At 41.4% G+C, this 70,929-nt stretch overlaps 7 protein-coding genes across 9 annotated transcripts in view; 5 read left to right on the top strand and 2 right to left on the bottom strand.

Moving 5' to 3' along the window:
- The first annotated feature begins 10,297 nt into the window (after window positions 1–10,297).
- On the top strand, window positions 10,298–10,800 carry LOC101015677 (histone H2B type 1-B). Its single transcript, XM_003897159.5, has one exon. The coding sequence runs from the start codon at window positions 10,361–10,363 to the stop codon at window positions 10,739–10,741; it is 381 nt and encodes a 126-aa protein (XP_003897208.1). The 5' UTR covers window positions 10,298–10,360; the 3' UTR covers window positions 10,742–10,800.
- A 10,138-nt stretch (window positions 10,801–20,938) lies between these two features.
- LOC101015332 (histone H2A type 1-B/E) lies at window positions 20,939–22,059 on the top strand. Its single transcript, XM_003897158.5, has one exon. The coding sequence runs from the start codon at window positions 20,972–20,974 to the stop codon at window positions 21,521–21,523; it is 552 nt and encodes a 183-aa protein (XP_003897207.2). The 5' UTR covers window positions 20,939–20,971; the 3' UTR covers window positions 21,524–22,059.
- A 519-nt stretch (window positions 22,060–22,578) lies between these two features.
- LOC116275257 (histone H3.1) lies at window positions 22,579–24,248 on the top strand. The gene has a single exon (XM_031666987.1). It carries the CDS (start codon window positions 22,630–22,632, stop codon window positions 23,038–23,040), a length of 411 nt encoding a protein of 136 aa, XP_031522847.1. The 5' UTR covers window positions 22,579–22,629; the 3' UTR covers window positions 23,041–24,248.
- Window positions 24,249–28,050: 3,802 nt separating this feature from the next.
- LOC101014612 (histone H4) lies at window positions 28,051–28,608 on the top strand. The gene has a single exon (XM_031666991.1). It carries the CDS (start codon window positions 28,091–28,093, stop codon window positions 28,400–28,402), a length of 312 nt encoding a protein of 103 aa, XP_031522851.1. The 5' UTR covers window positions 28,051–28,090; the 3' UTR covers window positions 28,403–28,608.
- Window positions 28,609–34,030: 5,422 nt separating this feature from the next.
- Window positions 34,031–35,214, bottom strand: LOC101013677 (histone H3.1). Its single transcript, XM_003897153.4, has one exon. The coding sequence runs from the start codon at window positions 34,960–34,962 to the stop codon at window positions 34,552–34,554; it is 411 nt and encodes a 136-aa protein (XP_003897202.1). The 5' UTR covers window positions 34,963–35,214; the 3' UTR covers window positions 34,031–34,551.
- A 2,248-nt stretch (window positions 35,215–37,462) lies between these two features.
- Window positions 37,463–38,464, top strand: H1-1 (H1.1 linker histone, cluster member). The gene has a single exon (XM_031666986.1). The coding sequence runs from the start codon at window positions 37,696–37,698 to the stop codon at window positions 38,341–38,343; it is 648 nt and encodes a 215-aa protein (XP_031522846.1). The 5' UTR covers window positions 37,463–37,695; the 3' UTR covers window positions 38,344–38,464.
- A 30,134-nt stretch (window positions 38,465–68,598) lies between these two features.
- Window positions 68,599–70,929, bottom strand: part of TRIM38 (tripartite motif containing 38) — a 22,918-nt gene continuing 20,587 nt past the window's right edge. For all 3 annotated transcript variants that reach the window (XM_003897151.5, XM_021937054.2, XM_009204572.4), the window contains one exon: window positions 68,599–70,929. This exon is cut by the window's right edge and continues 30 nt beyond it. In XM_003897151.5, the coding sequence (XP_003897200.1) occupies window positions 70,436–70,929 (494 nt within the window). In that variant the 3' untranslated portion in view covers window positions 68,599–70,435.

The following is a 70,929-nucleotide window of genomic DNA, read 5'->3' as shown; positions in this document are numbered from 1 at the left end:
AAAGGGAGAAAGGGGAGGGAGGCAAGCAGAGAGACAGGGAGGCAGAGGCAGGGAAGAAGGAAAAAGCATTCTCCCATGGGTTAAGTAATTTTGTGTTGTTAATTTTACATTACAACACGGTTTACATGGTGAACTCTATTTTGGTGTAAGGTTTAATATATGGACATATTTTCTCCCAAGACCATTTATGAACTTTCATTTCTGCTTCCCCCTTCTTCCTCCCGTGTCACCCTCCACACTCCTATCAATTTTGGCTATTTTTGTCATAGGCTAATAGGCTAAAATTTCATGGACAGTTGGACTGTCTCAGGTTTCGGTTTTATTTCTTTAGTCATTCCCACAGTTCTTAAGGTAGAATTGTACTGTTTTAAATATTGTGCTATGTGCTACCCTTAATACTGAGATGATTATGTGACAAATGACAGGTGTTCAACTAGTACTTAAATCTGTAGTACCTTATCAAGCCTAATGCTACTTCACAATGCCTACTCCATTCACCTCACTTTATCTCATCACAGGCATTCTATCATCTCACATCATCACAAGTAAAACGGTAAGCTATTTTGAGAGAGATCACAGTCACATAATTTATATTTATATTTTTATTTATTTATTTATAAGACGGAGTTTCCCTCTGTCACCCAGGCTGGAGTGCTATGGCACGATCTTGGCTCGCTGCAACCTCGGCCTCCCGGGTTAAAGCGATTCTCCTGCTATGCCTCCCGAGTAGCTGAGATTACAGGGGCCTGTCACCATGCCCGGCTAATTTTTGTATTTTTAGTAGAGACGGTTTTCACCAAGTTGGCCAGAGTGGTCTCGAACTCCTGACCTCATGTTATCCGCCCACCTCGTCCTGCCAAAGTGCTGGGATTACAGGCGTGAGCTACCGTTCCCAGACTCAAATAATTTTTATTACAGTATGTGGTCATAATTGTTCTGTTTTATCAGTTATTGCTAATCTCTTACTGTGCCTGATTTATAAATTAAATTAATCATTGCTATGTATATATAGAAAAAAAACAGCGTATATAGGGTTCAGTAGTATCTGTGGTTTCAGGCATCCACTGGTTGTGCCGTTTATTAAACATGCATTTACATCAGTCCCCAAAGATAAGGGGAGACTGATGTAAATGCATGTTTAATAAACCGAGATGTTATAACTGGACTTTAATAGCTGAATAGCTGATACAGCTAATTTTCTCTCATTATTCTTCTTTTTCAGAATTGTCCTGGTTATTCCATGTTTTTATTTTTCCATATATATATAAAGATCCCTCCCACCTCCTCCTGTTTCTCCATCTCAACATCACACAATTAAAAAAAAAAAAAAAAAAAAAAAAGGCCGGACGCGGTGGCTCACGCCTGTAATCCCAGCACTTTGGTAGGCCGAGGCGGGTGGATCACAGGTCAGGAGTTCAAGACTAGCCTTACCAATATGGTGAACTCCTGTCTCTACTAAAAATACAAAAATTAGCCAGCCGTGGTGGTAGGCGCCTGTAATATCAGCTACTCGGGTAGCTGAGGCAGAGAATTGCTTGAACCTAGGAAGCGGAGGTTGCAGTGAGCCGAGATTGCGCCACTGCACTCCAGCCTGGGCGACACGGCGAGACTCCGTCATAAAAAAAAAGCCGGAAGCGGTTACTCACGCCTGTAATCCCAGCACTTTGGGAGGCTGAGTTGGGCAGATCACCTGAGGTTAGGAGTTCTCCATGAAAACACACAATAAGCTGGGCGTGGTGTCACACACCTGTAATCCTAGCTACTCGGGAGACAGAGACAGGAGAATCGCTTGAACCTGGGAGGCAGAGGTTGCAGTGAGCTGAGATGAGGCCACTGCACTCCGCCTGGGCGACAGAGCCAGAGTCTGTCTCAAAAAACTAAATAAATAAAAATAAAGTTATGGTACATTGATCTTCTGTGTTCCTTTCTCCCTTAGACACTTTCATGGCTACCCGTTTAGTTGATGTTCATATCATCTCTAAGAGTTAGTCAGGAGAGGAATCAACCCAAGCAAAAATAGAAGATTTTCTAATTTTCCTTCAATGCCCTTTGGGGTCTTAATCTATTTGAGTTATATACTTTCAATTAATCCCAACCTCGAATGTCTTCTGCAAACATGTTTCCACAGATGAAAGCCGTGAAATGAAACACATTCATTTAATTTATAGAGTTAAAAATTAGAAAAATTTTCAATTCTACCTGGCCTTTAGATTCAGTCTTCCATATGTTTTCTCAATTTTGTTCATGTCCTTTAGTTTTGTTTTATTCCATCACAATTGTTCACCTAGCTGACTAGCTTAGGTCTAATGAACCATTAATTTGGAAATTAAAATTGGCCATTTTAAGATGAAAAAGATTCTTGCCTCAGTTTTATTTAGGTTTTGAAACTGTCAATGAAGAAACATTTTTTTTCTGTACTGTTAGTTTCACTGAGTAGGGTCTTGCAACTTTAAGTGACAAAGGACAGATTAACATGCGAAAAAAAAAGCATACAATTTTATTAGTATATTACATGCACAGAGTTCACAAAGAAAAAAAATGAAACCTTAAAAAAGCAGTTAGACTCACAGACTTATACACCATTCCAACAAAGGAAAGGGAGTTTGCACTTCATGGGATAACAAATTTGGGAATGTGACTGGGAAATACATGGGCAATAAAAAACCATGGAAGATAAAATGAAAGATAGAAATAATTGTAGTAAGGTTTGTTTTTGCAGATTCATCTCAGTGCCAACCTTCCACATCTAATGATAAGAGTTGCTCTCTTTTCCTGGTGTAGCAATTGGGGACACTTTTACAGGGGAAATTTCTGTCACCTTCACAAAGGGAAATACCCTACATTATTTGGGTAAAGAGAAGACAGAGAACTCTTCCTACACCTGTTGATTTTCAATTGCCTTCAGTTGAAAATAATTCTTATGCCAAAGTAGAATAATTTGGGGGTGACATCCTGACATTCTTCAAAACATATATTTAATTTCACATTATTAATTATATCATTTTTGATTTTTAAATTAGTTTTATAAAATAATTTTGGAAAACAGTAATGATACTCAAATAATTCCAGAAACACTGCTGATTAGCCAAAAATGTCAATGAATATTGCATAAACAACTGATAATTCAACCATGAAAATTTATGACATTGTTCATGTGTGATAAAACTACGAGTAACATAAAAACTAGAGAGGCTACTTGTAATGCGTTATTCCGAACTTTCTTTTTTTTTTTGAGACATAGTCTCTCTCTGTCACCCAGGCTGGAGTGCAATGGTGCAATCTTGGCTCACTGCAGCCTCCACTTCCTGGGTTCAAGCGATTCTCCCTCCTCAGCCTCCCGAGTAACTGGGATTACAGGTGTCTGCCACCAAGCCCGGCTAATTTTTTTTGTATTTTTAGGAGAGACGGGGTTTTGCCATGTTGGCCAGGCTCGTCTCGAACTCCTGACCTCAGTGATCCACCTACCTCGGCCTCCCAAAGTGCTAGGATTACAGGCGTGAGCCACCGTGCCAGGCGCATTATTCCAAACTTTCATACACAGTGCTCTCATGGCTACAAAATGAAATATCTTATTATATACCCCAAGGCAAAGCTCTGGATATTTTGGCCATGTAAGCCTGAGGGAAATGTAGAAAAGGCATTGTGGTTGAAATTCATACTAGAGATGAACAGGCCCATTGCAAGACAGAATTACATCACTAAAGGATATCAGAAGACAATAGGGATTTAGGGTACAGTGGCAACAACAGTTTTGGGAACTAGCATTTCTTGAGCACTTATTTACAATATGCCAAGCACTGTTGCTGATTATATTTATTTTCAAACACATTCTTGTCACAGCACTTTGAGGTGCCATTGTCATTCACACTTCAGAGATGAAGATCTAAAGCTTGGTGTCATTGAGGATGTAGCTAGTTAGCTCTGTGTGTGTGTGTGTTTGTATGTGCAGTTTTTTTTTTCATTTAAAGTCAATAAATTTTTATTTGAAGAATTTCACATCAAGGTAACCTAGTTCCTCTAAAGAGCTGGAGTCAAACTGTATCTTCAAAAGATTCATCTTCAAGTTAGCCCTTCTTAATAGAACTGATGCTTAACCCACAGTTGTCAGCCCACAATTCTTTTATTTTGATTTTTTTTAAATTTTTTTTTGAGACGGAGTCTCGCACTGTTGCCTGGGCTGATGGGCAGTGGCGTGATCTCGATTCTCCTGCCTCAGCCTCCTTAGTAGCTGGGACCACAGGCGCATGCCACCATGCCCAGCTAATTTTTGTATTTTTATTAGAGACGGGGTTTCACTATGTTGGCCAGGCCGGTCTTGAACTCCTGACCTCGTGATCTGCCTGCCTTTTAGCCTCCCGCAGTGCTGAGATTACAGGTATGAACCACAGCGCCTGGCCTTATTTTCCTTTCTTTAATCTCCATTTGAATATGGATATACTGATGAAAACTTCAACATTCTTCACCAAGAATCTTTGGGATTTAATTTCTTCAACCACTTTACTTTGGGGTCATTTTCAGATTAGGTGTATCTGCTTGGTTCTCAGTTTGACACCGTTTGTCTCTAAACATGAATGAGTTCCAATCATATTTATTCCTAAGCTATCACACTCAAGTATACTACAGATCTGTGGAATATGCCAAAAGTTAAGGTAAAAAATTAAATTATTAGGTATTTCATACGTTTTGCTAGTTTTTGATCTGTGAGTGAATATAACTATCCTCTATATCCTGGCACTGTTCCTCAGAAACATAGGGGCCACATACGCAATTTTAAATTTTTTAGTAGCCACATTTTAAAAAGTTAAAAAAAAAAGTGAAATCTATTTTAATGATTTTAATCCAGTGTAATCAAAAATTGTTTCAACAAGGTATCTAATATTAAAACATTGAGTTTTTACTTTGTTATTTTACTAGGTCTTTGAAATCTGGTGTGTATTTTACACTTAAAGCACATCTCAGTTTGGAGTAGCCACATTTCAATGCTTAATAGTCACGTATGATTAGTGGCTACCATCTTGGACAGGACAGCTTTTATACTCTGGGAAGACACAAGCAAATACTTGCTCTGCATCAGAATCCAGATGTTTTTAAAAAAAAAAAAAACCAATTTTTCTGACCTGTTCCTGAAACCCTGGGAGTGTCTCTAATGCTTTATATTTTATTGGCTTGTCCTATTGTAACCAGCTAACGGGCTCTCCTTGTCTGCTGCCTAGGCAGAGCTGATTTATCAAGACAGGGGAATTGCAACAAGGAGCCAGCTGTACAGGAGACTAGAGTTTTATTATTGCTCAAATCAGTCTCCTTGAGAATTTGCGGAGCAAAGTTTTTAAGAATAATTTGATTGTAGGGGACCAGTGAGTCCGGAGTGCTGATTGGTTGGGTCAGAGATGAAATTATAGGAAGTCTAAGCTGTCCTCTTGTTGTAAATCAGTTTCTTGGGGTGGTGGGGTGGGGGTCACAAGACCAGATAATCCAGTTTATCTATCTGGGTGGTGCCAGCTGATCCATTGTGTTCAGGTTCTGCAAAATAGCTCAAGCATTGATCATCGGTTTTAAAATAGTGATTTTATCCCCAGGAGCAATTTGAGGAGGTTTAAAATCTTGTAGCTTCCAGCTACATGACTCCTAAACCATAATTTTAATCTTGTGGCTAATTTGTTAGTCCTGCAAAAGCAGTCTGGTCCCCAGGCAGGAAAGGGGTTTGTTTCTGAAAGGGCTGTTATTGTTTTTGTTTCAAAGCAGAACTATAAACTAAGTTCCTCCCAAAGTTAGTTAATCCCAAGCTCAGGAATGAAAAGGACAGCTTGGAGGTTAGAAGCAAGATGGAGTCGGTTAGGTCAGATCTCTTTCACTGTAATAATTTTCAGTTATGATTTTTGCAAAGGCGGTTTCACTGTCCACTTCACCTCACATCAGGCCTCTGACTAGAGGATTCCAACAATACTTAGGCCAGGCCACCACCATGTCTCCTCATCCACCCTGAGGCAGTACAATTTCTGAAACAAAGGAAACTATATATGATAATATGAAACTATATATGAGAAGGAAATTATATATTATAATCAATTTCAGGGTTATCTTATTGATTAGAAGATATTAAAGTGTGACACTGCCTGGCAATGATTATCTGCTAGTAGTAAGAATTTGGCCAATTTACTGAAATTCCTGAGGCTGAACCTCCACTTCTGTAAAATGGAGGCAGTGAGATAATTTGCATTACAATGCCGAAGTAAGAATTTTACACAATAATTCAGACCAACCACTTCATGTAGTACTTGATCCATGGAAAACTATCAATGACAGTTTATAGTTTATAGTATTAATGAATCCTTTATTTATTGTTATTTCCTTCTACACATTGTCCTCTCTAAAAGAAGGTAATATTCAATACAAATAAAGTTATAACAGCTTACAAAGTTGTCCCAGGGAATTCACTTAACCACTGAAATGTTCAAATTGCTTAAGGTTGACTTTATATTCTCCTGACTAAGCTTTCTCCTTCTGGTATTTCTTCTGAGAACAGCACCAGCATCCAAAGCATCATGCAAACAGTGGTCATCCCAGAACAGTAATTCTCAACTCATAGGGTGCTCCTGCAGAGATGTATTTGAATAGAGTGGTAGGATGCTAAAGAAGGCCACGTATAATTTGGCCAGTGATCTGAGGCAGATTTATCCTGAAGCTAATGAAACACAAGTGTAAGGGCCTGTACTTCCAAGGTGCTGAGAGGGGCCCTACAAATGTGTTAGTTTGTCTCTCTCTTTTTAAAATTTGCAGTATTAAGGTATTTTAATCACAGAAGGTTAAGACTGTTATTTCCACTCAATCTTCCTTTTTATTAAAATTCATCATTGTCTGATTATGTTGGAATCCTGATGAAAATATTTGGAATTTGAGTAAGAGAAAGTTTAGTTGAAGATGTATCTAGTATGGGGATAATAAGTTACGTGATTTGCATATGTGTTCATGTGTAGTTCATTTTTTGCCAGCCAATCTGATGTAAGAATGGCTCACTGGAATAACTCACCTAAATTCCTGGCAAGATACAGGTCTAGATAAAATGTTATGACATCTAAGTATTCAAAACACCTTCCCAGCACTGAGTGAGTGTCTAGGGGAGAGTAGAAATGTATAGAGCCAGAAGCTAGTCTGGAAAGAATTCTTACAAAGTTTACAACTTACATGTGAAAGGAACTTGACAGAGGATTTTCCAAATTTGAAAACAATCCTAAAAACTTACTTGACATTACCAACAATGTGTTTTGAAACTGAAACTCTTCTAAGTTATCAAGAAAACATATTATCAATAGCCACCCTGGAAGAAAGATTGGATTCTATTTCCATTACCTATAGACAATATTACAAAATAATTTCGATCTGAAGATGGAGAGTATTCAGTCAAAACTATACGAAAGTATACATCGTTGTGTCATATTCAGAAATTAATACAATTTGCTATTTTCTGAATTTTGTGATGGCTATTGTTTTGTCAGCTTTTATAAAATTGGAATTTGATTTTATTTTCCCATTATAAATATTTACAGTTTGCAGTACATTTGCATTTTTAATTTTACATTAAATATTTATTAAAAGAGGACATGGGTAAAAGAGCTTTGCAGTTGCTACCCTTCATTCTCAAATCTCCTGGATTTTAAGGATAACTGCATAATCTTTAGATGATCATACGCAAGTCATATGTATTTGTTGCATAAATTTAGTGGACTTCTGGCTGTGTGTACTGAGGCCAGTTTTTTCCACCTGAGCTCTGACTCCAGTTCCAATAGCCCAACACCAATACTGACTTTTGGGGTATTAATGTTTTTGTGAACTTTGGGTAACTATACGCACATTGTCCTTACGATAGCTTTAATAAAAATGCCATCAGACCTAAAATTGGCAGGTGGATTAAAAGAAGTTTCACCAGAAGCCTGTTTCGAAATGTTAAGTATACACATATACATGTTAAAAAGATAAGATCCCTAGGATTTTTTTAACAAGGGCAAAAAAGTCACTCAAGTGGCTTTCTCGCAGTAAAACCGCCCCAAAAGAAAAGGCCTGATGTACTCGTCTGCAGTTATTCAAAGCGTGTGTACTTATCTTTAAAATCCTTTAAATCTCCTGGGGACTACCGAATTGGTTACAACTGTTTTTAAGTGAAATTTTAAGTGGCTCTGAAAAGAGCCTTTTCAATTTAGGAAGCAATAAGCAGACTTATGCCCTTTCCCCACGGATGCGACGTGCCAGCTGTATGTCTTTGGGCATGATGGTGACGCGTTTGGCGTGAATAGCGCACAGATTAGTGTCTTCGAAGAGCCCCACCAGGTAGGCCTCGCAAGCTTCCTGCAGCGCCATCACCGCAGAGCTCTGGAAGCGCAGGTCGGTTTTGAAGTCCTGCGCGATTTCTCGCACCAGGCGCTGGAACGGCAGCTTCCGGATCAGCAGTTCGGTGGACTTCTGGTAGCGGCGAATTTCGCGCAAAGCCACGGTACCGGGCCGGTAGCGGTGAGGCTTCTTCACCCCACCTGTGGCCGGAGCGCTCTTACGCGCCGCTTTAGTAGCAAGCTGCTTACGCGGCGCTTTGCCGCCGGTGGACTTGCGAGCTGTTTGCTTTGTACGAGCCATCTGCAATGACCCCCACACACAAAAGCTTACTGAACTGAGAGCAAGCGGTCTTTAAATATAGTTAGAAACATTCTGATTGGTTCTGTAATATTTCAAAAGTCCCGCGCGATAAAACCATTGGCTGAAGAGTGACCAGACTGATTGGTTCATTACTAGGCAATCTTATTGGATGAATCGCCCCACCGCCCAGCATGTCCTTTTTGTTTGTTATCTGCAGGGATAAATTGTCTAAAATTCTAGTTCATCCAGTTCCAAAGAACAGGGTACATAACAAAGCATCTAAGGATTTTTTTAATGTAAATTCCGATTCAGTAACTTTGCGTGGGACTTGAAATTCTGCATTCCTGACAGTCTTGAAAGTTATCAATGCTGGTGAATACTCACTAAACCACCAGAAACGTTGACCGCCTCATGTCAGAAACTACTTACATTCAGAGAATGAGAATTCCATGCTATTTTGTTACTGGTCAACAGCCAGTTTCCTTATCCTTCGTTTTCTAAGTCCAAGTCACATTCCCACCCTGCCTGTTCTCAAACTGTCTTATTTTGGTTGGCTTTAGTTTCACTTTGTATACTCTAAAATGTAGTTTCTTAAGGAAGGTATTTCCTCGAAACTTAATTTTTAAACACCATTAGGCTAGGGGGGCCGTGGCTCACGCCTGTAATCCCAGCATTTTGGGAGGGCAAGATGGGAGGATCACTTGAGGCCAGGAGTTCAAGACAACCCTAGCTAAAATGGTGAAAACCCCGTCTCGAATAAAAATACAAAAATTGGCTAGGCGTGGTAGCAGACGCCTGTAATCCCAGGTACAAAGGAGGCTGAGGCATGAGAACCTGGTGAAGCCGCGGGGTGGAGGTTGCAGTGAGCCGATATCGCGCGGCAGCATTCCAGCCTGGGTGACAGAGCGAAACTCTGTCTCAAACCAATCCAAACCAAAACCAAAAGGTACCCGAAACGCAAGAAAGTTACCATCCTTTCTTGTGAAACAATAGACGGTTCTGAAAAATGCCATAGCAAGTTTAAGGTACGTTTCCTGGTTTGAGTGGACTTTACTTGCTTTTGGCCTTATCGTGGTTCTCGGTTATTTTTGCAACAGGACGGCCTGAATATTGGCCAGGACGCCTCCCTGAGTAATAGTGACTTTGCCCAGCAGCTTGTTGAGCTGCTCGTCGTTGCGGAAGGCCAGCTGCAGGTGGCGGGGGATGCTGTGGGTCTTGTCACGTATGGCGCTGAGTGTCAGCTCCAGGATATCGGCGGCCAAGTATTCCAAGTACAGCGGCGCGCCGGCTTCGACAGGCTCAGAATAATTGCCCTTTCGAAAAAGACGATGGACCCTGCGCTACTAGAAACTGCAAGTCTGGTACCGATGAACAACTTTGTGCTTTACTTCCGTTTTCCACGTCCAAACACAGCGACCTCTGAAAACTGTAAAAGACAAGCAAGACGGAATGGCGCCTGAAGAAATACTTTTATACAAACTGCAAGGCTGCAATAGAGAGTTATCCTATTGGTCAATTATGTTTCCTGCTTTATCCAATAGAAAAAGAGTCCATAAATTCCATATTTGCATAAACCCCACCCCTCAGTGAAACTGTATTTCTTTTATCCAATCAGAAGTGAGGAATCTTAAACCGTCATTTGAATCTCAGGACTATAAATACGTGGGCTCTGAACTGTTCTCTCTACTACTCTGGTGGAGAGTGTTAGTAGGTTTTTTGTTTTGTTTTAGGAATAGCGATGCCTGAACCCTCTAAGTCTGCTCCTGCCCCTAAAAAGGGCTCTAAGAAGGCCATCACTAAGGCGCAGAAGAAGGATGGTAAGAAGCGTAAGCGCAGCCGAAAGGAGAGCTATTCCATCTATGTGTACAAGGTTCTAAAGCAGGTCCACCCCGACACCGGCATCTCCTCCAAGGCCATGGGGATCATGAATTCCTTCGTCAATGACATCTTCGAGCGCATCGCGGGCGAAGCTTCTCGCCTGGCGCACTACAACAAGCGCTCGACCATCACCTCCAGGGAGATCCAGACGGCTGTGCGCCTGCTGCTGCCCGGGGAACTGGCTAAGCATGCTGTGTCCGAGGGCACCAAGGCTGTTACCAAGTACACTAGCTCCAAGTAAGTGCTTATGTAAGCACCTCCAAACCCAAAGGCTCTTTTCAGAGCCACCTACTTTGTCGCAAAGAGAGCTATAACCACAATTTCTTAAGGTGGTGCTGCCTCTGTTCTGCTTCAGTTCTAGAGGATCAACTAGAATGTTAGCGAAGGCAAGTTTTAGAGCCAAGGTTAACTTGGGGCAGCGCGCCGTGGCTGTCGCCTTTAATTCCAGCATTTTGGGAGGCCGAGGCGGGCGGATCACTTGACGTCAGGAGTTCGAGACTAGCCCGGCCAACATGGTCTCTATTAAAAATACAAACGTTAGGGGGGGTGATGGCGCTCTTTCTCATCTGCCTTTAGCAAACTTCTTTGTTTCCCCTGGGTAAGCCTTCGGGTACTAGTTGTAATTCATTTGATACAGTCACTACTCCCTCCCTGGTCTAGCACAGGAAACTTTCCTTTCTGGATAATGAAACAAGTAATGCAATTCAGGGTACAGTGTTTCTATGGGGGTCATTAGCCGTTAACCGCTTGAGATGAGGGGGAGGGGAGCAGAAAAGTCTAAGCGACAAAAGGGCGTGTAGGGATATTTGCTCCTGCAGTTTGCCTATGCTGTAAATTCTTACCTCCAGTAAGAAGGAAAGATTTCCTCCAGTATTGAGGAAACAGTAAGCGAAGTCTGATTTCCCGGGCACCTTTGTAGGGAATATTTCCCGTTTCACAAAATGAAATCGCAGTAGTTTTGCGTTATAATTGTTTATCAATGACAACAGCTATGTAGTTTACATATTTCATGCATCCCAGAAATCCAGATTCCCATTTCCTAGGCCACTTAACCTTCGGATTTCCAGCTCTGCGAGATACAAAAGGGTTTGAATTTTGTGCCTTTCCCCAACTGGCCCTACTGCAAAGATACTAGGAAGGCCCCACTTGGAGAGGGAAGCATTTTTCAAGAAATCCGGGACGCCAAAAACAATATAGCTAGAAAAAGGCAGGAAGGGCACTAGTTGAGGAGGACTTAATGGGCCAATTCTTGGTCTGGGGCTGGGGGAAGAAATGGAAGAAGAAAAGAACCTGTTGATTGCACACTAAGTAGGAGGGGATGGGGGAATCGGAGGGGAGTATTTTAAGTGAACTTACCGGCATTATATGTAGGTGACATTCAGCTGTGTCTTCGGATGAAGAAATAAAGTTTCTCAAACAGTTATTGTTTCTGTTTTGAGAAATGGTCTTGCTCTGTTGGCCAGGCGCCATCATAGCTCACTGCAGCCTCGACTTCTCCAGCTCAAGCTATCCTCTAACTTCAGCCCCTTGAGTAGCTGGGACTACAGAAATGCGCCACCACACCCAGTTAATTTTTTAATTTTTTGTGGAGGCAAAGGGTCTTACTATGTTGCCCAGGCTGGTCAAGTGAACTCCTGGGCTCAAGTGATCCTCCCGCCTTGGCCTCCCAAAGTGCTGAGATCATAGGAATGAGTCACCGTGCCCGGCCCAGATTTAATTTTTAAGAATCTTTTAAAAGAGGTTCTGGGCCGGGTGTGGTGCAGCTCACGCCTGTAATACCAGCACTTTGGGAGGCCAAGGTGGGAGGATCACTTGAGCCTAGGATCTCAAGACCAGTCTGGGCAACTTAGTGAGTCTGTCTCCACCAAAAATTTAAAAATTAACCAGGCCTGGTGGCACATTTCTGTAGTCCCAACTACTGGGGAGGTTGAAGTGGGAGGATCATTTGAGCCTGGAAGGTGGAGGTTGCAGTAAGCTGTGATGACACCACTGCACTCCAGCCTGGGTGAGGACAGACCCTGTCTCAAAAATAAAAAAATCTGGATGCCACACAAAATGTCAGTGAACAACTGTAAGTGAAGCACTTTCCATCCTAGTACTGTATATGCAAACTACCGTTGTGAAAGAGATGCTTGTGTTTAAAAAAATCTATGATTTTTTTTTAAATTATAAAACGACCACCTCCCCCAAAACATTACTAAGCAATTGAGGCTGCAGTTTAAGAAACTGATATTTAGGATCTTTCCCCGGAGAAGTGAGACCTGCTAATATAAGCATTTGCAAAATGAACTTTTGGGCCAGGTGCATCATGCCTGTAATCCCAGCACTTTGGGAGACTTAGTCAGGCAGACCACTTGAGCTCACAATTCGAGACCAGCCTGGGCAACATGGCGAAATCCAGTCTCTACAAAAAATTAGCTGGGCGTTGTGGCATATGCCTATAGTTCCAGTTACTAGGGCTGAGGTGGGAGGATTACTTGAGCCCGGGAGGTAGAGGTTGCAGCAAGCCAAGATCGCGCCGTGACAACCTGAGCGACAGAATGAGACACACACCACCCAAAAAAACAGCCTGACTCATTAAAAAAAAAAATTTAAAAATATTAAGTTTTGAAGTAGATATTATTTTGTCATATGTTCTTTCATAAATTTTTTGCCTGCCTGCTTTCTTCCTTTGTTACACAGAACTCCAACACTTATCCAAAGGTAGCTGTAGGGTCAGGGTTTCTGTATTATAGTCCCTTCTGTGGTGGCCAGAAATACGTTACAGGAAAGAGGTCCCCATCCAGACCCCAAGAGAGGGTTCTTGGATCCCGCGCAAGAAAGACTTCAGGGCGAGTCCGCAGTGCAAAGTAAATGCAAGTTTACTAAGAAAGTAAAGTGGTGAAAGGACAGCTACTCCATAGACAGAGCAGGACATTCCGGAAAGTAAGAGGAGGAAGGCATCCACCCTGTAGGTACAATGCTTGTATATATGGGGAGATGTGCTCTGCTACACGGGGTTGTGATAAAGGATTGATTTTCTTAGTTACTATATTTTGCAAGAATAGACATTATTATCTTTAAACAAAATTAGGAATGCCTTTGTTCTCCAGATATAGGGATATCTGGACACTCCCAGGTCTGTGTCTGTTTAGTAAACATTATTTATTTGTTCCCTTAACCATAAACATCTAGAAGCTAGGAATGATTGACTTTCTGGGAATGCAGCCCAGCAAGTCTCAGCCTCATTTTCCTAGCCCACACTCAAAATGGAGTCACTTTGGTTCAAATGACTCTGACACTTTTCTTCTCCTTTTTCCTTCCTTCTTTCCTTCCTTTTTTTTTAAAATAAGAAATCAAGAATGCTTGATGTTTTATCTAAAACAATACCCATAACTGACAAGCCAATACAAAAACCTAGGTCTTCTAACTCAAAACTAGGATGTTTTGCTGTCTCTGTTGATGGTCTGCTGATCGTTAATAGGTAATTAACAAACAAGCCTTCCTATGTCCCCTCAGTTTATTACCATTAGATCATATGCCTACTCTCAATCGTATTAATCCACAACTATGCATTTCACTAAACTTACCATAAAAATACACAGGTTTCCTGCTTCCATCGAGTTTTCATTTCTGAAGGGTCGCATGTAACATAAAAGTTATATTAAATACATTTGTATGCTTTTCTCTTGCTAATCTTTTTTTTTTTTTTTTTTTGAGACTGAGTCTTTCTCTGTCAACCAGGCTGGAGTGCAATGGTGAGATCTCAGCTCACCGCAACCTCCGCCTCCAGAGTTCAAGCAATTATCCTGCCTCAGCCTCCCCAGTAACTGGGGCTACAGGCATGCACCACCACCCCCGGCTAATTTTGTATTTTTATTAAAGACAAGGTTTCTCCATGTTGGTCAGACTGATCTCGAACTCCTGACCTCAGGTGATCTGCCCGCCTCGGCCTCCCAAAGTGCTGGGATTACAGGCATGAGCCACTGCGCCTGGCCACATTTCTAAGTTCTTTGCAAGTATAAATTCATTCAATCTTCACCAAAACTCAAGAAGTGTGAGTACTATTATTACCATTGTTTTACAGATTACGACAAGTAATGCAGCCACTTACTGAGTTCTATACACTTGGTAATTTTTTTGTTTTGTTGTTCTATCAATTATTGGGGGAGGGGTGTTGAAACCTCTACCTTTAAATCATGTATGTGTCTGTTTCTCCTTTTGGTTCTATCAGTTTTTGCTACACATATTTTGCAGTTCTGTTATTTGGTGCATATACATTTAGAATTGCTTGTTTTTCGTATTGGATTGATCCTGTTATCATTATGTAATATCCCTGTCTGTTCCTAGTAATTTTCTTTGCTCTGAAATATACTTATCTGATATATCATCCAAAAGACCACCAGGATGGCTAAATAGTAGAAAGAGAGATTTACTGGCAATACTAATTTGCAAGCCAGGAAAAGATGGTCCCAGAACCTGCCAAAATTACTCTGTCTTTGAGGAGAAGGAGCAGGTTGGTTATTTTTATGCCTCATGGGATATATATCACACAATAGAGTCATACATATTCAGCAGGTTTGGGGGGACAGCTATATATATTATGAGGGATGCCAAGTGCATTCACAATGGATAAACACATGTGTAACATACCTCCTATGTTCACTTTGAAGTGGAATTTTAGGTTAAAATGAGGTAGAATTTAGCTCTTTACATCAAAAGGTGAACTATAGGAACAAAGACAGTTTATGTGCTGCCTCCATAAGCTGGCTGAAAATGGCTTAAGGTCTACAGTTAGGTGTAAGACTAGAATGTGTGTCAAGCCGGTCCTCTGTCCAATCAGAGTTGTAGTGGCCTGGACTGTAAATCAGAGTTAGGAGGGCTTCTGATAGCTCCTATAGTTAAAGAATTTAGAAAGTGTGAGTTTTTTGTAATCTTTGGAATTTAGGAATTTGCCATACCAGCCAAGCTGTGAACGCTCAACCAGTAGGTAACTTTGTTTCCTTAATCTTAGAGTCTGTCTTAGTTGGTATAGGGGCATCTATTTCGGTCTTTCAGATCACAGATATTAATACAGATACTCTTGCAGTTTGGGGCTGATGTTTATATGGCTTATCTTTTTTGCAGTCTTTAATTTCAAACTGCATTATGTTTATATTTGAAGTGAGAGTCTTGCAGACAGTGTAGAGTTGGGGCATTCATTGTTATCCACTGGGCCAAACAGTTTGTTTGGGTTTTTTTTGAGACGGAATTTCACTCTTGTTGTCTAAGCTGGAGTGCAGTGGCACAGTCTCAGCTCACTGCAACCTCTGCCTCCTGAGTTCAAGGAATTTTCCTGCCTCAGCCTCCTGAGTAGCTGGGATTACAGCCGTGCGCCACCACGTCCGGCTAATTTTTGTACTTTTAGTAGAGACGGGGTTTCACTATGTTGGCCAGGCTTGTCTCAAACTCCTGACCTCGTGATTTGCCCACCTCGGCCTCCCAAAGTGCTAGGATTACAGGCGTGAGCCCCGGTGCCCAGCCAAACTGTTTTTTTACTGGTGTATTTACACCATACACATTTAATGCAATTATTGATATCTTAGGGCTTAAGTTCATGAAGGGTAGTGTGGGGGCCATAGTCTCTTGGTCCACTAAATGTTTGCCAGAAATCCCTGACAAGGCAGATTGATTAATAAGTAAAAAGGCATACCCAATTATTTAACGTGTCTACGTGCGAGCATTCAGAATTAATTACCTAACTTCCCAATGAGTTACAGACACTTATATACCATTTTTAGATCACAGAAAGAATTGGGGCTTAGATTCTGGTAAAACAGGTTATGGGAGGCAAAAGAGGTTTGGCTTGCAAAGGTGGCCTTGTTACGTAGGTAAAGCCTCCCTCAGAAAGAATAGATGGTAAATGTTTCTTTTACGATTTTTAAGTGTCAGACTCTCAATCTCTCCTGGATCTGGGGAAAGGTACAGAAAGGGGAGGAGGCATGGCTGCATTAATGGAGATTCTCTACAGACATAAAATTTTTCCCATTTAAAACAGTTTTGCACGCCCATTTCTGCCTGCTGGCCAATCAGCAGCCATTTCAAAATATGTCAAAGAAATATATTTTGTGGTAAAATATTTTCATTTCCTTTAGACTGGTGGCTTTATAAGAAAAGGAAGAGACACCTGAGGTGACACACATACTCTTGCTCTCTCAACATGTTATGATGCAGTAAGAAGGCCCCCACCAGATACTAATGCCATAATGCCATGCCCTTAGCGTCCCAGGTTCTAGAACAGTAGGAAATAAATTTCTTTTCTTTAGAAGTTAGCCAGTCTGTGGTATTCTGTTATAGTATTACAAAATGGACTAAGTAACTATATTATGATCATCTTAACGTGACTGATCACTCCTACATCATACACATATACAGGCCACATTTGGAACATTGCTAGAGGTTCCACTGTCCAATAGAACTGTACTACAAATTATATATGTATTTTTAAATTTTTGAATATCTTCAATAGTATATTTTTTAAATTTTATAGTCAAAATGTCATTATAACATGTTTTCAATATGCATACTTATTAGTGAGATGGGTTACATTCTTTCTTCATACTAAGTGATATGGTTTGGATATTTGTCCCTTCTAAATCTCATGTTGAAATGTAATCTGGTTCTTTAAAAGAGTGTGACACTTCCCCCATCTCTCTTGCTCAACTCTCACCATATGATATGCCTACTCCCTCTTCACCTTCCACCATGATTGGACGTTTCCTGAGGCCTTGCCAGTAGCAGATACCTGCACCACACCTCCTGCACAGCCTGCAGAATCATGAGCCAAAAAAAATTACTTTTCTTTATAAATTAGTCAGTCTCAGGGATTCCCTTACAGTAATGCAAGAATGAACTAACACACTAAGTCTATTTCATATTTATAGCATAGCTCAATCTGAAGTATCCTTTTTCAACTTCACAGTAGCTACTTGTAGCTAGTGGGCACTGATTTGGAGAGTGATCAAGGGTGAATTATATTATGCAATTAATAGATTATTGTTTTTTACTGTTTTTGCAAACCACGAGGCATCAGATTGTCTTGCTTTCTCTACTCCTGGTGTTGGAGTTGTTATTGGGAAACAACTTATTTTCCTCTTATATTTATATGGAATAAATAATCCCCAATATTTCCCTCCCCAATATCTGCCTTTTGTATGTTTTTTAAAGGCAAGTGCCTAAAATGTACTGTTTGAGGCACTTACTGAAAGGACTGCCATCAAGTTGTTTTGCTAATAGCACATGCCAGGTGCTTGTTGGTTTGCTTAATTCAAGGTAACTTGGATGAGAAGAGTTTTTCTCATCCATGAACCAGTGGCATATAGATTACTGATATTGTGACTGGATGTACTCCTGCTTTCTAGTCTGAGTTTCTGAAGCTACCGTTAATCTTGGTTTCAATTTTATCTAGCCCTGTACATATCCAGGGCTCTTTCCAAAATGGCCTATGATTTGTTCAGGAAATTACAATAGCTGTACCTTCTTACCCTTGGTTCCGGACATTTTCTTGGCTTCGAACACATCCAGGATTTTATTGAAGTATTTATCTTTCCTACTTGGCTGGCTTCTTCACTTCCTTTCAGGTCTGAATTCAAATGACATTCTCCTGATGAAACTTTTCCTCCTTATTCCTATTCTTTTTTCTTAACCCCTTTCTTTATTTTTCTGCATAGCACTCATCACTTATCTCTACATTTTCACTGTGTATTTACCTTATTGTGCACCTCCTCCTACAAGACAAGTAGCACCCTAAGGAAACAGGTTGTCTGCTTTTTCACTGCTATGTTCCCTGCACCTAGAACTCTCTCTGGCACTTAGCAGGTTTTCAGTAAATATATGCTGAACTAATGCTGGATATACACCTCCCTCATGAACTCTCTAACTCCTTCTAATTTACAGTGATCAATCTTCTATGTGCTTTTGTATGATATATTGCTCAAAGTCTTTATTTTGTATGCAGAATGTGCACTGCTATTTAATCTTCAGGTATGTAAGTCCTCCCTTCTCAGAGTATAATCTCTTTAGGGCAGTATCTGAGATAACTTTTTAACATCTTCATCATGAATCTTGCACCTTTTCTAAGAAAATGAGCCAGTGGTTACTGATGTTTACTGCTATTGTTGAGGGAGAAGATCATTATCATTTTGAAAAGGGAGGTTGAATATTGTGAAGGGAAAAATATCACCAGAGTCAGAAGACTTGGGAAAAGGCAAAAAAGAAACTAAAAATCAGCACTTTTCGTTTCCTCACAGTTTCTCTGCATCAAATCCATAGTTCTGTGACAGTATTGGCTTAGGAGCAGATTTTTTTTTTTTTTTTTGAGAGGTAGTTTCGCTTTTGCTCAGGCTGGAGTGCATTGGCGCGATCTCTGCTCGCTGCAACCTCCGTCTCCAGGGTTCAAGCGATTCTCCTGCTTCAGCCTACGGAGTAGCTGGGATTACAGGTTCCCACCACCATGCCCAGCTAATGTTCTGTATTTTTAGTAAAGCCTGGGGTTTCACCATGTTGGCCAGGTTGGTTATGAACTCCTGACCTCAAGTGATCCACCCGCCTCAGTCTCCCAAAGTGTTGGGATTACAGGCATGAGCCACCATGCCCGTCCAGGAGCAGATTTTCTTACACCTGTGTCTCTTTTTCCTTCTGCCATTCTGTTTCAGTATAAGTAGACCAAAGATACAAGTCGTAGATACCTCAGAAATTCCTGGAATCATTAATCCACCTTCATCTATACCCCACCTGCTCCTATCTCATGGAATATAAAAGGAAAAACACCAAGATGTCTCTAGGCAATCTCTCTTGATTTTAGGTTCCTCAACATGAGAGGGAGACAATGGCTGTAATAATACTGTTCGAGCCAAGGAAAAACTTCACCTTTGCCCTCCCAAGGTTTACTGAAAATTACTGGCAAAACACAGATTAATTGGAGAAAAGGCATATACATTTATTTCATCATAATTTTACCGGAAATTTTAGAATGGAAAGATACAGGGGAAATTGCCCATTTTTATGCTTAGGTTCAACAATATAAACAGCTGTATAGGGTACATCGAATGCTAATAGACTGAGTAGGGAGGTCCCGCAAGGCTTGTGTGTCAAGATTCTTCTTGACCTCTCAGTGCAGCATTCTTTCCTTCTGGTTATGGGACAAGACCCTCTTTTAGAATGAGGGGGTCTTATGACCTACGGGCAAACAAGGTCGGTTAGAGTAATATTTTTAAGTTTTATGGCTGGCTCTGGGGAAAAGGAGTTCTGGTTTGTATAGCCTACCTTGAGGAGGAATTCTGGTTTCTATGGCTAGCCTTTGCAGAGAATGGGACTTAGAGACAGGAAGGCAGAAGAAGGTCAGAGAAACACTTTTATGATGATAATCCCATTTTGAGTATTTCTGTGTTATGGAATGTTTGTTCTCTCATTTCCTGAAAGATTCCAGAGACTCCTCATTCAGTGTTATGAAAAAGTTCAGGAAATGCAACTCAAAAGTATGCCACTTTGTTATGCTGATTTCTTTGAACTGAGGGCACTTAGGAGATTCAGGGAGGAGCTTTCTCTGAACTCCTGTTATCAAAAATTTCAAAAATTAAAAAAAAATTCAAAAAGAAATTTAGTTAAGATTCACTTCCCTGGGGAATCTCATCAACCAGAGAAGATTAACTGTATCACAGGAGAGGAGACTGGCGGTTAACACCATCTAAACAGACTTTGTCACAGCTGTCACCTATTCTTTGAAACACCCATTTATTTTTCTCCCGAATCATATACTCTCCCCTAAGTTGCTTACATCCCCTTCTCTTTCCCTTATGAATGAGAGAGCTTATAAGCTTCTACAGCTGGGATTTGAGGTATTCCCTTTTCTTCCTTCCCCCCCACCCAACCTTTTTTTTCTTTGAAACAGCCTCCTGGCTCTGTCGCCCACGCTGGAGTGTGGTGGCTCTAACTGAACTCACTGCAACCACCGCCTCTCCGGTTCAAGCGATCCTCCCACCTCAGCTTCTCGGGTAACTGTAACTACAAGCGTGCACTAACTACCAAGCCAGTCTTTTTTTTCTTTTTTTTTTTCCCCCTTCTTTTTTTGGTATTTTACTGGAGACAGGGTTTCTCCATGTTGTCCACGCTGGTCTCCAACGCCTGGCCCGCCCTCCTCGGCCTCCCAAAGTGCTGGGATTACGGGAATGAGCCACCGCGCCCGGTTTGAAGGACCTCTTAAATATCTATTTAGAAATTGGTCGGAGTCCACTCCTTTCCAAAACCATGAGTCACAATCCCGGTAAAGCACTAGCGGCTAAAAGTCAAAATAACCAGAACAAAACCTCCACTCATGCTTAAAAAAGATATTTTGACAAAATCCTAATTGGGTCAATTATTGTTAGCATTCAAGTCGAAGGCTCCTCAAGCCATACTGGGGTTTGAATCAAACATAAACCTTACACCAGATGGAAGGATTACATGCAAATGAAGGATGCAGATTCTGATTTCCCATTGGGTGTTTGAAATTAGCCAATGGGAGAATTCCCCACAGCCTACCTCCAGTCAGTATAAATGCTTCTCTGCCTTCTCTCCTAACATATTCTCGTTACATTTTCCTGTGGGCATTTTTTTTATTCTAGCTGAACTAGCTATGTCTGGTCGCGGCAAACAAGGCGGCAAAGCCCGCGCCAAGGCTAAGACTCGTTCTTCTCGTGCAGGTCTGCAGTTCCCTGTGGGCCGGGTGCACCGCCTGCTCCGGAAAGGCAACTACTCCGAGCGCGTCGGGGCTGGCGCGCCGGTGTATCTGGCGGCGGTGCTTGAGTACCTGACCGCCGAGATTCTGGAGCTGGCGGGCAATGCGGCCCGCGACAACAAGAAGACCCGCATCATCCCGCGCCACCTGCAGTTAGCCATCCGCAACGACGAGGAGCTTAATAAGCTCTTGGGGCGTGTGACCATCGCCCAGGGCGGCGTTCTGCCTAATATTCAGGCGGTACTGCTGCCTAAGAAGACTGAGAGTCATCATAAGGCCAAGGGAAAGTGAAGTGTTAATGCTTCATACACTGTCAGCAGACGAAATCAGCCTAACAACAAAGGCTCTTTTCAGAGCCACCTACGACTTCCGTTAAATGAGCTGTTATGCTTTGTATTATGCAGCCCACACAGATGTTTTGAGGCGTTTTTGATGGTTTTCGTGTGGCACTTTTAGTAATTTGTCCTGCAAGAATCTAGATCTATGGAAACCTTTTCAGGAACTCTACATATGTAGGAGAAATGCCATGCAGCACAAAAAACACAGGGGTGATCCTCGCTAAGTTTCACACACAGCAGTTACATTTTGGAGGAAGGAAATTATACCCATGGGTGCACTCCTTAAGTATTTTTAATGGAAGTGTTAAGCAAAACACGCATACCCCACACGGTAAAACAGTTTGAAAATGTCACACCATTTGCTCTAGCAATTGATGGCATACACAATTGAGAGCGTACACATTACCACTGAACATTTCAGCATGTATTTCCAAGATAAGGAGTTTTTTTCCAGTGTGGGGGATGTTTTGCTTTGTTTTGAGGTGGAGTCTCCCTCTGTCGGCCAAGCTGGAGTGCAGTGGGGTGATAATAGCTCACTGTAACCTCGAACTCGGGCTCAAGCGATCCTCTTGACAGCCTTCCGAGTAGCTGGGATTACAGGCGGGAGCCGCCACACCCGGCTAAGAGCGTTTTGTTAATTTGCCCACACTACTCATGCCACACCCAGAAAAATATCATTTTAAATAAACACATGCAAATTTCCCTAATCGCCTCCAATATTCTTTTTCTTTTTTATATTTTAACTAGAAACAATTGGAGGTTTTCGCGTTGCTTTGTGTGGTTGTAAATTTTAAGACTACGAAGCTTTTCCAGTACAAGACTTGCCACAGTGTAATAGCAGCTAAGGGGTTAAGAAAATGACGTCAGAGTAGCTACCGTAATGAGCAGGAGCCTCTCTTAATCTTCAACCAGGCACAGAGATGGACCAATCCAAGAAGGGCGAGGGGACTTTTGAATTTTCTTGCGGCCAATAGTTGGTGGTCTGACTCTATAAAAGAAGAGTAGCTCTCTCTTTACTTTCACAAACGTCTCTTGAGGCAAGCTTCTCTGCTTATTGCCATGGCTCGTACCAAACAGACTGCTCGCAAGTCCACGGGCGGTAAGGCGCCACGCAAGCAGCTGGCTACCAAAGCTGCTCGCAAGAGCGCGCCGGCCACCGGCGGCGTGAAAAAGCCTCACCGTTACCGCCCGGGCACTGTAGCTCTGCGCGAGATCCGTCGCTACCAGAAGTCGACCGAGCTGCTGATCCGGAAGCTGCCGTTCCAGCGACTAGTGCGAGAAATCGCCCAGGACTTCAAGACCGACCTTCGCTTCCAGAGCTCAGCGGTGATGGCACTGCAAGAGGCTTGCGAGGCCTACTTGGTAGGGCTCTTTGAGGACACAAACCTTTGCGCCATTCATGCCAAGCGGGTGACTATTATGCCCAAAGATATACAGCTTGCTCGCCGCATTCGCGGAGAGAGAGCGTAAAAGTTACATTTTGATCAGTCCTAAAACCCAAAGGCTCTTTTCAGAGCCACCCAATTATTCCAACGAAAGTAGCTGTGATAACTACGTTTTTGTTAATAAACTTGACAACACCAAACCAAGGATCCCCAGAAAGCATTAGACTATGCTCTTAAGTTCATTAACAGAAATGTGGTTTGACCCGTTTGGCAGTGTAGACTATTTCTGAGCTTCTTAGGTGCTATTTGGGGAGGAGAAGCTGTATAAGTCCACCTGTCCATCATTCAGGCCTCTAGCTTGCTATGATTAGCATTTTTTAAAACAACTTTCTAAGGCTAAGAATATAAGGGAAAAACCAGGCAAGTGGTTAACTGGCGCTTACTAGGCTCTTTTGTGAAGCTTTCAAAAGATTGTAAAAGTTATGTCTCGTGACTTCCAATGTCTTACTCAAAATGCTTAGAAGAATTTTATTTTTAATTCATTTGGCTGTCCACATTAACCTGAAAGTTATTCTGGTGCAAAATGTGAGGCAGGGATCTAACTGGCTCTCATTTTATCCATAGCTAGCTACCCACTTTTCATCTGTCAATCTGTCGACCAAGCATAATTTAATTCCTTATGTATTAATTATTTTATATGTGTGGCTTTGCTTGTAAATAGTCTAGCTGGTTGCATTGCTTTGTCTCCTCTAGGACTATGCACCATGACATGCCACATTTTTTTCCCCACTACTTCTTGCCTGTAGTTATCTATTAAAGTCTAGAATTTACAAATTTTAACCATTTTCTTTCTGTTGATCTTGCTTTTCGGTTTTCTGGAGGTTGGGGGTTGAATACTGGAAGAAAATTTATAGGGATGGGAATACTGAATGTAAACAAAAGTAATGTTTAAAATTTAATTTGAATATTTTATGATTGTAGTTTTTTTATCATATAACTTTTAGATCACATTTTACAAACTAACTTCATAACAACCACAGATTGTCGAACATTACAACTACTAATTCCAAAGACCTTGCCTCACATTCTTTTTTACAATAAATATTTTTTACACCTAAGATTCTTTCTTGGCCTACATCTAGAATGTAAATTGATGTACCATACTAAAATCACCCGACCAACTGTCAACAACAACAAACCACACACACAAAATATTAAGTTTGAATTGCATTGTTTACTTAAATTCACTTGTGTTCCAGCTTTTAATAAAGCAGTGTTTGGTTTACAAAGTAATATTTGCATTTTAAAAATTATGAAAATGAATATGCCTGTGTGTTTTATATTTTGTTTTTCTTGACTCTTATACAAGTGACTCTAACTGGCACAGACATTTGTTATCCATAGACAGAGTATGTTAGAGATGCCAATGGACTTGGTCTATGCCAAGGTGACTACCCCCAAGCTCTGGGCCCAGCTGAAGGTAAAGTATTTTGTTTTTTCCAGTTATAGATGTGCTGGATCTGATGGACAGTGCTTGACTTTTTATATTTTCTTTATCTGTAGGAAAAAGTGTTGGAGGTACGGGGTCTGGCCAATAGCATAAAATAATAAAGTGATATTACTGTGTGAGGATCAGATGGACTGGGGGTGGTAGCTCAGTCCAGCTGTTCGCTCCCTCACTTACATTCTTTGCCCTCTCCTCAACAGAACAAGGATTCTGCTGTAACTCTTCATTTACAGTTGATACTTAAAGAATGGGCCGGGCACGGTAGCTCACGCCTGTAATCCCAGCACTTGGGGAGGTGAGGAGATCGAGACCATCTTGGCTAACACGATGAAACCCCGTCTCTACTAAAAATACAAAAAATTAGCCGGGCGTGGTGGTGGGCGCCTGTAGTACCAGCTACTCGGGAGGCTGCGGCAGGAGAATGGCGTGAACCCAGGAGGCGGAGCTTGTAGTGAGTCGAGATCACGCCATTGCACTCCAGCCTGGGCGACAGAGCCAGACTCCGTCTCAAAAAAAAAAAAAAAAAAAAAGAATGGATGAAATTCTCATTTGTGAAAGAAAATTTATTGAGCATTTTATATTCGTGAGTAGTGCAAACATTTTAATATCATTATATTAAGAATCGATTGTTTTTTATTAGAGGAGTAATTAAGGTGAGATTGTAGACAAAAAGGGGGTGTTGTTTGCAGAATATAACATCCAAAAATAGACCACTGTGGTATCAGGATTCTTTTGAGCTAAAGGCACTTCAAAAACAGCAATTCAAGAAGAGAATTCTTCTAACCCTTTCTTTCTGAAAACAGGAGATAAAAATTCCAATGTGAAAAATGCTCTCCTTTTACCAGGAGAAAAGAGAGATTTTTCAGCAGAGTCATAGATGAGATAATTGTGCACAAACACAGCAGAGAGTCATAGCCGAGAGACTTCTATACACAAACAAACCTTGTTAAAATAATCCTATTTTCCTTTAATCTCCCCATATGGTTTACTTTCTCACAATTGCCTCTCTTTAACTTAATATGAAAGCATTTAGTTTTTGCCATTTCTTTGGGTCTTCACTTATGAGGGTTCTCCTGTCCCATAAAATTTACATTACATACATTTGTATGCTTTCGTTCTGCTAATCTGTTTTATGGCAAATTAAATATCAGGTCCAGTTGGAGACCCTAACAGAGTAGAGGTAAAATTTTGCCTCCCTATAACATATTGTGTGCATTAACTGTTGATTGTTCCCAGTTGTTCAGTTTGTCGGCCTCGGAGCCCAAGCTAAACCATCATACACCCTGTGGCCTCCACGTATACATCCAGATGTCCTGAAGTAACTGAAGAATCACAAAAGAAGTGAAAATGGCCTGTTCCTGCCTTAACTGATGACATTACCTTGTGAAATTCCTTCTCCTGGCTCATCCTAACTCAAAAGCTCCCCCACTGAGCACCTTGTGACCCCCACCCCTGCCAGCCAGAAAACAACCCCCTTTGACTGTAATTTTCCACTACCTACCCAAATTTTGTAAAACGGCCGCACCCCTATCCCCCTTCACTGACTCTCTTTTCGGACTCAGCCTGCCTGCACCCAGGTGAAATAAACAGCCTTGTTGGTCACACAAACCCTGTTCGGTGGTCTCTTCACAGCGACGCACCTGAAACAGTTAAACAGGGTTTTTCCTGCCCAGTCATCACAAAGTGATGTTATGCTGCAGGCTGAAGTTTATAGCTAATGCTGTTTGTTTCACGGGTCCGTGTGAAGAGATCACCAAATAGGCTTTGTGTGAGCAACATGGCTGTTTATTTCACCTGGGTGTAGGCGGGCTGAGTCCGAAAAAGGAGTCAGCAAAGGTGGTGGGATTATCATGAGTTCTTACAGGTTTTGGGATTGGTGGTGGAGGTAAGAGCAATGTTTTGGGGGCAGGGGATGGATCTCACAAAGTACATTCTCAAGGGTTGGGAAAATTGCAAAGAAACTTCTTAAGGAGACTATAAAGTACATAGGTCTGTTAGGGTGGGGCAGAAATAAATCACAATGGTGGAATGTCATCAGTTAAGCTATTTTCACTTCTGTGGATCTTCAGTTGCTTCAGGTCATCTGAATGTATACGTGCAGGTCGCTGGGGATATGGTGGCTTAGCCTGGGCTCAGAGGCCTGACACTGTTGAAGCCTAAAATCAGTTTTGGTTTGTTAGATTTGGGTGAAAAGGCTAAGATTCTCAGACAAAGAAGTCAAGTTCGGGGTGCCTTTTTCAGACTTAAAAATTTAGCAGTAGCCCTTCCAGTTTTTCCAATAGAAGTGATTTACGAATGTTTTCAGAATTTAAAACAACAGTGAAAAGCGTGTATGGAGATTTGAACTACACTCCAGGCTTGGCTATAGGAAAGCACAAAGGCTGCTATGATTATGCACCTTGGAAAAGAGAACAAAGGAATATTTTCAGACAGTTTTAACATGTCACATACGAAAAGCAAAAAATCTGTCAACACCTTGTACGTTATTACAGGCTATGATTTTAAAAAAACAATCCTTACTAATACACACATAGTTGCTGCTAGCGATATGGTGTTGGGAGTAAAAACCCAAAAATGAGAGTTCAGGACAATATCCCAACTCTGGGCAGATTTTTAAAGTAGTTATATCTAAAATTAAACCATATTATGTAATATTTATTTCTTTTCCACAGTCTCTGTTCTCATGCCTCGTTCACATTAGCTAATTAAAAGTTCCCTGACTATCATCATAACCCGATTTACAGAAGAAGGCATGGTTGCAATGTAACATAGCTAACAATCACTCTCTTCTGAATGAGACAGTACAGTGTGAAGGACAGCAAAACTCCACCCCCATCCTCTTAGGGCTCTGGCTGGACCAGCAAATTAAATTAATATAAAACAGATTAACAGGAGAAAGGTATATGCATTTATTTAATACAGGTTTTATGTGACACAGGTGCTCTCATAAGGAAATGAAGGCCCAAAAAAGCAGTTAGTTACTTATATAATGAATTGGACAAATAGTAAAAGTGTAAAAATGCGCTAAAGCAAAGGCTAGAATATGTAATTGGGTAGAAAAGCAACCAGCAAGTGCTAGTGCAAGGTTTGTACAGCATTCTCTTGGCCTTAGCCTCCCATCCTTGAGAAGAATGTTGCTTTTTTTAAAGTACAGTGAGAACATCGTTCATATGAGAATCTCAGCTACTGCTTCTAAGAAACAGGTCAGATTTCAAGAAAACAGGAGGCCAGAGTGATCTTTTCACACCTGCTCTTTTAAGTACCTTTAAATAGTCAATATGTCTTCAAGCACTTGAAAGACTTAAAAAGTCTACCACTCTGGCATATTAATGAAAGTTCTTAATATAAGCCCTTATTAAAATTCTCAGTCGAGGGTATAGCTTCAGATTCAAATAGTAGTGTCGTAAACGGGAGTGAAAAACTAAAGGGATTAAAAAGTGAAACTATTGTGTTGTCTCTCACAGTCCTTAGGTCACTGCCCCACGAGGGGCGGAGCAAAGGGTGAGGCAGCAACGCCTCCTTATCCTCGCTCCCGCTTTCAGTTCTCAATAAGGTCCGATGTTCGTGTATAAATGCTCGTAGCTTGCTTTGTTTTTGTACTCTGCTCTCTGTTCAGAGTTGGTTGACAATGTCTGGTCGTGGCAAAGGCGGTAAAGGTTTGGGTAAGGGAGGCGCCAAGCGCCACCGGAAAGTGCTGCGGGATAACATCCAAGGCATCACTAAGCCGGCTATTAGGCGCCTTGCTAGGCGTGGTGGGGTTAAACGGATCTCCGGTTTGATTTACGAGGAGACCCGAGGTGTTCTCAAGGTTTTTCTGGAGAACGTGATCCGGGACGCCGTGACCTATACGGAGCACGCCAAGCGCAAGACTGTCACTGCCATGGATGTGGTTTACGCGCTCAAGCGCCAAGGACGCACTCTATACGGTTTCGGCGGTTAATATTTTAGTCAGTTTTCTGTCCAATGGCCCTTTTCAGGGCCGCCCACTCCCTCTCAGAAAGAGCTGTGATGGTATTCTCTCGGAAAATCTCAGCTTTACTCAACCACTTCGCCTAGTATGAAACAACTTATACAGGCCGGTTGGGAGAGACCAGGTTCTTAGGTCTGAGCGGCTGCTAAAGCAGAAGTCAGCTGAGCAAACGCGGTCTCTGGGATAAGCAAGCTATGAAGTTTAATGCTATGGTTTTGACACTAAAGGAACTTAACAGTGCAGCGCGAGTCTGATAATGAGTCGTTCAGCTTTTTAGTTTTAAAAACAAATTGCATTATTTGTATGGGAGTCTAAGATGCCAGCCGGCTGCAAGTGATTAAGTGGATTAAAATATATGTCAGGTGTTTCCCAGGCGTATCTGACTTAAGCAACGTCAGCAAGATCTGTACATTTAGCCTCCCTAGTAACACCTGCCCTCAACCGCCCCCCTGCCCGTAGCGCCAGTAAGCCTTTATTTCCATTTTTAGTTGAGCTTGGCGTCGTGCTGAGTGATGTCACCTACCCTTTCCCCCGAGTAAGACTGGCAGTTAAAGCTGCTTTGCTATTTTCAGTCCTCAGGCTGGAGGCTGTCCTAGGCAGGCTGCCTACGCAGTTTGTAAATTCCCACTTAGTAGACTAAGGGAGCCTTTTATAAATAAGGACTCACATTTTCTCTGACTCCGAGGTCCGTGGCAGTAGCTATAAAATGGAAGCCGCTTCTGATACAGGATTCTTCGATGACTCTTGCATATTCACAGTACCTGTCAACCCAACAGTCTTCTATTCCTGCCTTAAATTGGAAATTCCAAAACTGATTTTTTTAATTGTGCAAGTTTCAAACTGTACGACCTAGGAAGTGTTTCAAAGTTAGGTGACCAGATTTAGAAGTCAGCCAAACATTCAGCATCTTTGATTTAATAACAAATACATAGAGGGCTACTTCAGCAAAAAAACAACTTTGTTGTCTGGTTACTTTGCTAACAAGCCTCTCCCCACAGGAGGACATAGTGAATAGATAGTTGAGTAAGTGAGTTCAGGTGAGAGGTCTGAGCTGGAGATAAAAATGTGGGAGACATCAGCAGATAAATGCTGAGACCGGATGAGACGGCTAAAAACTGAAACATAATGTAGTACAGCATTGTTTGCAGTAGTAAATGAGTGGGAACTGTAAAGTTTTCATCAGAAGGGACTAGAGTGTGATCTGTATATCCATAAAATAGAGTATCTCTACATAGCCCTACTAAAGAATGAGAAAACTGTACTCCACTACACACTCTGGTGTATTCTGGCTCAGTTCTTGGACTCCTTTTCTCGGCTAACTCAACTGGCCTCACCACTTACAAGCTCTGTGTTCTGTGAAATAGTTTATGTTCAACAGAACACCAAGGCCTAGCTGTAAGTGTCACGTTAACTTCTAGCAATGCCAAAGCCTGTGATAGTGGCAGCTTCCGGCTGTTTCTCAATCCCAGGTTGCCTAACCACCTCTCCAAATTCTATCAGTTTGCTTCCACCCGCTTCAAGCTTCAGAACGAAACATAGAGCTTAAGAAAAATAGGCCCGGCACGGTGGCTCACGCCTGTAATTCCAGTACTTTGGAAAGCTGAAGCGGGTGGATCACCTGAAATCACAGGTTCGAGACCAACCTGGCCAACAGTGTGAAACCCCGTCTCTACTTTAAAAAAAATTAGCTCGGCATGGTTGCGGGTGACTGTAATCCCAGCTATTCGGGAGGGCGAGACAGGAGAATAGCTTGAACCCTGGAGGCAGAGGTTGCAGTGAGCTGAGATCGTGCTATTACACTTAGGACTGGGAGACAAGAGTGAAACTGTGTCTCTAAATAAATGTTTGCAATTATAAACCATCTCCCTGACCTTAAATCTCTAGACTTATATACAACTGCATATTTGATGTATCTATTTGAATATCTAATGGGCATCTCAAACTTGTCCAAAATAAATATGTTTATACATAAACACCAAGTCTGTTCTTCCTCTGATATTTGTCACGTCAATCAGTAGAACTCCATTCTTCAAGCAGCTTGGGCCAGGAATTGTGCAATCTTGTTTGTCCTGAGCTGCTTAAAACTTTCATCCAATGCAGTCAGCTCTGTCGAAAATCAATCAGAATACCTTTCATTGTTTCCTCTGCTGCTTCTCTAGGAGCAAGCTGCCATGGCAGTTTGTCTGAATGACCACAGTGAGCCCTGACTGGTCTTTGTTTTCACTTTTAATCCACCTATCATACAATTTTTTCTCTATCCAGCAGCAACAGTGATCCTTTTTAAAGGTATTATGTCCACTGTCTGCTGAAAACATTCCAGTGGCTTTCCATCACTTTCATAATAAAATCCAGCATCCTTATCATAGCCTACAAGTAAGACGACCAATCATTACAGTTTGCCTGACTCTCAGGGGTTTCTCAGGTTGTAGGACTTTCAGTGATGAAACTTAGAAAGTCCCAAGCAAACTAGGATGAGTTTCTCAACCTACTTAGGAGTCCCTACTAGATCTGTACTCTGGCTACCCTCTGACCTCATTCTCTTCCCAATTCTTTCTTTTCACTGACCTCCTAGCTGTTTCTGGAATGGACCAAGCATTTCCAGCATCAGCACCTTTATATTTATTTTTTCTCCCTAGAAGGGTCTTATCCTGGATATCTGAATAGCTCTAGATCTCATCTCATTCAAGCCTCTCCTCAAATACCAACCTTAAGAAAGAGACCTCCCATAATCATCCTTTGTAAAATAATGTGCTTTTCTGCTCATTTAGCATATGGTATATAACTATCCTCAATAGCATATATATATATATAAAATTTCCCCACCTGTAACTATATATGTAACAATATATTTAACAAACAGAACAGGGCTGACATTTAACAGGTAGTTTATAGAGGTTTGTTGAATGAATGAATGCTTGAATCTTCTATGTAAGTCTCCAGGCTCCCCACTAAGCCCACTAGAATGCTAACACAATCAATTCCCCATCTCTCATTCCTTGACCTGCCACTGCCTGAAGCAATCAATGTGCAGTTTCTCTTTAGAAAATCTGGGGGGTTAGTCTAGGGGCTGCAAATTAAGCAATATTATCTTCGTTCTGAACAAGGACTGCATGAGTGTTAGGATTGAAGAAGGCCCAAGGTGGTGGTGAGTATGCCTAAGATGAGTATGACCTATCAGCAATGCTATGAGCTAAAAAGGCCAGGCAAAACATAACAGGAGCTAGTCATGGCTATTGTTACAGCAGCTATAGCTCCCATATCGGTAATCTATATCCACACACCCCTCTACATTGACTCTGGAATTCAGGAAAGGGAATTAAAATTTGCTAACTTATGTACCCCAATGTCTACAACAATATCTGGCATACAAGATCAATAAATATCTTTAAAATACCAGCTAAGAAAGGCATAAAATGACCCACACTCCATACTAGGCTCATTTTTGCTCCTCTGATTCCAGGATGCAGCTATGAATTCTCTCCATTGTCAGTTTTAAATTAAACCAAGCTGGGTACTCAAGAAATGCTGGGTGAAAACTGTCAGGTGGAAAACAGGACCTCAAAATACAGAGGAATCCATCACTGAAGCTAACGTAGTGAGGCCGAAATCAGTCCTATAACAATGAGCACAATGAGAGGCATTTGTGAATATTTACTCAGATGAGAGTAAGATATTTCCCTATTAGCTAATCTCAAGTTCACATCTGTTTTCCAGCTGAGTTCTGAAGCTAGATGTACTACTGAACACATAACTGCATCAGGAACATCGTTTAAAACTGTGGCTACAATGACTTAACTGGACAAACCCCAGGCTTCCAGGTTTAGCACAGGTGGCCCTTCACAGACCAACATTGCCTATGCTACCAACCTCATGTCCTGCCACCCTGCCTGCATCATTTCTGTCTCTGCATATATAAAAATATGTATGTATATAAAGAAATCAGCTTTATTGATATTTAATATACCATAAAATTTGCCCACTTTAGGTACAATTCAATGAATTGTACCATGTTTACTTAGTTGTACAACCATCATCACAATTTAATTTCAGAATATTTCTATCACCCAAATTCCAATTTCTACGTAAAGGGGGGGAAAAAGGCTAACTGCTGAAGGCCCGGTAACACTGAAAAAGGTGACTTTTCTCTCTAAAACAGATTTTAATCGCCCCTGAATTTAGTGTCCTGGGTATTCCAGGAGTCTAAATGGGGTTTCAATTTTCAGGATCTTTTAAATCGAGGCAAATTGTATTGGTGGCAATAAATTGAGTATTGCTCTCAGTACATGATTGAGGGATACTTAAAAGTCTCTGTGATTTCATTTCCTAATCGCTAAAAAATAAAAATTAGTAAAAAAATATATATATATTTTACTAAAACAGGGTTTTGTCCTTTCTCAATAAGCTTTTTAGCTTCCCCTCCGACTCTCTGGCTCACCTCAGGAAATATTAGCTTATCAGTTCTGATTGGTTGACAGCTACGAATGGCGCTCACTGATTGGGCAGCGCTTCTCTTTGTCCCTTGGAAACTAACACAAATTTTTAACTCAATGTTTTTCCCACTCACTCTTCAGAGTTGGAATATCTTTGCTCCCCTACCCATATCTAGTGAGTGAAGGGCAAACTTGCAGTTCCAGTAATCTTTCCTTTCTAGTATGTCAGCTCATTATCATTCACATTAACTATACATTGAGCTTCTTGGCTTAATGGATACAGCTCTTCTTTTGTTTAGTTGGGCGGCCCTGAAAAGGGCCTTTGGTTCAGAAACGCAAGCTGGGGAGAAAGCAGCAACCTTAGCCGCCAAAGCCATAAAGGGTGCGTCCCTGGCGCTTGAGCGCGTAGACCACGTCCATAGCAGTGACCGTCTTGCGCTTGGCGTGTTCCGTATAGGTGACAGCGTCACGGATCACGTTCTCCAAAAACACCTTGAGCACCCCGCGAGTCTCCTCGTAGATCAGACCAGAGATCCTCTTGACACCTCCACGCCGGGCCAGACGCCGAATGGCCGGCTTGGTGATGCCCTGGATGTTGTCGCGCAACACCTTGCGGTGGCGCTTGGCACCCCCCTTACCCAAACCCTTCCCGCCCTTACCACGTCCAGACATGACTTCGTAAGAAGTGAACCAAGAGCAAGTGAGAGAGAACAGGGGAACCGATCTTTATATATCTACGTTACCCCTCCCCCATCCCCAGCGGACACAGAATGAAAAGCGCGCAGGCGGGAAATGTGACGCCTACAGTCCCCTCCCTCAACCCCTCCTCCAAGCCCCAGGAAGTGGCGGGAGCAGCGGTTGGGGGAGGGTGGGGAGACGGGGGTGGGACCAAGCTGGCTTGACCAGTGACTTATTTTCTTAACAGAACTACAGGCTTTGAGGAACTGGGTTAAGAATTAACCAGAGAGAGAGAATAGGGGAACCGATCTTTACGTTTAGGGGTAACCGAACGTTACCCCTTCCCCCACCCCCAGCGGACACAGAATGAAAAGCGCGCAGGCGGGAAATATGACGCCTACAGTCCCCTCCCTTACTCCTCCTCCAAGCCCCAGGAAGTGGCGGGAGCGGCGGTTGGGGGAGGGTGGGGAGACGGGGGTGGGACCAGAGCTACAGGCTTTGAGGAACTGGGTTAAGAAATACAAACCCATTCAGACTCCAGAACTATTTTAAGTCGAATGTTTTTCTTTTGAGACTGAGTCTCGCTGTCGCCCAGGCTGGAGTACATTACCGCGATCTCGACTCCCTGAAACCTGTGCCTCCCAGGTTCAAGCGTTTCTCCTGCCTCAGCCTCCCGAGTGTAGTTGGGATTACAGGCGCTCGCCATCACGCCCATCGTGTTATTGTATTTTTCGTAGACTGGGTTCGGCCATATTGGCCAGGCTGACCCCAAACTCCTGACCTCTGGTGATCCGCCCGCCTCAGCCTCCCAAAGTGCTTGAATCACAGGCGCGTCACAGTGACCAGCCAAAATCGAATGGTTTTGAAGCCTTCAGTGGCAAACATCAAAACGAAAAGTGCTCCCAATGCATTCCCTTTCGTCTATAGATTGACTTCTTACAGCTACCTTACTTGAAAAGGTGGTGGCTCTGAAAAGAGCCTTTGATTGGACCGTCAGAGCTGCCGGAGTAATCATGCCCGCTCTCCGCGGATGCGGCGAGCGAGCTGGATGTCCTTGGGCATGATAGTGACACGCTTGGCGTGGATGGCGCACAGGTTAGTGTCCTCAAACAGCCCAACTAAGTAGGCCTCGCACGCCTCCTGCAGAGCCATCACAGCAGAGCTCTGGAAGCGCAGGTCTGTTTTAAAGTCCTGCGCAATCTCGCGCACTAGGCGCTGGAAAGGTAGTTTACGAATCAGCAGTTCGGTGGACTTCTGATAACGGCGGATCTCGCGCAGAGCCACAGTACCGGGCCGGTAACGGTGGGGTTTTTTCACACCGCCGGTGGCCGGAGCACTCTTGCGGGCTGCCTTAGTGGCCAACTGTTTGCGTGGCGCCTTGCCACCAGTAGACTTCCGAGCAGTTTGCTTAGTACGAGCCATGATAGGAAAACAGCACAATGTAACACCCAACACTAGCGCAAATACATCCGCGAGCTTCTCTGCTATTTATAGTCAGTAAAGTGCAGTGATTGGATGATAGAAGACGCTAAATATGACGTTACAAGCTCTGATTGGTCTATCTTTAAGCCTCAACAATCGTGCAGTTTCACTGGCTGCTATATTCTATTCCAACTCTACAGATTATTTTTAAAGTGGTATTATTATTACTATTATTATTATTTTATTTCACTTTTGCTTTGTTCCCCAAGCTGGCTTTAACTTGGGCTCAAAGGATCTTCCCGCCTCAGCGTCCGGAGTAGCTGGGATTACAGGGGAGCGCCACCGCGCCGGCTTGCACTTTAATTTTTTAATCTGTCGTCCTCTTATACATCTGGTTTTCATAACCTGAAGGCTGTGTTTATTTTCCATAAAACAAGGCATTGATTCCAAAGGTATTATAATTCTCCAATTCTGTATAGCCTTCAGCTCTTTAGGAGAAAAAAAAAGAGGGAATTCTCCTCTCCGGAAATGTACCCTTTACGGGAATTTCTGAAACCTTTCACAAGAATTGCATTCCTTTGTAATGCTTTAATTGACTTAGTGGCGCTATTGAAATCTACAAAGCATCTCAAACATAGTAGAATTACACTATTCCTCATAGAAACATTTTCTATGAGACGTCTTTCTTTTGATTATGCTCTTTGAATCCTAAACTTGCAGTGTTCTGCAGCTTTTGTTTTCTAAGCCTAAGTGTACTCTGCCAGTCAATAAATGGCGTTTCTCCAGCACTGCCGCCAGGTACCACCAGCTGGGAATTGTTGCTCTTGCGGAGCAGGAGGTGGACTTGGCCCAAGAGAAACTGGATGGTAGTCCGCAAGGAACATAATTTAGCACTGCCATGCGCTAATGTAATCATTTTAAAAGTCTCAAAACACTAAAAAGTGGATTGTGACCTTTTTAAATTCACAGGAGACAGGCCACTTTCTATCTTTTGATTGGTTTACGCTATTTTCTTGAACAGCCATTTAGAAAGCAGATCTATCATCCTTTATTTGCATGGAGCGTTCCCATTTTATTTGAAGCCAGTTTAACCCAATGGAAACAAGGGAGGCAGAACCCATTATTTAAAGTGGAAGCTCCTGAATCAGATAATTCGGAGTATTTCCTTTTTAAAAGTTGCGTTTTTTTCAGATACCTCGCTTATCACATTAAGAAAGGTTTATATCTTTCATAAAGGGTTTACTTACAAAAACCTTCCAATTTTGTATACCTGTGTTTCATAACTGACTAGCCGTCAAACCAAGATGTATAGTTTCCAAATGTTATTTTCCAAATTTTAAGAAATTACGTGAAATATTTGAATGCGTGACTTCTCAATAAAATAGACGTAGGAAACACTGGTAAAGAAGATGGGTACAATAGTTATCTGGGACTACTACATTATTTGGTTGACACATTGTTTGAAGAAAAAGGGAAAAAGCTCAGGTTACTTAGCACAGTTCGGACTTATTTAAAAACTACAACAGCACGAACGGAAATAGACCGCATTCCCTCACTCTCCGCTGTGTTAGGGGGTTATCCAGAATAGGATTGTAGAAGTGGATGTCTATTTAATAGTTTTTTTGTTCTCCCGTTAGCTGAGTCTCTGATTGGCAATGTGAGATCGTTTTAGCTTATTGATAATTTGAAATGCTCTTAACAGCCACAAACAAGCTAAAGAGAGGTTACCATAAAATCTTATCCCCAGGGTGTGCTTACACTTACCGTTTGTTTTCACACTAAGGAGACTTAACTCCCCAGCAGAATGCCTGTCGGGGAACCAGTTTCTTGGACCCAGCATTTAACGCCTTTCGCAGGTTTGTGAGGCCCATAAATCTTTGTTGAATAAAACAATGAGTTGACCATGTCATGGTGCGCTCATTGCATGTGCTGACATGGAACACAGGTTGTAAACCTTAACACCCATTTGGGGCATGTTGTATGGATGAAAAGGGCATTGGAAATTCCTGAAGTGCATCCCACATTGGACTGTGGAAGTAAGTTGCAAGTGCAGAAACGTTTCCACACTTGCAGTTTGAGTATTAATTGCAGCGTTAGTGAATTCTGGTGTTGTCTACGATTCATTCTTCTTTGACGTGAAAGGTATTCGCGAGACACATCGCTCTAAAACATTGCCAGAAAATGTAATCGAGTTGATGACTACTAGCCCTAACAAGGCCTAAAACCCGCACTTTCCTCTTCCTCCCCAACTATTCAAACACTGTATTTTACATTTCTTGCAAATTAAAAACTAACATCTCTGGCAACGGACCTCTAAAAATTTCTAATAAAACTCCTTGGATGCTTGTGGGGCTGCATTTGCAAACCGCTCCCCATCAACCTACTCCCTAAAAAAGAGCTGCTTTTTGAGAGACAAGCGGCACCCTCTGATGTTACTGGGCGGCAGTCGGCCTACAATTTCCTTCACAATGAGGCAATCGGAGCGGCTTTTTCGGTGTGTTTGCTTGCGTTGAGGGGAGCGGGACCATAGGCCCTAGAGGCCCCCAGGTGCTCTCTGAGACTGGGGGAAACTCTCTGCAGAGCGCAGGGGGCGCTAGGGTGCGAGGGGCGGGCACTGACGGGCACCAATCACTGCGCAGTCCCACCCTATAAATAGGCTGAGTCGGGGCCTCTTTTTCGCATCCTGCTTGGTCAGGTTTATACCAGTTTACTTGGTGTGCTGTATTAGTCGCCATGTCCGAAACGGCGCCTCCCGCTCCCGCCGCTTCTGCTGCTCCTGAGAAACCTTCAGCTAGCAGGAAGGCAAAGAAACCTGCTAAGGTTGCGGTGGCCACTAAGAAAAAGCCTGCTGGCCCTTCCGTGTCAGAGCTGATCGTGCAGGCTGCTTCCTCCTCCAAGGAGCGTGGTGGTGTGTCGTTGGCTGCCCTTAAAAAGGCGCTGGCGGCCGCAGGCTACGATGTGGAGAAGAACAACAGCCGCATTAAGCTGGGTATTAAGAGCCTGGTAAGCAAGGGAACGTTGGTGCAGACGAAGGGCACCGGCGCCTCGGGTTCCTTCAAACTCAACAAGAAGGCATCCTCCGTGGAAACCAAGCCTGGCGCTTCAAGGGTGGCTGCAAAAACCAAGGCAACGGGTGCGTCTAAAAAGCCCAAAAAGGCCACGGGGGTTAGCAAAAAGAACGTCAAGACTCCAAAAAATGCTAAAAAGTCTGCGGCAACAAGGAAATCCTCTAAGAGTCCCAAAAAACCCAAAGCTGTAAAACCCAAGAAAGTAGCTAAAAGCCCTGCTAAAACTAAGGCCATAAAACCTAAGGCGGCCAAGGCTAAGGTGACGAAGCCAAAGACTGCCAAACCCAAGAAAGCGGCACCCAAGAAAAAGTAAATTCTGTTGGAAACTTCTACTAACCCAACGGCTCTTTTAAGAGCCACCTACACACTTCGGGAAAAGAGCTGTAGTACACAGATGAAATTCCCCAAGCAAATGCAATACGCCCTCATTTATATTAGAATCACTTGGAGAGTCAATAGGAACTTTAACATAGGTTGAGTAGTAAATTCTTGCCAGATGAGGCTATCAACGATAGCAAGGTGAATTCAAATGCACCGAGTTAAAGTCGAATTTTAGATCACCTGTTTTTTGCTTTTTTTTTTTTTAAAGTAGCCCGAAGTCCCGCATCTCACGACCCCAAGCTAATTAGTCATAACTGTAACGAACCAAGGTTGAAGCCTAGTCCCAGGCTTGAGGCTTTTTTATTATGCAAGGTGAAAGTGCGGACATTGCGTTCTTGGGTCAATATTGCTAAAGTAGCCTTTTCCGAAATTGGGTGGTCCTAAGAAATGCTTCTGGGATAGTAGGCAAAATTCATGGCTTAATCACGCCCTCTCCGCAGGAGTGGCTAGAGAGGTGTCTGTCCTTGGGAATGACGGTGACCCTTCTGGCGTGACTGGTGCCCACGTTGGCGTCCTCTGAAAGCCCCACCAGGTAGGCCTAGCTCGCTCGCTTTCTGCAGCGCCATCATGACAAAGCTTTGAAACGCAAAATGCTCTTGCTTTGCGCAGCGCTTTACCATGGGTGCACTTACAGGCTGTCGACTTGGTTTAGGCCCTCATCAGGACAAAGGAGCTTAGTTGCAATGGAGTTTTAGAGCTGCAACTCTAAAGCCCTTGCTCGGTTTCTCTGTTTTTAGAAACAGTAGCGACCTGATTGGATAATATTTGAAAATTACTATGCTTAACTGGATCGTGTTTCATCAATCGTGCAGGATTTTCAACCCTGGTGGAGCCCACACATTCAATACTGAAGATCCTTTTCTGAGAACTGCCCCTTTAAGCTTTTGCAATTTTAATTCTGGGGTTCAATTTTAATAACTGAACTTTTTTGTTTACATCTGACAAAAAGAGTATATGATGAGCCAAGTTTACTCACTTAGTGCAGCTCAATTCTAAAAGTTTATTTTTGCGTGTGTGCATATGAGTTAATAATTAGTTGTATTTTTCAAACGGTCGGTCTTTTTTCAATTGTTTTGCTTAGCTCCTTCCATCGTCTAAAGTCAGGGATACAGGCACATCACATCCCTGTTCCCCCTTCCTCAAACTAATATGTAGCTACCTGTTTTTCTTTAAAAAAAAAAAAAAAAAAAAAAATTCTCACCTATTTCTGTGAGAAATATACATGTTTTTCTTTGAACTAAGTATTTTACATACACCTATCTATATACATGCATAGTTTTTTGTTTGTTTGTTTGTTTTTTAAATAAACGTTATCTTTTGAGACTGGGTCTCAGTCTGTTGCCCAGGCTGGACTGCAGTGGCATAATCACAGCCCACTGTAACCTCCAACTCCTGGATTCAAGCTATCCTGCAGCCTCAGCATCCAGAGTAACTGGGATTGCATGGACACACCACCACGCTGGGCTAATTTTTTATTTTTATTTTTTGTAGAGATAGTCTCACCATATTGTCCAGGCTGGTCTAGAAATGGCCTCAAGCGATCATCGGCCTCCCAAAGTGTTGGGACTACAGTCACTGTGCCTGGCTCTATATGCATAATTGTTTTGTCTTTTGATTAGGGTTATTAATTTAAAAAACAAAAAAAGGTTGGGCGCAGTGGCTCACGCCTGTAATCCCAGCACTTTGGGAAGCCGAGTAGGCAGATTGCTTGAGCTCAGGAGTTCAAGACCAGCCTGGGCAACATGGTGAAATCCCGTCTTGACAAAAAATACAAAAAATTAGCCAGGACCGGTGGTACACACCTGTAGTCCCAGCTACTTGGGAGGCTGGGGTGGGAGGATGACTGGAACCTGGGAGGTAGAGGCTGCAGTGAGCAGAGATCGTGCTGCCACTGCACTCAAGCCTGGGTGACAGAATGAGACCCAGTCTCAAAACAAAAATAATAAAAATTTTGTACAATGATGTTATATACACTTCTGCATGTTGCTTTTCTCTTAACCAAACATGTCTAAAACCCTGTCATGAAAAAAGAAATCCTTCACATGGAGTAGCATAAGTTATTCATCCATTTCTTATTGATAAGCATTGATGTTTCCAGTTACCACTGCTGAACATGGTGCAATTGAATAGAATTCCAGGGCTGAGATTGTTAGGTTGTATTTTATTATTTTATTTATTTATTTATTTATACAGAGTCTCGCTCTGTCGCCCATGATGGAGTACAGTGGCATGACCTCAGCTGCAACCTTCGCTTCCTGAGTTCAAGCGATTCTCATGCCTCCGGTCTCCCGAGAAGCTGGGATTACAGGTGCCTGCCACCATGCCCGGCTAATTTTTTATTTTTAGTAGAGATGGGGTTTCACCATGTTGTCCAGACTGGTCTCAAACTCCTGACCTCAAGTGATCTGGCCACCTCGGCCTCCCAAAGTGCTGGGATTACAGGTGTGAGCCATGGCGCCAGACCTGAACTTTGTCTTCTGTTTCATCAGTCTTTCTGTCGGTTCAAGCACCAATATCACACTGAAGACTGATGATTCTATATAAATATGGTAAAGACTGCACACCCTTACTGTTCTTATCTTTTAATTTTAAGGCAATTTTAGATTCCAGCTTTCCAAAGAATTGTGGAATGCTTAGAGCTACAGAAGCCTCGGAAGTCATTTAGTTTTTTTTTTATCAGAGAAAATTCTGTAGAGACCACCTCTGTCCTACTCTGAGTACCATCCATAGTACCCCCCATCAGCTTTAAAGGGCAATAATACCTTATGGACATGATGCTTTTCCTCAAATATATTCTAAGCCATGGTCAATGCAAAAGAGTGAGAAGGAAAGTGGAATAAGTTGTTATCTAAGAATCACTGGGTGCTATCTTTAAACTGATTTATCACTCCCTCTTCCAAACTCTCCTGAAGGTCACTCTGCTTCCCTTACTACATAAGAACTCCTAACTCCAAGGGAGGAGGATAAGTTATTCTTATTCCATGCTTAGAGAAAGAGAAAATGGGTTTGGTAAGCGTCCACTTTCTGCTACTATTCTCTATGTTTCTGTGTTTTTTATAGGATCATTCACTTATTGGTTGGCTCTTGAGAGGGAATGCAAGGTTCAAGGAGACAAGCCTAGATCCTGCCTGTATAGAACCTCATGATGGTATGCTTCTCTAAAATGAGGCCTGAAGGAGACATGTTGAAAGTGACCCATAAATCTGCAGTATCTCATGTCTCTCAATGGGGAGAAGGAGTACCATGGGAAATAGCATTAGGTCAATGACAGTAACAACTCCCAGGTGAGTTGATTTATTCTTTTATTTATAAAGTTGTTAATATGCCACATAGTCCCTAATTTTGCCACAGTCATTATTTTAATTTCATATTTCAATATTGATAAATGAAGGAAAAGTGAGTAGCAGTTAAGCAGTCCATAAACCTACATATAGCAAATTGGAGATTTTAAAATTGATTCCGGGTGCTTAAAATCCTTCTCATGGAAAAAAATTTTTCTTATTAGAAGATTTCAACATTCTTTAAACTGAGAAGCATAACATATAAACAGAAAATCATAGCAAAACAAAAATGCAAAGCTCAATAAATGAACACAAAGTGAACACCATAATAATTGCCACACAAGTAAAAAGAAACAGAAAATCAGCCAATCCTCCCAGAGCCGCTGATGCTTGCTTCCAGTCACATATCACTCCATCTGCCCTAAACATAACCCCTATTTTGATTTCTAATGCTGTAATTTAGTATGCCTGTTTTTGAAACATATAAAATGGAAATAAAACATATGTAATCCTATGTACCTGACATCTTTCACTCCAGAACATTAGGTTTGAACAGATTCATCTGTGTTGCTGTGTATAACTTCAATTCATTTTTATTGTTATATAATATTCCATTTTATGAGTGTGCAACAATTTAGGTGTCTACTGTTGATGCATATTTGCTTCCTTTTTTTCAGCTAACATAAACAATACTGTGAATATTCCTGTGTATGTGTCTTAGTATATATATGAATACATACTTTGTATAGCTAGGAGAGGAATTGTTGGGTCAAATGCTAAACTCTTTTTGAAAGTGGTGATTTAGGTTTACATGCGATGAAATGAAAATTAAAACCACAGTTATAGACATGGATGAACCTCACAAACCTAATGTTGATGGAATCTAGCTGGGAATTCTTATTCTTCCATATACTTTCCAATATTTTTTTTCCAATTAAAATTGTTAGTCTTTTGAAGATGTTATCCATTGTGGCAGATAGATGTGCAGTAGTATCTCATTATGGTTTTATTTTACATCTTTTGCCCATTTTTCTTATTTGGATTGTGTATCTGTCTACTTGGGCTGCCATAACAAAAATACCAGACTAGGTAGCTTAAACAAAAGGAATTTATTATCTCACAGTTCTAGAGGCCAGGCCAGAAATCCTAAATCGAGGCGCCAAGAGATTCAGTTTCTAGTGAGGGCTCTTTTATTGACCTGAAGATAGTTGCTGTCTTAGATTGTTTGGTGCTGAACAGAATACCGGAGACCAAGTAATTTATAAAGAATACAGATTTATTTCTTACAATTCTGGTGGCTATAAAGCCCGTGGTCAAGGGGCCCACCTCTGGCAAGGGCCTTGTTACTATGTCATCTCATGGCAGATGTGAGATGTCATCTCATATTCAAACCACAGCAGTCACCTTTTGTGTCCTCATGTGGCCTCTTCATATGCCCATAAAATGATCTCATGTCTCTTCCTTTTCTTATAAGGACACCAGATCTATCAGACCACTGGTCCACTCTTATGACCTCATTTAACCTTAATTATCTCCATAAAGTCCCCAAATCCCTATCTCCAAATATAGTCACATTGGGTATTAGAGTTTCAACATCAATTTTGGGGGAACACAATTTAGTCCAAACAGATTGTGTTTTTTCTTGCTGGTTTAAGATAGCCGTCTTTTTGTCTTTTTTTTTTTTTTTTGAGATGGAGTCTTGCTGTGTCACCCAGGCTGGAGTGCAGTGGCACTGTCTCAGCTCACTGCAACCTCCACCTCATGGGTTCAAGAAATTCTCCTCCTCCCAAGTAGCTGGGACTACAGGTATATACCACCATGCCCTGCTAATTTTTGTATTTTTGGTAGAGACAGGGTTTCACCATGTTGGCCAGGCTGGTCTCTAACTCCTGACCTCAGGTGATCCACCCGCCTTGGCCTCCCAAAATGCTGAAATTACTGGTGTGAGCCACTGAACCTGGCCTGTCTTTCCTGTTTTAAGTTTTTAAATTTTGCTCATGAGCCCTTTGTCCATTTTATGTGTTGCAGGTGTTTCCTCTGTAACTTGTCTTCACTCTGTCACTGAGGCTGGCGTGCAGTGGCACAATCACAGCTCACTGCAGCCTCCACTTCCCAGAATCAAGCAATCCTCCCACTTCATCCTCCCTAGTAGGTGGGACTATATGTGCGGGCCACCATGCCCAGCTAATAATCTTTGTATTTTTTTTGTAGAGATGATGCTGTTGCCCAACCTGATCTCAAACTCCTGGGCTCAAGCAATCCATCGACCTTGGCCTCCCAAAGTGCTAGGAGCCACCACTGCATCCAACCAATGATATCTCATGATGCATCAGAGTCATTAATTTAATGTACTCGAATTAATCACAGTGCCCTTTTATGCCCAAGCTTTTTTGTATCTTGTTTAAAAAATCATTTTCTATTTCAAGGTCATGAAGATCTTATTTTATAATACCTTCTTGTGAAATTAGTTCTCAAGACTACTCTCACTTCTAATACCAATTGTAAGTTGGGAGGTCTGTGGTTCCCAATCAACCTTAGGTTAGTAATTTGCTAAAAGGACTCACAGAACTTGCTGAAGCTGTTAGCCTCATGCTTACAATTTATTATAGGATATATAGCTTATTATATGTCATTCCAATGCATGTAAAATTATACAACTACCTTTAAAAAGATTTTAGCATTTGACCCAACAATTTCACTCTTAGGTATACAAACAGCCAAACAGCAGATACGTGTGCACATATATACCAAGACACATACACAGCAAAATTCATTGTTTGTAATAGTTGAAAAGGGGAAACAAGGAATACAAATTAAAATCAGCTGAGGAAAGAAACACCCAGGGCAGTATTATGGATCGAATTGTATGCAGATTTCCCTTGTCCCCAGAAGATATGTTTAAAGTCCCAACTCCCAGTACCTCAGAATTGTGGCCTTATTTGGAAATAGGATTGTTGCAGATATAATTAGTTAAGATGAGGTTATATTATAGTATGATGGGCTGGTGACTTATAAGAAGTAGTGTGTGTGTGTGTGTGTGTGTGTATATATATATATATTTAAATAGAACTAGTATTCTTCTAAGGTGGTCATGTGAAGACAGACAGACACACACAGGCAGAGACTGCAGTTATGCAGCTGCAGGCCAAGGAATGTCAAAGGTTGCCAGCAAGTACGAGAAGCTAGGAAGAGTCAAGGAAGGATTTTCCTACAGACTTCAGAGGAAGCAGAGATCTAATGATACCTTCATGTCAGATTTCTAGCTTCCAGAACTGCAAGAGAATGTATTTGTTGTTTTAAGCCACCCTAGCTTCTGGCTCTTTGTTACAGCAGCCCTAGGAAACTAATATAGGCACAATCCAGGCAAGTTCCAAATATGAGCTTCCAGTTGTCTTCTCCCAGTAATATCATGAACAGTATTACTTTCCCAGCATTAATGTGTGACAATACACATGAAGGACAGAGCAGTCCCCACTTATGCACAAAAGATATGTTCCGGGATCCCCAGTGGATACCTGAAACCATAGATAGTACTGAACTCTATATAACTGTTTTTTTCCTACACATACATAGCTATGATAAAGCTTAATTTATAAATTAGGCACAGTAAGAGATTAATAACAATAAAATTTGTTAATAATATACTGTATAAAAGTTAGGTGAATGTTTATTTCTGAAATTTACCATTTATTATTTTTGGACTGCAGTAGACCACAAGGAACTAAAACCATGTAGAGACTAGATACAGGATAACTGTATCTGCCAGTCAAGGAAGCTCACCCACCTGAGCCTCAGTGTGCAGTTTTAGTGGCCTGCCATGGTTGACTGCTCACATGGCTGATCTTTTAGTCTACCTCCACAGGTAGAGCTGATACTGTGTGGCTGAAAGTTCCTATTATAAATCACATTGTTGACTGTGTGGTAGTCAAAACCTCCAGGTAAACAAAGACACGCTCATCAGGGAGGACATTTCAAGGGTCTAAAATTCATCTCCCAGTAGCTGAGGGCAAAGGCTAGACCTCTTTTTGGGTAAGATTAATTTTTTACCATATACTGTTATAAGCTTTATTTTGCTTTTCATGTTTAGTTCCCCTGGAATTGTTTTTTGTGTATAGTGTGAAGTAGGGGGTCAAGTTTCTTTGGTTTTTTCCTTTTTGTTCTTTTTCTGTTTAAAAGGATATACAATTGTCTCATGCCATTTATTTACAAGAGTCCTTTCACCACGGTTGTATGGTGCCACTTTAGATGTAAATCAATGTCCATATTTGTTTAAGCCTGTTCCATTCATTTGTTTGTCTATTTTTGGACAACACAATCCTGATTATTGTCATTTTATCAGTTTTGATATTTAATAGAGCAGCGGCTCTGTCTTGTTATTTTTAAAGAATGCACTGATTATTCTTGGGTCCTTGGATTTGTATATTAAATTTGAACCCTGTTTGTCAATTTCTATCATAAAGCTTATTGGGAATCTGATTAGGATTACAATGGATTTGTAGCTCAGTTTGGGGACAATTAATACCTTTAAAATATTGACCACTTCAACTGTAAATATACTCCTCCATTAGTTTTCCTGTTTAATTTCTCTGAGTAATACATTATAGTTTTCTTCGTAGAAGTCATATATGTAGAAAATTCAAAGGCCAAGTGCGGTAGCTCACGTCTGTAATACCAGCACTTTGGGAGGCCGAGGTGGGTGGATAACCTGAGGTCAGGAGTTTGAGACCAGCCTGGCCAACATGGCGAAACCTCGTCTCTAGTAAAAATACAAAACTTAGCTGGGTGTGGTGGCGGGCGCCTGTAATTCCAGCTAATCAGGAGGCTGAGGCAGGAGAATCGCTTGAACCCAGGAGGCAGAGGTTGCAGTGAGCCAAGTTCCTGTTACTGCACCCCACCCTGGGCAACAGAGCAAGACTTCGTCTCAAAAACAAACAAACAAACAAAAAATTCAAATAATCGACGTAGATAATTCAAATAACTGAAAAATGAATAGTTTAGTATCAGGACATAAAAGCAAAAAAATCAATAACCTCCATATATACAAAGTGGCCAGTTAGAGAAAAAAAAAAAGAATAGACAAGACTTAAAAAGGCTGGGAATCTCCCTGAAAATCTTTGAGAGCCCTGGCCCTGCCCTCAGGGATTTCTCTGGCTTCATGCCCAGATACGGGTACAGTTCCTTGTTTAAAAAATATTACCCCATCAATCAAGAAGGGGCTCCTTCCCCAGAGCATAAGGACCTCCTTAACACAGGACACTAGATGTCTAAGGGACACCTCTCAAGGAAGTTAGACTTCCAAGGAATGGTGTTTCCTCTGTCCCCAAACCCTGGAACTCACAGCACAACTGCTCCTTGGAGTTCAGTTTCAAATCTACAAGGCCGTCATGAAGGTTGCAGACCAAGCCCATGGCCTCAGTGTCTGGATGTACAGTGGCCTTGGCACCTGAATGTGAGAACATGACCTCCCTGAAACCACCACAAATATTGTTTCATGTTATATATGTTTTTTCTTATCTCAAATTCCTTTTCTTTAAAAGTTCAATTTACATATTTTTCAAGCCCCTGAACAAGCTTCATGAGCATTTATTGAACCCACAGCTTTTAAAACCTACTGAACACTTTGCTATATGTTGTCATTCACTATCTGCCAATTATTTAATTATTGATCAATATTCTTTCCTCAGTGTTGGGATCATTTATACATGTATTTCTTTTATATTGCATGTTTTATATTTCTGCATTACAGTTATTACATATTAGTTTTGCTACAGTAATAGTTCAGAAGTGTACATCGAAAATTTAGCTGTGGAGTGAATGGACTGAGTGAGGCATAACTGGAGGCAAGAAAATGTCACAGTAATTGTAAAAAAGATAATGTACAATTAGAGCAAGAAAGTAGCAGTGAAATTGAAGAAATATAGATGTGTTTGAGAGAAAATTGGGAGGTAGAATCAACAGCTTAGATGTAAGGATGAGAAGGGTCAAGGATGACACTAGGGTTTTTAACTGGACCAAGTAGGTAGATGGAACATTTCTTCCTGAAAGGGCAGATCAGATCATCTGTTGTCTCAAACGGCATGAAGAGTAGAAAGCCTGGGACAGATCCTGAGATGACCAATACCCATGGTGCAGGGAGAGGGAGAGAGATCTGCTAAAAAGACTGCAAATGCAGGATAGTAGAAAATCATGAGTGTGTGATGTCCTGGAAGTTCATGTTTGAGAACATTTAAATGGTAAGTCTGACAAAAAGCTGGAGGCCAACTGTGGACTCCCATGAGAGTGAGGAGCTCCCACACTTTTGTGGGCATCAGAAAGCCCACTAGGTACTTGCAGTGAAGATCTGAGAAGGATCCTCTTGTGGCTTTGGCAGGGAGAGAAGAATCATTATGAAATACACCCAGAACCTTCTTCAAAACAAAGGCCTACTCTCAAGGGGAAAACCTTTTGCCAGAGTCTTATCCCAGTTGGGAGAAGTTAATTCTTCCCACTGCAGCCTCCTCTAGGCTTTCTGTCTCAGTTAAGGGAGGAAAAATAGTCAACAGGGGTCAGAGCTTCATGAAAATAAATTGGAAATGGTGCGGCCAGGAAAGGAGCAAAGGTCTGAGGAGGAGGAGGAGGAGGAAGAGGAGGAGGAGTTGTACCATTATAAACACTTGTGAAGGTCCCAGCCCCAAGATACAGGTGTGCTAATAAACTGAGGCTTAACATTTTGAGTACAGAATGCTTCCTCTCCCTAACACCATCAAGACTCCAATTGAATAACAATGAATTATGAATGAAAGAGCTGTAAGGAGAGACAAAAATGAGAATGAGACAAGTATTGATATCTAGAGATGCCAAAAAGGCAAGGAAGATAACTAAAAAGGCACTCTGGATTTAGAAATAGGAAGTCATTAGTGACCTTGTAAATAATGGAGCCAGAGGAATACCAGGGGCAGAAGCCTCACTATAGTGTGTTGCACCTGTCAGAACAGAGGCAGGAGGTGTAACTGACTCTCCCACAGTGTGGCTTTGGAAGACAGAAGTCAGCAGCTGGATGGAGATTTGGGAGAGGGAAAGCTTTTTTTTTTTTTTTTTTTCTTCCATTGGAAAAGACTGAGCTATGTGTAAATAGAATAAGACGTTAATAGAGGGGAAGGGTGTAGTCACAGGAAAGAGGGCAGACAAAAACAAGTGCACAGTTATCTGAGAAGGGAAACAATGGGATCAAGCTGCAAGTATATAAATTTGTCTTGATAGAAGAATCCTTGATGTGGTTTATTCAGTGTTTGGTTCAAACCCAGATCCCTGTTCTGCCTGTCTCTGACTTGCTCTGTGCCCCAGAAGCCCAGCTTCTATAGATGGCATTAGCTGGGCAGCCCTGCCCTCTGGCACCAGCTGGATTTGGCCAGTGATCAGCCCAGCAGGAATGTAGATGGCAAAGGAGAGAGAGGTCAGTGTACTTATTCCCTGCATCACCCCCCTGCTCGGTGCCCACCGAGCTCTTCCTCCACAGTCCCAGCTCTGGCCTGGCTCTGGTTACAGGTTCCCTCCCGTTGCCTCTTCAGATTTAAAGGTGTGTCTGTCAGGGTGTAACTGGGAGCTAGAAATTGCACTGAAATTGAACAAAGAATTTTATGGGAATGGTCGTTAATTGATTATAAGAGGACTGAAAATGGAAAAGTGGAACTAAAGTATCAGAGACAGTAATGACAGAAAGCAACTACCACCTCCAGGGTTAGGAGAACAAGGAAAAGATTCTTTGAAGACATCCCCAGAACTAGGACCTCTGAGGAGTGGATGCTGGACCACTGATGTTGATGTGTCTGTAGACAGAGGCATGATGAAGCTGATTTTAGGAGCATGGAAGATCTCCAAACTGAAGCCAACTGCTGTTACTGGATTCAACTGCCACTGCCAGGTCGAAGAACCCATTCTGTGAGGATGTCAACAAACAAAGTGGGAAATCTTTTCACATTCTTCTAGTCCTCTAGCCTTTCTCCAGTGCTTCCTATTGGTAGTTTGGGGAGGCGGCTAGCAAAGCGGGATTGGAAAAGATAGAAAGGACTAAATCTTCATAATCAGCACAGGGTGACATTGGATCACCACTGTTGCTGATCTTGGGCTGCCTCATACCCCTTGTTCTTCCCATTAGCCCTGTCACAACTTTGTAGATAACCCTTAATTATATGCCCTTCATATATTCTTTTGGTTTAGCTTTTTCTGTTGGAATCCTAATATGGCACTCCTCCATTTTTCAGGACTGAAAGAGTAGAAAAGATTATCTTTTACTAAAAAAAAAAGACAAAACTGATCTAATTCCTGATCATTACATAATCTATACGTGTATCAAAATATCACATAGTACCCCATAAATATGTACAAGTGTGTCATTAAAAATTAAAATTAAAAGATGATAAATATAGCTCTGTCAGGCAGTTGGCATTTTACCACGATGGCTTTTATTTCCCCCATGAAGTGGGGAGTGAGGGAGCAGCTGAAAATAGGTGCTTATAGCGGTTTAGAGGGGCTCAAAGCTTTGAGAGAGGAGAATGTCTGAAAGAGCTGCCAAATAGCATGCAGGTCCCATGAGGACAGAGCCTCTACTCATTCACCAGTGCCTCCTCAATACCTACACTTAAGCCTAACACAAAGTGTGTGCTTAATAAGTATTTGCTCAGTATGTAAAGTGGAGACAGAACCAATCTGGCAAACTTTGTAGGACTGGTGGGCGATGATCAGTCAGGTAAAATCTGTGGATATAAATTTATATTGATCAAAAAATTCAAGGTTAGGTGTTTTTCTTCAGTCATGCTCAACCATGCTTCAGCCATGCTTAACTCTTCCTGTAGCCACAGAAAAAGGTTTACCCATAATTGAGCTGTGGCTGTGTCTGTAAAGACCATGGTGCAAGGGAGTTGGAGACATAGAAACATTTTTGAAGTAATGGGTAATGGAAGCATGCTACCAGGGAAAGGAAAGAATTGGCAATAGGAAGGAACAGAGATCTGTGGTCCTATGTCCCCTGAGCATATTCCCATGTTAAAGCTAATTCAGTTTTCAATCATCATTAAAATTTTCTTCCTAAATGTATGGCCATTCTTTTCCACAACCACACTAAAACTTTATTACCTCTGGCAAGTGACTATGCAAGTAACTAAGAGCAAAAAATCCACAACTACCATTTGAGCTATAAATTTAGGGAAGTCATCTGGATATAATCTAAGTGACCCTCCACTGAATGTCAATATCTTTGCATATGTGATTTAAATCTGGGCCTTCACAACACCATAAACTGTTCTTGTCTTGAATATCCAGATTGAAGGGAATAAACTGAGTAGTTACGAGTCCTGAAGCTAGAAAGATGGAAATCCTATTTGCTCATCAGAAAGCCTTAGAGCTTGGGGGCTGGAGGGTCCTGTCTCACTGGGACAGAGGGGTTCTTTCCTCCCCGTCTGACACAGTCTGATAACTAGAGAAGCCGGCCAACTTATTCTCCAGGAAGGAGCCATCTTAGTTCCTCCTGAAATGTTCATATTTAGAAATTATTGTTTGTCAGTAATTTAACCCCGTATGGGCTTGCCTTGTGGTCCATATCACTGAATGCAGAGCTTGCCTGGAAGAATTGTGAGCGCCATTCCATCTTCCAAGCTGTAGAGTTTAGTACTTCTTTAAAATTGCTGCTGGACTCTATATTTGAACACAAAGAATCATTTGGGTGTGGTAGCTCACGCCTGTAATCCTATCGCTTTGGGAGACTGAGGTAGGAGGATCATTTGATGCCAGGAGGACCACTTGAGACCACCCTGGGCAACATAGCAAGACCCTGTCTTTAGAAAAAAAATACAATAAAATAAAATAAAAATAAAAGCGAAAAGAGTCTATCTTAGGGACAGACTGTAACTGCTCACTGGAGCTTACCTTTACATAGTTCAGGATCAATTATAATAAAACACTTTTGTGCAGATTCAATAGGATTATTTTAATCCCCATCATCTCTCTGAGTTTCCAGTCAGTTTCTCTCCGTGTAGACCCCTTCTCCAGCCCACCACTGTCTCTCCTCCTATAGCTCCACCAACTAATCAGAGCTTTTTCTAACTGCACCTAGTGCACCTAGAGTCTATCCAGAATGCTCAGGGAGAAAGTTTCTGAAAGGTAAACTCAGAATGATATTTGTAGCTAAAGTGAGACTTGCTAGAGACAATAAGCTGATAGTTGTAGACTTCAGTGGAAGAGGGATGACGCTGCAATGTCAGGGTGCAAGACTTCAAGAGGGCAAGAGTATGGAAACCCAGCGGGAAGAACGCTCACCAGGAACATGAAGAGAAGGAATTACATGTAAGGATGTCTCAATGTGTTCCCAAGTTTGCCCAGCAGAGGGAGGCCTCGGGTTGATAGCAGGCTGACCACACAGAGAAGGCTGAACCTGGGGGCTTTTAACAACCATCATGGGCTCTATATTGTAAGCATTTATAAAAAGAAGGTTATCCATTCAAAAATATATATTTTTTAAATTTCAGAACAAAATTATGATGAGCTATATTTACTTTTCTACATTCTAATTTTTATACATCTGAGTATATTTTCCATATATTGTTATAGTACATATTCAATTTTACATTTTGCTTTTTTCACGCAACCATTTTTACTAGATTACTATGTGTTCATAATAATCACTTTTTTAAAACTTTTATTTTTATTTATTTATTTATTTATTTTTTTGAGACAGAGTCACATTCTATCGCCCAGGCTGGAGTGCACTGGTGCAATCCTGGCTCACCGCAACCTCCACCTCCTGGATTCAAGCAGTTCTCCTGCCTCTACCTCCTGAGCAGCTGGGATTACAGGCATGCACCACCATGCCCGGCTATTTTTGTATTTTTAGTAGAGATGGGGTTTCAACATGTTGGTCAGGCTGGTCTCCAACTCCTGACCTCATGATCCGCCCACCTCGGCCTCCCAAAGTGCTGGGATAATCACTTTTTATGCTGCATAATTCTTCAAGTTTGTTGGTATGACTGTATTTACAAAGTCACTCGTTTGTTTTATTAGAAGGAATTCTAGAATATTTTGGCTGCCCTAATTAATTTTACAATAAATATGATTTTGAAATTGGGTATTGGCTCCTTCTGAATTGTTTTATTAAAATATATTCTATTGTAATTTATGATATTTTCATCATATTAGCATATTTATTCTGTTAGAATTTCCTAATTTATAAAGCTACAAACTATATATGATATAGATTAGCTCATAACTTTATGCAGTTACAAGTAGAAATAAAATGTTCCCCTCAAGATTGTTTAAAATTTTGTTTGTTATGAACAAGTGTAAAAAACAAAATAACTAAAACACTCCCTCTTTTTTCCCCCAAAATGCATGTTTCCATTTTAATAGAACTCATATTTAATCAGCAGATTTCTATAGTGGCTAGATTTGTAGACTAAATATTAAAAGTCCCAAAGCAAATGCATTTTTCTTTTATATTTTACTGACTTTTATCCAAAGAAAATATAAGAGCTCTTCATCATAACGTATGTTTCTTGCTCTTGTTATTAAATATGACACATTTAGGCTTAAACTGATTTGAAGGTTTATGACATTGTTTAAGTTATTACATAATTCATAAAGATAATGACTAGTTTGAACTACTGACAGCTCACACATCATCAGGTGAACAGCTGAAAGCTTATTAAGCTACTTTCTTATGTTTCTGTCTCCCAGCTACTAAAAGAAACGAAACCCTTCCAAGTGTTAAGGCAAAACTTTCCTCCCCTTTTCTTCCATAAATCTGATTCCATGTTAGTGAAATTTCTACTGATGGCTTTGGTTTCCTCTGTAGTAGGATAGAGATCCTGTGGCAAAAGTCACGTCTGACATGGTGGCAAATAGAAATGGGGAAAAGGAAGGTCTGCAAGAGCCAATATGGGAAACAGGGAGAGGACTGACTACAAAAACCCAGCAGGAATTCCAGAAGAAAACTCAGGCCGGGCACTTTGGCTCACGCCTGTAATCTCAGCACTTTGGGAGGCCGAGGTAGGCAGATTACTTGATTCCTGGAGTTTGAGACCAGCCTTGTCAACATGGCGAAACCTCGTCTCTACAAAAAATAAAAAAATTTGCCAGGCATGGTGGCACGCATCTGTATTCCCAGCTACTCAGGAGACGTAAGCGGGAGAATCACTTGAGCCTGGGAAGTGGATGTTGGTGAGTCGAGATCACGCCACTGCATTCCAGCCTGGGCGACAAAGCGAGACCCCGTCTCAATCAATCAATCAATCAATCAATCTCCTGGAAAAGCAACACTATGGAGAGACAGGATTCCGTCAAGGCCTGGGGCATGCAGGAAAATATTAAGGCAGAAGACGGTTTCCTTCCCATACCACACTGTATCCCACAGGCACTGCGGATGTGCATATGCAAGAGGGGCTGATCCTAAGAATTTAGAGTCACAGAGGAGGAGGCACCAAGCAGACTGTGGAGAAGATCATGACCAGAAAGGGACAGAAAGTAAAGCTTCACCTGATTATCTGGCCTCAGGGATTCCAGAGGAACTAGTCCCAGTGGTCTCCTGGTGATGTAGGTTCTTAGGTTTCTTTTATGGGGGTTTTCTGGGAGAACTTTGACCCAGTTAGCATTCAAGCAGCTTCCACCCTGCACTTTCATTCTTTCCCCTTCATCTGCTTAGGTTTTATCTGTGCAGGCAAAAATAATAAAATTATTAAGCCCTGGACATGTACCTGTAAAGCTCCTTAAAGATGATGCCTTCTAACTCCTCATTCAACAGATACAAAAACATTACAATAAAATGACTCATGAAAGATGCCCACGTAGTTTATAGCAGCTAATAAAAACAGAGTAACTATAAAATATGATAAGTTTATAAAAGTTACATTGAGTATACTTTATAAGAACTGCTTATTGAGTTTGTCTAATAACCACATAGCACAATAATAATATGTATATATTTTTAAATATGTGTAAATATGTGTAATACAAACTTGTAGAAGGTATATCTGAGTACAACCCTGTTCTCTTTGGTTAGCTTTTCTAGTTCATTATGTAAGTGGCATAGCTACCTAAGGACTTACGCTTATAAATGTTTAAAAACTCAAAAAAATACAGAGGACATATGTGGATAATGGAAGAGATAAGATAGGTAGGTGATGGCCGGAAGGACATGGCAGAAGGCGAAACAAAACAGCGTTGGGAACAAGCTCTGTTTAAAAGGTGACTTGTGAACAGCAAAGAGTAGAAAGGGTTCTCTTATAAGTGAAGCCCACAGGAGACTGATGGGAGACAAATGTGTACTGCTTGAGTTTTAAGGCAATAGGAGTAGTGGGACCTACGGCACACCAGAGAGCATATTAACTTTCAAACTTTTAAAAACATCATATCTGCTGGGCACAGTGGCTCACACCTGTAATCCTACAACTTTGGGAGGCCAAGGTGGGTGGATAGCTTGAGCCCAGGAGTTCGAGACCAACCTGGGCAACATGGCAAAATCCCGTCCCTACAAAACAAACAAACAAACAAAACAAAACAAAATTAGCCAGGCACAGTGATGCGCACCTGTGGCCCCAGCTATTCAGAGGCTGAGGTGGGAGGATCGCTTGAGCCCGGGAGGTTGAGGCTGCCTTGAGCCATGATAATGCCACTGCATCTCAGCCTGGGCAACAGAAGGAGAACCTGTCTCAAAACAAAAACAAAAACACACCATACCCAACCACAATGCATCTATCTTAAGTACCAGTACCACACCCCTCTACTCACTACTAAATAGGTGAGTTTCCAATCCCTGGTAGCAGGTTTAAGCATGTTATATTAAAGGTCTTAGGCTAGTGACTCATTGACTCATTAAATGAATATTTACTGTGCATCTACTATGAACTAAGTACTGTGCTAGGTACAAAAGCAAATAATCTAAGCTCTATAAACTTTACTTTCTTCATCAACAAAAGGAGATGTTTTAGGCATCTACTCATCGTTCTGAGCTCCATCTTTTGTGACTGTATTTGGCAGAGCTTTTTATCGGTTTCTCTAAATAGCTCTACCAATCCCTGGTGGATGCTGGCATGCCCCAAGGATCCATCCTGACGGCCCTGTCCTCTTACCTTTGCTGCCTGCCAGCACTGCTCTGTTCTTCTGCAGGACTTTCCTTACCCTTTGGGGTCTTGTGCTGTTAGGCTGCCCTGCTTGTTTTGTTCTGCTTTGCATCACATGTATGTAAAGTCCCTTTCCTGATTTACCCATGACCAAGATATTATGAGATTCTGGAATTTCCCCCAAACCACACTGATTGCTGGGAGAGTAAAAGAAGTGGATTACAAGTGGAACTTAGAAGGGGAATATTTGAGAAGACTTCTCTGCAAATCCATTTAGAGAGACCTTTCTCCAGTGCTGACTCAAAGATACAGCTCCTTTCATCCTGTGGCTTGGCCAACTTCAGCACATGACTCCCAAGGATGTCCTCAGGATGGTCTCTAATCCAAGGAGCCTGAAGAGAAAAAAAGGCATGGAGTATTGTGAGTGGTAGGTGGTTATGGACCAGTTATGGAAGAATACACATCACTTTTGCCCACCTTCTACTAACCAGAACTCACACAGCCATAGATACTGGCAAGTAGGACTTAACAAGTATCTAATTTTTAGTCTATGAATAGGATTGTAGCAAATATTTAACAGCTTCAAACACAGGTGCATTGCTATCACTATGCCTAGCCCAGGCCTGTCTCCCTTTCCTGCCAAGTCCTAGGGGCCAGCATTTATGTCTAGACTGGGTTGGTTGGGATATTAAGATAATAATGAACCAATGCAACATCTTGAGCATAAAACCAACTGATACAATGATGTACAAGTCAGATGATTCTGATGGTTATGAATCATGTCAATAAAAGAAATGTGATAACTAAGGTAATTTTTGTTTTTGCAAATTTTTGTTTGTTCATGACAGGATGAAATCCTGTCACTTGTAGCAACATGGATGGAACTGCAGGATACTACATTAAGTGAAATAAGCCAGAAACAGAAAGTTAAACACCACATGTTCTTACTTATATGCAGAAGCTAGCTAACTAAATAAGTAAGTTTATCTCATTGAAGTAAAAAGTACAACAGAGATTACTAGAGGCTGGGAATGGTAGGGGAAAGAGATGATAAAGAGAGATTTGTTAAAGAAAATAAGTTACAGCTAGATAAGAGGAATCAGTTCTAGTGTTCTATTTGTACTACAGAATGGCAATAGTTAACAGTAATATATATTTTCAAAGAGCTAGAAAAGAGGACATTGAATGTTTCCAACACAAAGAAATGAGAAATGCTTGAAATAATGGATATTCTAATTAATTACCCTGATCTGATCACTATACACTGTATGTGTGAAAAATACCACTATGGGCTGGGCGCCGTGGCTCACGCCTGTAATCCCAGCACTTTGGGAGGCCAAGGTAGGCAGATCACTTGAGGTCAGGAGTTAGAGACCAGTCTGGCCAACATGGTGAAACCCCATCTCTACTAAAAATACAAAAATCAGTCAGGCATGGTGGCATGTGCCTGTAATCCCAGCTACTCAGGAGGCTGAGGCAAGATAATTGCTTGAACCCAGGAGGTGGAGGTTGCAGTGAGCCGAGATGGTGCCACTGCACTCCAGCCTGGGTAACAGAGCAAGGCTCCGTCTCAAAAATAAATAAAGAAATACATAAATAAATATTTTTTAAAAAAAGAGCATCACTATGCACCCCATATATACATATAATTATTACGTCAATTTGAAACATAATTTTGAAAAATGAAAAAATGAAACACAAACAAATATGAATCAATCTTCTCCAAGTTGATATATTTAAAAGAAAAAAAGTCCAAGGGCTTAAACTATTCAATTTCAAAATTTTATTAAAATGTTATAGTAATCTGGAAAGTATTTCAGAATGAATTGGTATAAGGTTAGACACAAAGATCAGTGAAACAAAATAGAGAACCCAGAAATAGATTCACACATCTATGGACAACTGGTTTTGACAAAGGTGTCAAGGCTATTCAGTAAGTAAAAAAATTGTCTTCTCAATAAATGTTTCTTGAACAAGTAGATATCCTGGTGTGGGGGAGAGGAGCAGGAGCCTTACCTCAAACTTTACGCAAAAATTAACTTAAAATAGACCATAGACTTAAATGTAAAAGCTAAAATTATAAAACTTCGTTAAAAAATAGGAGGAAATCGTCAATACCCTAGGGTTAGCAAAGATTTCTTTAAAACAAAACAACAGGTTTATAGTTTATGAAACATAAACAACAAAATGATAAATTAAATTTCATCAAAAGTGAAAATCTGCTTTTCAAAAAACATTATAAAATGAAAAGCAAGAGGCTGAGGCATGAGAATCACTTGAACCCGGGAGGTACAGGTTGCAGTGAGCTGAGATGGCGCCGCTGCACTCCAGCCTGCATGACAAAGTGAGGATCTTTCTAAAAAATAAATTAAAAGAAAAGAAAAAGAAAAGTCACAGGCTGAGAGAAAATATTTATAATACATGGATCTGACAAAGGATTCGCACCTAGAAAATATAAGGAACCTTATAACTTAGTAAGATGACGAGCCAAAACAAAGAGTAAAAGTTTTCAACAGACATTTCGCAAAAGAAAACAAACAAATGGCCAGTATGCACATGAAAAGGTTTTAAACATCATTAGTTACTAGGGAAATGCAAGTCAAAACCACAATGAGATACTTCACACTCAACAGAATAGCTAATGTTGAAAGGACTGACAATCCCCAGGGTGAGCAAGGGTGTGGAGGAAACTACTCTCATATATTGTGGATGTAAGAGGACAATGTTACAACTACTTTGAAAAAAGTTTGGCTGTTTCTAACATAAAATTAAACACTTATACAGCCCAGCAGTATTTCTGGGTCATTTTTCCCAGATAAATGAACACATGTCCACACTATGACTTTTATACAAATGTTCATACTGGTTTTGTTTCACAATGATATAAACTGGAAACAATCCACGTGTTCATCAACAGGTGAATGGGTAAATAAACTGTAATATATCGGCCGGACATGGTGGTTCAAGCCTGTAATCCCAGAACTTTGGGAGGCCAAGATGGGCGGATCACCTGAGATTTCGAGACCAGCCTGGCCAACATGGTGAAAGCCCGTTTCTACTAAAAATGCAAAAATTAGCCGGGCATGGTCACAGGTGCCTGTAATCCCAGCTACTTGGAAGGCTGAGCAAGAGAATCACTTGAACCCAGGAAGCGGAGGTTGCAGTAAGCCCAGACCATGCCATTGCACTTCAGCCTGGGCAACAAGACGGAAACTCTGTCTCCAAAAAAAAAAAAAATTGCAGTATATCTATATCTTGGAATATTATAAAGCACTAAAAAGGAATAAACTACTGACACATACAGCAAAATGGATGAATCTCAAAAATGTGAAGGAAAATAAAAAATACATATGATATAAATTCCATTCACATGAAATTTTAGGAATGGGAAAACTAAGCTGTAATTATGGAAAGCACATCAGTGGCTGCCTGGGGCCAAGAGTATGGAAGAGGAGGCACAGGTGATACTACAAATGGAAACTATCTAGGTTGACGGAAGTGTAACTTGATTACAGTAGTAACTGTTTGGGTATATAAAACTCATCAAATTGTATAATTAATACAAGTGTATTTTACTGTGTATAAATTATTCCTCAACAAAGTTGATTTTTCATTAAATATATTATTTGCTAAAATGAAGAGAGACAACTATTATCTTAAAATAGTTAAGCACAATAAAAATTAATACTATAACCAACTCATTATATATGGAAATTAAAGGAGAAAAATAGTGGTATGATTAATTAAAATAAAAAGAAAACCTTCTAAATTTTATCTTAGCTCATAGTTTTAAAAGCTGCCGTCCCTAACCAAGGCCACCCTTGACCCTTTCTCATGTTCCATCATTCTGTTTGTTTCATAGTTTATGTGTCACCAAAATCTATCAGATAAACTTATTCATATGAAGATTTAAAGATATTACATGTTAAGCCTTAGTGAATACTTCAATATCTAAAGAAGGTACAAACAAAACAAAATCAACACTTTATGATAAAAGATTACATACTCTCCAGGGAAGACCTGAAGACTAGCCCCTTTCTGGATCCTCCCCGCATTCCACTCCCAGCCCTCCCCTCCAATCCCATGTGCACTGGGCATTCATACAAATAAGACCATCAGCTCTGGATATCTGCACTAACTGATGCTCCTGCTAACTAGCTGAATGACTGCAATGTAAGGACAGCAGACTTCCATGCTGATGGTGTGTTTGAGGATCCACAGGGGTCTTTGGTTGGCAGGATTGTTTTACTTCCCCAAGAAGAGAGCTTTGATGCAAAAATAGGTGAAGAAATCAGTACAACAAAACAGCCTAGAAACTACCATGCACACAATAGAGTAGAAGTAGCCTTAAAAATTGGTGGAGAAAGGATGGTCTATTCAATTACTGGGGCTGAGAAACTGGCTTTCATATGGAATAAAAATAAAATTATAGCTATACCCCATATCATACACAAAAGTTTCTACGTCTAACAAAGACACAGATAGAAAATCTTTTAAAATGTTAGAAGAAAATAGGGCAGAATTTTAGTGCAGAATTTCTTAGACTAGATGCAAAAACAAAGATGATTAAGGTGGCCAGACACGGTGGCTTATGCCTGTAATCCCAGCAGTCTGGGAGGCCGAGGTAGGCGGATTAGTGGAGGTCGTGATTTTGAGACCAGCCTGGACAACATAGTGAAACCCCATCTCTACTAAAATACAAAAATTGGTAGGGGTGGTGGCTCACGCTTTTAATCCCAGCTACTTGGGAGTCTGAGGCAGGAGAATCACTTGCACCTGGGAGGCAGAGGTTGCAGTGAGGGGAGATGGCGCCACTGCACTCCAGCCTGAGCAACAGAACGAGACTCTGTCTCAAAAAAATCCAAAAAAAAAAAAAAAAAAAAAAAAAAAGATTATTTTTAAAAGGATAGACTAATTTAAACGAAAAAAATCGTTTAAATGATGCCATACACACCACCTATATTTGGAAAAGTACTTCTCAATACTTTTAATAAAAACAGACGCTGAGAGCATACAACCTATCCTCAGAAGTGTGTTTGCCTCTAGGAGGGACGCAATTGAGTTCTCCCTTCATTTTAACTTGTCATTTTCATTTATTTCAGGAACATCTGAAGTAAATACAGTCACACGTTAACCTTTAAAAATCTAGGAAGTGCGTACGCATAGTTCCATTACTTCACTTTTTGTACTTTTGCATTTTAAAATATCACAGGGAAGCTCGGTACAGTTTCAAGATTAGGAGGGGTGGCTCTCTCTTAAGCCCTGTCCCCGCCAGCCCCAGACCTCTCGCCCCGCCACCATTGCCCAGTCCCCACCCCCACCTCCCCACTCCCGCGGTCTCTTAATGCACCTCGTTTTTCGTCCCGTGGACTCAGATCTGTAGTCTACCACCAGGATCGGCTCCTTTCCCGGAGCTCTCCCGCTCAGAGGAAATTGAGACAAGCATCAGCGGAGACCCATCTGTGGCTCTCCTGAGGGCGCGGCATTCAGACCTTAGACCCAGCTGTGAGAAGGAACCTCAGGCTCACAACAGGCCTGCAGGAGTCCGCCCATCAGAGGCGCTAGAAAACAGTACTCGCGGGGAGGCGCGCAGGGCGACTGCAGGCTGTAGGGGGCGCTGGCGCCCGCACAGATCCGGGCAGGGTCGGCGCTGCGGGCTGGGCTCCTGCGGCGTGAGGGGCGGCCCCAGGCTAGCAGCGGGGCACTGGCTGGGAGCCGCGGAGGGAGCGTTTTCTTCTCTGCCGGACCCCGAGTCCGGCGGCGGGCGGCCTCCTCCCGGCTCCCCGCCCCCCGCCCCCCATCCCCCAACTCCCAATCTCTCTGCTGCGTCTGGCCTTGGGCTGAGACCCAACGAATCATCCCCCGCATCCGAACCCTTTATGATATAACTGAATTAAGTTTCATGTATAACTGAATTACGGATGTGAGAATCGCAAATGAGGACGAATGGTTTTTACGCACAAAACATGACACAAATCTGTAAGAAATATAAAGTCGTGACCACGTCCTTTCAGAACTTTAACCTGTTTTCTGAAGTACGTCAGTGACAATGGCGGGGAAAGGGTATCTTAAATTTCACCACAGCCTCAAAGAGGCCAGTTCGTGGATCTGCTGAGACTTGGAGTCGGCCTTCTGACCGCGAGTCCTACGGCTATTAAGGAGGAAGCCGCGGTTTAGGGCGTCCTCGCGAGTCCCCAGCCGCCCTGCTCCAGCTGGGGACCCCCGTGGTCACGGCGCTCTCCAGCCTCAGATCCAGGCGGCAGCCCAAGGTTTGGTCCTGCCGCCAAGGGTGGCTCTCGTAACTGACGGGCCTTGAACGCTCCCAGGACCCACATCTGGAGAGGGAGGTGGGGGTGGGGTGCTGAAGTCATTCTTGGGGCCCCAGGGGGCGGGCATGGACCTGGGTAAGGCCAGAGAAATTGACACCTCGTGACATGCCGGGAAGAGAAGTACGTTCAGTGTCACTCCAGAGCTGAAAGATACTGCCTTCTGGCTGGTCCCTCCTCACCTACATACTTTTCTAATTTGTCTGGAGCAGGTCGGGCATCTGTATTATCCGGTTATTTAAATATCTAGTTATTTAAAAGCTCTCCATTAAATTCACATACACAAAGATAAAAATTTAAAAAATTAAAAAAAAAAAAAAAGCTCTCTAATGACCAAGTCCTGCACAATAGTGGATACATTTTTTTGTGTGGTCCCTAAAATTGAATTCATGCCTTTTCTGAAGTAATAGACGCCCAGAGAAGGGATTGACTTACCCATCATGCCACAGAGATTAACTGGCCCCAGAATTCTTTGCAGACTGTGTATATAAACGTCCTTTGCAATCATATAAATTAACGGTAAAAATCTCATTTAGTATGTTACATGCCTCGCGTTTTGTGCCTGAATACCTTACAAGAACCAGGGACTATTGCCTCAAAATTATATTTCAGGAAAGGAAGGCTCAGACAGATGGTGTCACTGGTCCACTTTCACCCAGTTGGTAAATGAAACCGGAAATTATAGCTGTACCACAGAAAGGTGAAAACGTTTCTTTTATAATCTTTAATGGACCCAGTGTCCAACACATTAAAGCAAGTGCTCAGGAGTGGTATCAGGATGTAAAAAAATAGTCCTGTCCTGAGGGAGTTTAGGTCTTGGAGAAAAGAGATGCAAGGGGACACAAGACAGAGGGGAAAGAGAAGGCGCGCTGAAGACTGAGGACCCTGCCTGTGGACTAGAGTGAGGATGAGGACACCCGATGCTCGGAATATGACAGTTTGGAGGGGCCTGAAGAACTCTTCCATTCTTTATCAAAAAAACAGAATTACTCTTCTAACTAGAAAGGGTATTTCAATTTATATTTTCCATCACAGCACTTTTCTGGTGATAATGTGTTTTGAAAAATGTATCACAGTGATGACCTGGTGTGAAATACATAACTAATAAAATTTTAAAAATTAAAAAATATAAACATCTTTTATACAGACATTAGGAGTTACAAGGATACCTATGTGAATTATAATTAGTAATTAAATTGAAATACTGATTATTTTCAGTTTTATTTAATAAAAACCTATTTAGCATTTAATATTTATCAGTAATTAAATCTAATTGTTAATATTTATTATAAATTATTTTAGAATTAAAAATAAGGGCAGAAGCGAGGCATGGTGGCTCCAGCCTGTAATCCCAGCACTTTGGGAGGCTAAGGTGGGAGGATTTCTGAGCCCAGCAGTTCAAGACCAGCCTGGGCAACATGGAGAAACCCTGTCTCAATACAAAAAAATGAACCATGTGTGGTGGTGCGTGCCTGTAGTCCCAGCCATTCTGGAGGCTGGAGTGGGAGGATCACTTGAGCCTAGGCAGTCAAGGCTGCAGTGAACCCTGAGCTTGCCACTGCACTCGAGCCTGGGCAACAGAGCAAGACCCTGTCTCAATATACATACAGACAAACTTAAAATTTAAAATAAAAGCATACTACTGATGTAGAATTAAGTGGAGATGCAAAGCTAGTCCTATAACTGGAACAATAAAGACAAAAAGGAGAGTGGAAGAAGGTATCTCATGAATTTTATGATAAATGGCAATTGCAAATATCCTGTAGCAGAACAAAACAACAAAGTTGTAGATAAAACATATCCAACACTTTGGAAGGCCAAGGAGGGAGGATTGCTTGAGCGCAGAAGTTGGAGACCAGCCTGGGCAACATAGTGAGACCCTGTGTCTAAAAAGGAAGAAAGAAAGAAAAAAAAAGGATGATAAAGTAGACAATATTAAAAGCCATTTTCTGCAAATACATAGTGAATTTGATCAGTAATTTTCTTCCAACAGTGCAAATGAATAGATATTAAATGAATAGATATTATTTAATATCTATTAATATCTATTTAATATAGATATTAAAAATGAATAGATATTAGTTGCCTGAAATACAAATCAAATATCCAACAAAAAATATTGACTATCTAATAGTATCTAAACTAGTAAGTTTGGCCAGTTATAAAATGTCTTAGATTTTTATATAAAAAGAAGAAAACCATATTTATAAGAAGAGGTGATAAAGAAAAAGTATTTCAGTTATGAAGGTTTTGTAAGAAAACTATGAGAAAAAAAAATTTTTTTTTCCAAAAACTGAAAGATTAAGTTACCAAACAGTTGCTAAAGAATACCGGATGGCTGAGCATGGCGGCTCATGCCTGTAATTCCAGTACTTTGGAAGGCCAAGGCAGGAGGATCATTTTAGGCCAGGAGTTTGAGACCAGCCTGGGCAATGTAGCAAGAGCCCTGTCTCTATTAAAAAAGAAAAAGAAAAAGAAAAAAAAAAGAATACAAGACCTTGCTGACCTTGCTAACAATAGCAAAGATCAATTAATTCAAAATTTGAAAAACTGTAATTTATTTAGCTTTAGAGTACTCTTGTGATATGAAACTGCCAAATTAATACTTTGGATACATTTCTTTTCTCAAAGGACTTGCAAATTTACAAAGAAGTGTTGAAAAAATGCCACACATTGGCAGATAATGTTTGCAAAAGACAGATTTGATGAAGAACAATATTTTTAGAATATACAAAGAATACTTAAAACTCAAGAGTAAGAAAATAACCTGATTTAAAGCAGGCCAATGACCTGAACATCTGTTCACCAAAGAAGATACACAGATGCAAGTATGCATATGAAAAGATGCTTGACATCATGTCATTAGGGAATTGCAAATTAAAACAACAAGTAGCTACCACTACATACCTAGTAGAATGACCAAAATTTAGAACACTGTCAGCACCAAAGTTTGCAAAGACATGGAGCAATAGTAACTTGTTCATTACTGGTGAGAATACAAAATGTGCAATCAGTTTGGAAGACAGTTTGGTGGTTTCTTACAAAAGTAACCATACTTTTGCCATAGGATCCACCAATCACACTCCTTAGTATTTATCCAAAGGAGGTGAAAATTTATCTCCACACAAAAACCTGCACACAGATGTTTATAGCAGCTTTATTCATAATTTATCCAAAACTTGGAAACAAGATGTCTTTCAGTAGGTAAGTGGATAACTGTGTTACATCTGAATAATGGAATATTATTTAGAGTTAAAAAGAAAGGCATTGACTTTGGGAGGCCGAAGCAGGTGGACTGCTTGAGGCCAGGAGTTTGAGACCAGCCTGGTCAACATAGGGAAACCCCAATTAGCCGGGCATAGTGGCGTGTGCCTGTAATCCCAGTTACTGGGGAGGCTGAGATATGAGAATCGATTGAACCTGGGAGACGGAGGTTGCAGTGAGCCAGTGCCACTGCACTTCAACCTGGGCAACAGAGCAAGACTCCTCTGTCTCAAAAAAAAAGAAAAAGAAAAAAAAGAGAAGAAATGATCAAGCCATGAAAAGACGTGAAGGAAACTTAAATGTATGTTACTAAAAAGCCAACCTGAAAATAATACATACTGTATGATTCCAACTGATGCAAGGCAAGCAAGCCAAAAATTAGGGCTTAGCCCAGGAAAGAATTCAAGCGTGAAGTGGTGGTGGTAGCAACTTTTATTGAAGCGGCAGTGTACAGCAGCAGCACGGGTAACTGCTCCTTGCTGAGCAAGGCTAACCCATAAGTAATGTGCCCAGAGTAGCAGCTCAGGGGCAGTTCAGCAGTCACATACCTGTTTTTAGTTACGTACAAATTAAGGGGGATTAGGCAGAAATTTCTAGAGAATGATTGGTAACTTCGGAGTAGGTGCAGAGGAAAGAGGTCGATAATGTCCCGTCGTTGCCATGGCAACGAAAAACTGACATGGCGCTGATGGGCGTGTCTTATGGAGAGGTGCTTTAACCTCCTCCCTGTTTCTGCTAGTCTTCAATCTGGTCCGGAGTAAAGTCCCTGCTTCCGGAGTTCACTCCTGCCCCCTGCCTCACAACTAACTATATGACACTCTGGAAAAGGCAGTAACTATGGACACAGTCAAAAGATTAGCAGTTGATAGAAATTGGGTGGCAGGAAGGGTTGAAAAGGCAGAGCACAGAGGATTTTTAGGGCAGTGAATTTCTGTGATACTATAATGGTGAATACATGACATTATACATTTGTCAAAACCCATAGAATGCACAACACCAAGAATAAACCCTAATGTAAATTATAGACTGTCATTGATAATGACGTGTCAATGTAAGTTCAATTGTAATAAATATACTACTTTGGTGCTGGATGTCTATGGTAGGGGGACATTTTTGCCTCAATAGTTACAGTTGAAGTAAATGTTTGTGTTTCCCACATTTCATATGTAGAAGCTCTCATTCTCAATGTGATGGTCTTTGGAGGTGGGCTCTTTGGGTGATAATTAGGTTTAGTTGAGATCCTAGCAGATGGAGTCTTCATAGTGGGCATGATGGAACTGGTCCCTTATAAGAAAAGACCAGAGAGCTAGCTCTCTCTGCCATGTGAGGACATAGCAGGAAGGTAGCCATCTGTAAACTAGGAAAGGGCCTTCACAAAGAATCAACTCAGACCTCAGAACAGCGAGAGATAAATTGTTGTTGTTTAAGTCACTCAGGCTGTGGTGTTTTGTTTCAGCAGCCCAAACTAAGACTGTTAATTAGATTAGAAATTTCCTTTTGGGAATGGTGTGTGTGGGGGAGTACCTTTGTTAAATTTTTATATCAATGAGTTTGTAGGCTTTTCTTTTTTGCTCATTGACTAGGACAGTTTAAATAGTATGAGTGTGAAGGAGATTGTTGGTCATCTATTCAATGTCTATTCTCTGTTTTTTAATATGAGAACTCCTGATTTTCAGCTAACTACCCTGGAAAAAAAGCTAATATTTCTGACTTCTTAGGTGTGGCCATGGACTAAATTCTGGCTAATGCAAGGCAAGCCAAAGGTTTTATGATAGGTTTTAGGACACTAGAGTAAAAGAGAGCTGTTGTACATATGCTCTTTACCCTACTTTGGTGTCCTTTTTTTCCATCCTACACCTTGGGTTGTGAGTATGATAGCTGGAACTTTAGTGGCTCTCTTGGATCCCAGGGGTAATTGAGGGGTGGCTGGAAGGAATCTGTGATTTTCTGGAGTTTCCATACACAAACAAGACCCGGATTTTCTGGGCTTCCCAGACTTCCACATCTTGACTTGCTTTAAATGGGAGAGAAATAAACTTGTTTCAGCCACTGTCATTTTGGGCTATTGTATACAACGTAATCTAATCTTCAAGGGTACATGAATTGCTTTTCCTTAAAAAAAAAAAAAAAAAAATCAGCCATAAAATCATCTTCTTTCTTTTTTCTTTTTCTCCCCATTATTTAGTTGGAGCTGTGTAACTTTTTTTTTTTGAGAAAAGGTCTTGCTCTGTCACTTAGGCTGGAATTCAGTGGCGTGACCATGACTCACTGCACCCTTGCCCTCCTAGGCTCAAGCAATCCTCGTGTCTCAGCCTCCTGAGTAGCTGAGACTAAGGCACATGCCACCATGCCCACCTAATTTATTTTCTTTTAGAGATGGGGGCCTTGCCCAGGCTAGTCTCAAAGTCCTAGCCTCAAGTGATCCTCCCATCTCAGCCTCCCAAAGTGACAGGATTACAGGTGTGAGCCACCATGCCTGGCCGCTCTGTAAGTGTCTGAATTTCATTTTGTATTTATTAGTCTGTTTATATTTTCTTTCCCTTCTTGGGTCAGTTAGGCCATTTGTTTCTTTTTAAAAAGTATTTTAATCAAAAGTTTTCAAATTTATTTGCATCTAATTCTGCAAATTACTCTCAAAATTATTCTAGTATATATTCTTTTGTTCCTTTTTTTTCTGTATTTTTATTAGAATAGCTAATGATTTATCTAGCAGTACTTATATTCTTTCCATAGCTTTCCTGCACCCCATTAATGTCCAATTTGTCCAATTTTATCTTTATTCTGGCCTTCTTTATGGGTTCCACAGGTTTTTAAAAACATTTATTTAATTAAATGTTTATTTTGTTATCATCCTTTCTTATTCAGCAATCTAAGTGCTTAGTGACATAGAATTTCCTCTGAGTAGCATATGCTAGACTTTGACAATGTTAGGGAGGCCTCCCCTTTCTGGGGAAGACCACACTTAGATAACACAGGACTGTGGGACGCCAAGAGGTAGAGAAGAGCTTATGAATATCCAGATTACATCTTCCCTGATCCTGCACAAAGTTGGGGTTCCTTGGTTACCCACTGGGTCCTATTCCCCAAGTCTGGGGCAGCATACTCAGACTACAGGGATATAGAACAAGTAAGACTGGGGGATAATCCTTCTGTTGGGGAGAAAAATCTTTTTTTTCTATTCATCTTAGGTTCTCCATCATTGGCCCTATAAAGTAGTCTAACAAAAGACAGATTGACAAGACAGAAACAAAGAGAAGTTTATTAACATGTGCATTGCACAAACACAGGGGAGTACTGAGATGAATACTCAAAAGAGGATTTAGAACTTGGGCCTATATAGCATTTTAACAAAACAATACATTTTTTAAGTGACAAGGAAGAGGAAAAGGACTTTGAGTTACTAGCGCAGTAAATTGTGGGAAGGCAACTTTTTCTTTCCCTTTTTTTTTTTTTAAAATAAGACTTCTCTGGTACTATGTCCAGGCTGAGAAGAGTCTAAAGTCTCTGGTGACTAACCTTTGTTCTTCCTGGAGTAGGAGGATGGCTTCACAATTTCATATCCTGCTTTTAGGCAAATAGGGAGAGCGCAGAGGTGTTTGTTTGTTTTTAATCTATTTTTTTCTCAATTGTCTTCAGCTCAAAATACTTATGCCAAAGATGGCATATTCTGCTACCCTTCATTTGCGAGTTACAACCCGGCCTCTATCATCATCATTAGAACTTCTGACCCTGGGGAACATGGGCAATAGTCTGAACTCTTTTATGTCTTCCCTTAGGCAGAGATGGAGGCCCAGCCATGCCTCTGACATCTAGACACAACTGTTGCTTCATTTCTCCTATTCTCAGAGGTGATGTCATAGGACCTCAACAAATATCAATAAACATTAATTTTTTTTTTTTTCCTTGAGGCACAGCACAATCTTGGCTTACTGCAACCGCTGCCTCCCAGGCTTAAGCAATTCTCCTCCGTCAGCCTCCCGAGTAGCTGGGATTACAGGCGCCTGCCACCATGCCTGGCTAATTTTTGTATTTTTAGTAAAGACGGGGGTTTCACCATGTTGGCCAGGCTGGTCTTGAACTCCTGACCTCAAGTGATCCCCGTGCCTCAGCTTCCTGTAGTGCTGGGATTACAGGCGTGAGCCACCACACCTGGCCATCAATTTTTATATCAACTCTAAATTATAACATTTAGCAATTTTGTGACTTTTTATGGTCATCACTAATGTTGTTTATGTTTTAGTTGTAGTCCTGTCATTACCCACTCAGGTATGGTAATTTGGTCTTTTTCAAAATGAAGTTAAGGTCTATTTGATCTTCTCTGAATCATAATGAGAACTACCAACAGTCATTTCAGCAATAACTATTTACTGAGATTTTAAAATATTTCAAGGTAACTGGTCCTAGCAGACTGGAAAATACCAACTTCTTTTCCAGAACTGAATCCCCCTTCCAAGTTCAGTTTTACTCATAATTCCCTTTTCATTTGAAGCATCTCATTGTAAGCCATTCTTAACCCTTGTCTCACACTTTGCTTGGCTATTTCTCAGGTAGAACTCGGTAAGTCTGGTAGCCTGCAGGACTGCTGCTTAGATTATTAAACAACACGTCAGTGGTTGGAAGAGTCAACGTTATTTTGATTTTCCTGTTTGGTTTGGTTTGGTTTTAAATGCAGTTGGCGGATAATTGCAGCTTTCTTTCATTCCCCACATGAGTTCAAATGGCAGCAAACAAATTAGGAGAACGCAGACCTTCTGACCTGTGGGTACCACTACTCATCACCTGAAGACCCTTGGAAATCAAAGCCCTGACCCATTAAAGACGGATAGAGACAGCAATGTATGATCATTGCTATTATCTTGCTTTGCCTCAGTCCAGGTTAACCATCTGTGGTATTTTTAGTTTCTAAGTCCATATATTCAACATAAATCAATTATATATCCACTAAAATCCCAGCACTATTCTAAGTACTAAGGAAGTGACAGCGAAGAAAACAGACCAAACATCTGCCCTTATGGGATTTATATTATTTTCTCTGTGCTGGTTAAACCAAGGAGCTTCTGCTCTTTTCCTCAGTCATCTGGGAGAGGCAGAAACAAAGGAGAATATTGATAAACCTGGAAATAGGGCCGGAGAGTATCAGAGAAGGAAGCCTTTGGGAAGGTAAAGATGTGGCAGCCAGTAGTGCCATTGTAAAAGGATACAACTCCGGCCTCATAGTCCAGAAAAACTCCCACAAGCAGGGGATGCTCATGCAGATGAAGGGAAGTTGGGGGAGAAGTAAGTGCTACATAGCCTTTCTTTCTGCACAGCCTGAGGGTCCAGAATCCAGACTGAGGCTCTTGCTTCATGCCAGTGCCCCTCTGCACATTTTCCATACAAACTCCTAAATCCCACCCAGTTCCTTCGCCAACATCCACTTCAAAGTAGCGTCTCCCTGAGGTGAAGCCTTCAGAACCCAAGACACAGGGGAAGGCAGTAAATCTCCTGGAAGATATGTTCTGATTCTCCTGGGTGTATCCACGAGTCACTTGTCTCCGATCCTCAGAGAGAATTAGTTCATGAT

This window comes from Papio anubis, chromosome 6, assembly GCF_008728515.1.
Source record: "Papio anubis isolate 15944 chromosome 6, Panubis1.0, whole genome shotgun sequence".
Taxonomy (NCBI): domain Eukaryota; kingdom Metazoa; phylum Chordata; class Mammalia; order Primates; family Cercopithecidae; genus Papio; species Papio anubis.
The sequence above is the reverse complement of the archived record's forward strand: the minus strand, read 5'-3'. Positions and strand labels throughout refer to the sequence as shown.

Bases quoted from the DNA above. Each gene is read 5' to 3' on its own strand.
- LOC101015677 (XM_003897159.5), top strand. From the start codon at position 10,361: ATGCCTGAACCCTCTAAGTCTGCTCCTGCCCCTAAAAAGGGCTCTAAG.
- LOC101015332 (XM_003897158.5), top strand. From the start codon at position 20,972: ATGCAGATTCTGATTTCCCATTGGGTGTTTGAAATTAGCCAATGGGAG.
- LOC116275257 (XM_031666987.1), top strand. From the start codon at position 22,630: ATGGCTCGTACCAAACAGACTGCTCGCAAGTCCACGGGCGGTAAGGCG.
- LOC101014612 (XM_031666991.1), top strand. From the start codon at position 28,091: ATGTCTGGTCGTGGCAAAGGCGGTAAAGGTTTGGGTAAGGGAGGCGCC.
- LOC101013677 (XM_003897153.4), bottom strand. From the start codon at position 34,962: ATGGCTCGTACTAAGCAAACTGCTCGGAAGTCTACTGGTGGCAAGGCG.
- H1-1 (XM_031666986.1), top strand. From the start codon at position 37,696: ATGTCCGAAACGGCGCCTCCCGCTCCCGCCGCTTCTGCTGCTCCTGAG.